The sequence below is a fragment of the Papaver somniferum genome, chromosome 1 (genome assembly GCF_003573695.1).
Source record: "Papaver somniferum cultivar HN1 chromosome 1, ASM357369v1, whole genome shotgun sequence".
NCBI lineage: Eukaryota > Viridiplantae > Streptophyta > Magnoliopsida > Ranunculales > Papaveraceae > Papaver > Papaver somniferum.
This window is the reverse complement of record NC_039358.1, coordinates 193957429-194029298: the sequence shown is the minus strand read 5'-3', so window position 1 is coordinate 194029298 and position 71870 is coordinate 193957429. Positions and strand designations below refer to the sequence as shown.

The window sequence follows — 71870 nt, the reverse complement described above, 5'->3', positions numbered from 1 at the left end:
TCCCAGTTGCTTGAAGTTCCCTTTTATAAACATTCAAGCATAGGTTGCTTTAGGTTTAAGCTAAGATAGCTTCGGAACCAAGCTAACAATATCCACCGTTAGATGAATCTTTGAATCTGATTTACATAAGCAAGTGTCTGAGAGTGAAAACTGTTTCTGCTGGTTTTGCTAAATTTGAGTGTGTGTGGATGAGAAACGAATCTAAACCCTAAAAAAATGCACTGCACAGGAGTGCTTTTGATTCGAGAGATCAATCAGTATAGTTCTGGCCTAAACCAAGAAATGGCCGTTCCAGACTTGCTTCGGTCACAAAGTGAAGGAGATGGGGTTGATCTTAGGGAGGGAAGCGAAGAAGGTGTTGAGATTGTGAAGGTGTTGGGTTTTTATGACTTGTATCAGAATGTTGAACTGGCTTGCATAATGTAAGCTATCAGTTCTGGGTGTTTTCTTGATACTGATCACAACACTTGGTTTTTTCTCGTGTTGTTTGAAGATAGGTTGAAAAACCTATTTATACAAGTCATTTGAGTGCAATCCTCATCTCGTAGGAAGTTGAGGAATTTGAGTGATGGAGTAGTGGGGTCGTGTAGGTGATTGTCACATGATCACGCCATTGCCCACTTCCCTCATCATCGTTAACCGTCCATGCCTCCTGACACGTTCTCGTAATGGGCGTGTTGCACGCCGCACGCTGTAAACTGCCGGACCAATACCCCAGTAAGCATCCCCCAGTTTGTGACATGTTTGATGTCTCGAATGAGTGGGTCAGGTCGTGGGACCCGTCGCAGGAAATAACATACGGTGCTATTAGGTTAAATAACTGAGTTATTTATGGAATTGATATTCATGAAATATCATGTATGTTCGATGCATGTAATGCATCGTTTTAAAGCAAGCAGCTCAAAACAATCGATATGCATAAAGCATCACTGTTTTAAAGCTTGATTTAATAAGTCGCGGATTAAGCGTCTTAAAATGGTAGCACGTCCAACCATCTTCGAGTGATCGTCTAGAATCCGCATGGGTGGGCCACCATCTGGTCGATCACTCCCCGTGACAGAATGGCGGACGGTGATCATTGAGGCGCTTCATTGATTGCCTAATTTTTAATCCAAGCCGTCTGACCAAGATGGCAAAGTTGGACGGACGAGATGATTTACGACACATGTTCGCTGCCGTTGATGGATTTAGGGTTTTTTAGAGGTGCACAAGCATCCTTCTTTGGCTTGATCGAATCCAAGCATTGGCACTATTTTTGAATGCATGAAGACGGCTCACTGGCATGCATGCCTACACCTCTCGGACCCACAAAGATTCGATCTAGGCCACTCGATTTGACCGGAAAAGATGAGTGGTTGTGATCGATTTGCGACAGAAATACATTGTCGCAAAGAGTTTAAAATCTGTATGGCATGCCACCTTTCGGGCGCGTGTTTCAAGACGCGGGGCCCTAGTCTGCATAGGTCGGCCGGTCACACGCAAAGGTGGGCCCACGGTGATCACGTTGACATCCTTGGGACCTCTTGAGTCTATAACTACACCCTCCGCTTAGGCTGGCGAAGATGGACGGTCATGATCGAACTACGACAAATATGCATTGTCGCAAACCCTAATTCGGGTTTTGAATTAGTCACACATATGTGACTTTGGCCAAGCGGTTTGACACGCCGTGATCCTCCTTTGGAGAGGTCGATCACGTGGGGACCATGTTGGGCCGATGGTGAACGCATGTGTACCTTCCAGACGGACTTGAATGCAATCTAAGCCATCCAAATAGGCTGTCTAAGTTGGATGGTCGTGATAGATTTAAGACACTAGTGACTTTCTGCGACCCAATTTAGGGTTTGGAAGTATCATGCCTCCCATGGTTTGGGCGAGCGTTTCACTACTCAATGGCCCCACCATGGGCAAGTCGTTCGAGCAAGGGGAAAGTGGGGCCGCCCGTGTACATGCTAGCACTTTCCTAATCATTCGTGGATCAATCTAAGCCGTCCAACAAGGCTGGCAGAGTTGGACGGTTGCGATGTGTTTAAGACTGTTTTGGACAGTCTAGCTCAATCGAGCTTCTTTCAACCAGCGCGACCACCCTATTTAGGGCTGGCGTTTGACCGCGCTGGGAGGCGAATGGGAAAAGTACGATTAGTCGGAACATTAGTGGGCCCGCCGATGGCTATCATGATGGTTTCCCATTCCTGTCTAGGTTCGGCTAAGATTGTTAATTTGTGCGACCAAATTGTGTGGCCGTGATTATTTTTTGAGACTGATGTGAACAGTCCAGATTTTCCTTAAGGAATTTAAACGCGTTCGATCGCGCTAGCTTCTTGTAGATGGTGGATTTTTGACAAGGGATAAAATCGTAAACTCATAATTATACGAAGCTTTGATTCAGCAATCAGACGTGAGTATCGAGACACGGGTCTCTCATCGAATTCTCAACAGAGAGTACTTTCTCTCAGAGTACATGTAGATATGTAGTCTCACGACTGGACAACGGCATATCTCATGAATATTGAATACTTTCAGTGATTATTTTTATATAGTATCACGAGATGGACGGCTCCTAGAAAGCTTGCTCTGCTAGTATAGAGCGATAACGTCTTCAGGAACAAACGACGAGTTTACCCTGATTATATAAAGGATATGACTTACCGACAAGCTCATATCGGGATGATTAATGCTCCTAGATAGCTTGCTCTGCTAGTATAGAGCCACAAAGTTAATTATTCCTAATTACAATTGCTCCTATTCCATGGTCGAATCCACGACTGGTCCCATGGAATGGCAATAACAATTGCTCCTATTCCATGGTCGAATCCACGACTGGTCCCATGGAATGGCGATAACAATTACTCCTATTCCATGGTCGAATCTGCGACTGGTCCCACGAAATGGCAATAAACAATTGTTCTGATTTTATGATCGAATCCACGGCTTGATGTCATAGAATAGCAATAACTATATTATCTCATTACTCCGATTTCATGATCGAATCCACAACTGGTCTCATAAATGGTAATAGATAAATCTTAATTAGTCCGATTCTATGGTCGAATCTACGATCCCATGGAATGGTAATGCTCACTTTATTATTCTGAATTCGTAGTCGAATCCTCAGCTGATCCTATGAATCAATAATAAACATCTTATTACTCAGTTTTGTGAATTATTCTCCACTGAACTCCACAATTAGTAATAAATAATCAACAACCAGGCGTCTGAGCTACCTCTAAGTAAGCCCCGATTCAAATGGTGAAAGTGTATTCAACGACGATACACTAACAATCACCGCATGAACGAGTATTTCAAAAATACAACGAAACGATGAACCTATGCAAAATAGAGAAGAAATTAATAAATAATTAAAAATATTGACCAGGGTACTGGGAGCACGGACACACGACCAATCGACCGTGTAGTGGTCAATCCTACAACACTTTTATATTTTTAATGAATTTTTATTATTTTCCATGATTTGACGAAAATTCTCTCATTTTATCAAATCTCTTTCGTCTCGAGGAAACTCCTCGGTTTCATGGTACTTCCATAAATCCATAAAAAATAATATAAAATTAAGGAAAGGAATGTGGGGCGTAACCATTGGCCAACCAGCCATGTCTTGGTCCCAACCGGCCCTACACCCCACGGTTCCTTATTATTATTTTTTTTATTATTATTATTTCTCTAATTTCATGAAAAAACTCCTTGATTTCATGGTATTTTTGCACAAATCATCAAATAATAATAAAATAAAATAAATTATGAAAACTTGTGGGACAGGGCCTTGGCCGGACGGCATGCCCTAGCCGGTCTCACATGCCCCTTTGTTTTATTATTTTATTATTATTAGTTTTCCTTGAATTCATCAAATTCCTTGATTTCATGGTATTTCTCTCAAATTAGGAAAAATTCCCTCAATTCATCTAAAATACATAAAAAAATACACAAAAATTAGGAAAACTCGTGGGACCGGGCCCAAGCCGGCCGGCCATGCCTTCCACGGCCACACACGCCCTTGTTTTTATTATTTTAATATTTTTTGCTTCCTTGAACTCATGAAAACTCCTTCAATTCATGGAAACTCTCTAAATTCTTCAAATTTCTCATAAAATCATCAAAATATTATAAAATTAAGGAAAAGGCACCACGGGACCGTGATCACGACCGGACGACCATGCCTTGACCACGATGATACCATGCCTCCTCATTCCTTATTTTATAATTATTTTTCATCATCTCATGGTGTTTTCCTCAGTTTCGTCGAAACCCTAATTTTGGCATATTTTCTCGAATAGATGCTCAATTGCACGTCAGAAAATATCAAAATTCTCAGGACTGAGACGCGGACGCCTTGGGGACACGATCACGCTATCTTGACTGACCAAGATTGGCTCTTTGGCTCACGAAAGCCGGTCCCATCAATTTTCACAGTTTTGACCTAATTTGCACAATTGCTCGTATTAGGTCCAAAACTCTTCCAAACACTTTGGATTTTCATGAAGTGATCTTCAGGCGGTCACGTGACAACCCAGGTCCGGTTTCATGACTCCATGGTCGGTCCCTCGCCTCGTCATAATTAATTAGGTTTTCTCACCTAAGGCTCAGACGAGCATTTTTGAATAAATGATTAAACCAGCATTTAATCATTCTTTCACCAACAAATCGTCAACTCTAAAAGGAGTTCTTCGTATTTTATCACGTGAGCATATGGACACTACATGGTTGATCCACGGTCCCATGTATTCGCTCCCTCCTTCATCCCATGGTTAAACTTCTGACGAACCATGAATTGATCATCAATTGATCAAATTATGGTTTCTGAATCCAAGGATCATCATTCCAGATTCTAACCTTAATAATTTTACGACGGCCTCATGGTCATTAATTTTATTAATTATGCTCGGTTCAACGACCAGTATTCTAATTAATATTTTTGGTACGCTGCCAATAATCCATCAAATGAGCAACACATGCTCAGACGATCAAATATTCAAAAATTCATCACATGAGCAACACTTGCTCAGATGATAAATATTTGCTCAAACCAAGGAATATTGGTTCAACAATCAATATTCAACGATCCATCGAATGATCAATACTTGCTCACTTCATCGTAAGAACTATACCTCTGTCTCATGACATGTTCAACTCAGCAACTACATGGACTCATCATCCCATCAAACCACGAAGTCATCAATTGACTAACATACCACGAGACGTCAATCGTGTCACTTGGGGGGGATATCACTTAGGGTTTTGTTCTGGCGGTCTACGTCACCTGTGTTTAAACACACGATGGAATGTGAGCAAGTCGTGCAATCAGTTGAAGGAATTCACGAGGTAGTGGGTGGAAAATCGGCCAAGTCTCCACACGTTGAGCAACTGGTTTCAAACACGATCTCCACTTCCCCACTCCTTGATTCCATCAACTGACACACTTCATGGAATCATGGTGTCTAAAATTCCAGCAATATAAATAAGTCTCTGAATCATGATTGAATCATCAGCATCAACAATATCATCAATCTCATGTCTCATCGACAACACGATATCATCAACTCATCAATTGAGCAACTACTCTCAATTGAGCAATTTCAATCATTCAGAGCTTATCATATTCAGAATTCACACACCCACAATCTTTGATTACCATTGATTCCACACATTTCCCAGCTTCCCTCCTACAGATCAACCCATCCTCTCTTGTGACCGAATTTACTCTGGAACGGTCATTGTTTTGATTTAGACCGGAGTACTACAGATTGATCCATCGAATCTAAAGCACCCCCTTTGCAGCGGTGCGTCTGTGTGAGGTTTAACATTTCGCTCGGTTCGAGGAGTCTCCTCCGTACGGTCGTCTCCTCAATTCCTTAAAAACCAGCAAATCGTTTTTCCCCATCTACACTTCTTAAAAGCGCGTCGATACGAAGATCTCTTTGTCATAAAACGATGCAGCTCGTGTGAGTACTTTCATGCAGACTTCAATACTGACACTTCGGGAGATTCATGGTACTCTGCTGAGAGTGAACATTAATCGTCATGTCATGCCAACATTGATGGTTCTCTTGCGAAACATAGCGTAGGAAAATACAAGGCACACAATGAATTAAATGGATAATGCTACTAGGAAAATTCATAGAATATTCGGGATTGTTGCACCATTCTGAATGAATTCCCTACATATTAAATTGCTCAATGAGTGAAGAGGTTTTTTGCACTCATCACTTCTTAAATGGCTTTATACCCTTGCAAGGCGTCGGCGCATTAAATATAGGGTTTTACAATTTTAGCCCTATTCGAAAAACCACCATCAACATTAAGTCCCATGCTTAGCATGTAACAGTGACATTGTTGTGGGGTAAGCGATGGATGGTGACAGTTATATATAAAACTTATGAGTCAAGGTAGACAGATGTTACCAGGATAGAGGCCGGCTAGGTCTTTGAGCAAGATACGCTTGCAGTGATCGTCCTCCTATCATACGTCAATTGCCTCCAGGTAGATTTCGAAATTTGTTAAACTCCATTGCACTCGATTGCGAGAGGCCTTGACTTAAGTTGCTTGGAGTCCGGACTGTTGAGTCGCAACGAAAATCTTCTTTAAATTCCTGAACATTGACTGGAATGGAATTGTGTTCATTCTGACCCTTATCTCATAGACTCATTTTTGCCCTTCTGATTGCGATGGTGAAATGCTTGGAATACTTGTATCGGCAAAATATTCCGGAGTCTTTGAGTGAAGTAAACGAGCTGAGAGGCGTTCTGTTGCCGACGTGTTGCTATCAAGTCTTCAAGGACTTAGTTTTAAGCGACATCCTTTGCACCATCTTCTGAATCTTGGATAGTTGTATGGAATGGGATGCGACGAACAACCCCCATTTACACTTCATATTCGATGGCGTGGATGGATACGTGAAACCATCTCTGATTTGTACTTTTGGAGTCTTTAATGCATATGTACGTCTTCATGTTGAGAATTTTCTGCGGCTCGTAAAGCTTCAACAGTGATGATGATGATATTAGAAATGAACCGGTTGAGGGACGTGAAGGCATCCTGGCAGTCCCAAGGTGTAATTATCCCGAGCTTATTTTCTCTTGAAAGACGTACTTCCATTGCATTTGCTGGTAAGGTGTTGGAGTGTCTTCAGCCTCTGAAGAGAACGCTGAAGCGGCTTCGGGGGAGAGTGTTGAAGCATCTTCGAGAGAGAGCGTTGAAGCGGCTTCAGGAGAGAGCGTGCGTTGAAGCGACTTCTGGAGCGTGCGTTGAAGCGGCTTCTTCTGGAGAAAGCGTTGAAGCGGCTTCAGGAGAGAGCGTACGTTGAAGTGGCTTCTTCTGGACAGGGCGTTGAAGCGACTTCTCCTTCAATTTGATTTTCCCTTGCAAATTACATGCTTCTTGATTGACCGTCTCTCTTGTATTGAAGAAATCCTTGACTGACAGTGAAAGAATTTCATGCTGAGTCTCAATCCCCAAGCGTGAGTTACATGGCTCTATCTTGTATGGTCGGTGGGTTTACCATAATAAAGATATCACCATCTCGCCTCCGTACTGGTGATTATATTACTTCTCTATGAGAAAGTAAAATATGCAGAAGTTCGGATTACCTCTATCCGTAGTGGTTGTTGCTATGGTGAAGCTCTGGAGAGAAACAACGATTCTTGGCAGCAGCTATGATCAGAAGAGACTGGCAGGGAGAGGCATGGTAGCTACTTGCACGAACTTGGCAATCTTCATATATGAGCTTTCAACTTGATAGATGTTGTCACGCTGGGTCTCTGAAGAAATAATTTGGGAGAGAGTTGGAGTTGAACCCAATGTTGATAAGGATAGTACGAGTTGCTGATCATGAGGCCGTCTTTGCGTCTACGTTGCGTTTCATAGACATCTAGGCATATCGCTGTTCTTTAAACAATAGATCTGCTCCCTCGAATACGTCTACGCCTTTGGGCATTTTGGAATTATAATGACAGCGGTCTTGCGTCTCTCCAAATTCAGCATCTTTGAGATGGGTAGTGCTAAGCAGTCTCCAGCGACGTTCCTTTTCCTTTGTCATCTTTGGATCGTGTCTTTGAGGAGTAGGGAAGTCCCCTCATGCGAATGAATAATAGGTTCTGCAAATATGATGAAACTCTTAACATGGAGAGTCTGAGTGTACCTCTTAAGTTCCAGCCGCAGCCTCCTTTGGTGACGCAACTACTTCTTCTACGGGAGACGAAATTCTGAAAGCGTCCCTCATAGATGTTGTTACCGTCGAGCCAGATATGGAATATCTTGGACGTTGTTTTATCATTGTGGCAATCGTGCATTCAGTACTGGAGTTAAAGTGGGCGATTTTGGACGCGCAGGATGTTGTATCTCGGTGGTTTTTCTCTTGCTGCTTCAGTGAAACCTCTTACAGAAGGTTGAAGGTTATATTGCATGTTGGTCCGACGTGTCGAAGAATCTTTATCCTCCATTCATGTCATGAGAAGCGTGACTGGTGCACTGTTTCTGAGGAGGTGGTTTCAAACTGGGAGTTCCACTGAGATGTGTTTATGAAGTTTGAATTCAATGTTTCTTGGTTATATGAAGGGTTTTCTAGAATCCAGAAGTTGTAAGATGAAACAAACGAATTTACCTCCGTGGACTTCATTGCTCGGAAAGAGGAGGAGATCGAGAGGCTATCATTGGAATTGAAGCTGAAGCAGGATGTTCTCCGCAAAATGAAAGGCGTTCTTTCAAAAAAGAACGAATTGTTGCTGAAAGACTTCCCTTGAATATTTGCGCATTTTCTCTTTTATATTTCCCTTTTAGGTGTCTTGAGTGATGTAAGGAATTCCTTTCATAGTTTGATTTTCTAGTTTTTGAACTAGTAGGTGATTGAATTTTTGAATTGGTTTATTTTTGAGATGATTTTATGAATGAATTTCTGAAAGGAATTATGTTTGAATCGGCTGAAGGCCGGCATTCTGGTTTTGAATTCGATCATTCTAAGTATCTCGTGAAAATTGCAAATGTTACATAAAAAAGGAAACATGTAAAAGGGAGATAATGTGGTGTCTAAGACAACTGCATCATTGACTTCCTTCCTCGATGTGGGACGCATGCCTCAAGTCCCCAACAGGCTTTTAAAATGCAAAATTGTTTAACGAAACTTACTTTTTCACAAGATCTCGGTTGAACGAGACTTGAATTCTCCAAGGGTGATCGCTTCGAATCCAAGTTGTTATGGAACGCCTCGAGAAACCCGTAGTTGGTTCGATCACTTCGATGAAACTGCGCACGTTAATCTTCGGAGAAAGAGGGTAACTCTAGTTAATCTTCCTTTGGAGAATATGCTTCAAGCCATTGCATTCACTGGTAAAGCGATGAATGAATCTGCGCCAGTGGCAGTACCTCGGGTCCGTCATCTCTTGATCATTTAGATGTTCGTTGTTTCGCTGAAACATTCTTGAGTGATTTGCCCAAACTGCGGATTCTTTCTCGACATGATGACGCAGGCATCGTTATCTTCTTGAGGCTGTCCTTTTGAGGTGTTGTCTCCAGTAGACCTAAAGATGTCTCGGGTTCGCTCCTATCCGGGTTGCCATAATATGCGAACCCTTTATGATGATTTGAAGATGTGTCAAGCCTCCTTTGTTATTGTAGATGTACGAATTCTCGGAATTACACCATATTCTGGATCTACACGTTTTGTTGATGAAGTGATAGGGGATACTCCTGATCTTAAATTGGTAGCAGTGGTGGAATAGAGATATACCTTTTCTTTTGTGACCTATGCAGGTGTCTTCCCAGGACTCCTCTGGTGTTGAATTTGTTTTCGACTATCTCCATACTGAAAAAACGGCTACGCGAATCTTCACTTCGTCTTTCTGGGTGTGGACCCTTTGAGGCATTTCTGGCTTTCTCTATACAACACTTGTGGTGTTGTAGAAAAGGTGATTGCTCCATCCGGATCTCGAGAGAAGCCGTTGCGTTCTTCTAAGTAGTAGTCGCGTCTTGTGTCTCCACACGGATTTCCGGTCCTTTCATCTGGGAGATTTACTGGTGCTCAACTATCCAATGTATTTCCAGTAGCATTGCTTGAAAAAGCGTTTTTGTGAAGCTTCTTAGTGAATGGAACACCGGAATTGAAATTGGTTGTTGAAACAAAATTGAATTTAATGATTGAATTGAATCTAAGATCTACCTTTTTGAAATTGAGAAAATTGGAATGAATCTTGAGAAACTGATTTTGCAACCGAGAGATCAATCTCCCACTGTGGTCGCCAATTGTTTGAGGGTGAAAACTGTTTCTGCTGTTTTTGGTAAATTTGGGTGTGTGTGGATGAGAAACGAATCTAAATCCTAAACAAATTCACTGCACGACAGTGCTTTTGATTCGAGAGATCAATCTGTACAATTCCGGCCTAAACCAAGAAATGGTCGTTCCAGACTTGTTTCGGTCACAAAGTGAAGGAGATGGGGTTGATCTTAGGGAGGGAAGCGAAGAAGGTGTTGAGATTGTGAAGGTGTTGGTTGTTTATGACTTGTATCAGAATGTTAAACTGGCTTGCATAATGTAAGCTATCAGTTCTGGGTGTTTTCTGTATACTGATGACAACACTTGGTTTTTTCTCGTGTTGTTTGAAGATAGGTTGAAGAACCTATTTATACAAGTCATTTGAGTGCAATCCTCATCTCGTAGGAAGTGGAGGAAGTTGAGTGATGGAGTAGTGGGGTCGTGTAGGTGATTGTCACATGATCACGCCTTTTCCCACTTCCCTCATCATCCTTAACCGTCCATGCCTCCTAACACGTTCTTGTAATGGGCGCGTTGCACGCCGCACGATGTGAACCGCCGGACCAATACCCCAGTTTGTGACATGTTTGATGTCTCGAATGAGTGGGTCAGGTCGTGAGACCCGCCGCAGGAAATATCATACAGTGCTATTAGGTTAAATAACTGAGTTGTTTATGGAATTGATATTCATGAAATATCATGTATGTTCGATGCATGTAATGCATCGTTTTAAAGTAAGCAGCTCAAAACAATCGATATGCATAAAACATCGATGTTTTAAAGCTTGATTGAATAAGTCGCGGATTAAGCGTCTTAAAATGGTAGCACGTCCAACCAACTTCGAGTGATCGTCTGGAAGCCGCATGGGCGGGCCACCATCTGGTCGATCACTCCCTGTGACAGAGTGGCGGACGGTGATCATTGAGGCGCTTCATTGATCTCATAATTTTTAATCCAAGCCGTCCGACCAAGCTGGCAAAGTTGGACGGACGAGATGATTTACGGCACATGTTTGCTGTCGTTGATGGATTTAGGGTTTTTTCGAGGTGCGCAAGCATCCCTCTTTGGCTTGATCGAATCCAATCATTGACACTATTTTTGAATGGGCCGACCGGGCATGCGTGAAGACGGGTTACTGGCGTGCATGCCTACACTTATCGGTCCCACAAAGATTCGATCTAGGCCACTCAATTTGACCGGCAAAGATAAGTGGTTGTGATCGATTTGCGACAGAAAGACATTGCCGCAAAGAGTTTAAAAGTTGTATGGCATGCCACCTTTGTGGCGCACGTTTTGAGACGCCGGGCCCTAGTCTGCATAGGACGGACGGTCACACGCAAAGGTGGGCCCACGGTTATCACGTTGACATCCTTGGGACCTCTTGAGTCTATATCTACACCCTCCGCTTAGGCTGGCGAAGATGGATGGTTATGATCGAACTACGACAGATATACATTTCCGCAAACCCTAATTAGGGTTTTGAATTAGTCACGCATACGTGACTTTGGCCAAGCGGTTTGGCACGCCGTGATCCTCCTTTGGAGAGGTCGATCACGTGGGGCCCATGTTGGGCTGACGGTGAACGCATGTGTACCTTTCTGAAGGTCCTAAATGCGATCTAAGCCATCCAAATAGGCTGGCTAAGTTTGATGGTCGTGATCGATTTAAGACACTAGTGAATTTCCGCGACCCAATTTAGGGTTTGGAAGCATCACGCCTGCCATGGTTTGGGCTAGCTTTTCACTGCTCAATGGCCCCACCATGGGCAAGTCGTTCGAGCAAGGGGAAAGTGGGGCCGCCCGTGTACGTGCTAGCACTTCCCTAATCATTCTTGGAGCAATCTAAGACATCCAACAAGGCTGGTAGAGTTGGACGGTTGCGATGTGTTTAAGACTGTTTTGGACAGTCTAGCTCAATCGAGCTTCTTTCAACCAGCGCGACCACCCTATTTAGGTTTGGCGTTTGGCGGCGCTGGGAGGTGAATGGGAAAAGTATGATTAGTCGGAACATTAGTGGGCCCGCCGATGGCCATCATGATGGTTTCGCATTCCTGTCTAGGTTCGGCTAAGCTTGTTAATTTGTGCAGCCAAATTATGTGGCCGTGATTATTTTTTGAGACTGATGTGAACAGTCCAGATTTTCCTTAAGGAATTTAAACGCGTTCGATCGCGCTAGCTTCTTAAAAGCGCGTCGATACGAAGATCTCTTTGTCAGAAAACGATGCAGCCCGTGTGAGTACTTTCATGCAGACTTCAATACTGACACTTCTGGAGATTCATGCTACTCTGCTGAGAGTGAACATTAATCATCATGCCATGCCAACATTGAGGGGTTCTTTAGCGGAACATAGCGTAGGAAAATACAAGGCACACAATGCATTAAATGGATAATGCTATTAGGAAAATTCATAGAATATTCGGGATTTTTGCGCCATTCTGAATGAATTCCATACATATTGAATTGCTCAATGAGTGAAGAGGTTTTTTGCACTCATCACTTCTTTAATGGATTTATACCCTTGCAGGGCATCAACGCATTAAATACAGGGTTTTGCAATTTTATCCCTATTCGAAAAACCACCATCAACAACAAGATATACACTATAGTTAGGTGAAACCGTAACCGAACCGTGTACCAAGACTATGTTTAACGTGGTTAGCCGAAACTAGCCGATTTGAACTTAAAAGATTAATACTCATTTTCATGAACACTTAAGACATCAATCATGAGTCACAATCATGTGATCAAATAAGTCTAGTATTTTTAAAGAATTAACAAAATGTTAATTATCTCATAGAAATAATTTAATTGCACTTGAAGATAATCGACATGGTTAGTAAATGCACGAAGTACAAAAACATAGCCGTTCGTGACTCGGGTCAGTCAGAGTACGTGTACCGGTTTATAAACATTTAACCAAACCAAGTTCCGGAGTCAACAAAACTATTTAGGTATGCGTACCGGTTTGTAAACCTTGAGACTACAACCGGTCCCGGAGTCCACGGAACTATTTTGGTTTGCGTACCGGTTTCGGTAGTAAACTGAAATCGGGAACACATAAATATTTTCTTATGTGTACTGGTTTATAAACTAACCTGGTTCCGTAACCACAATTCCTAAATGGTTTGCATGCGAGTATGCGTACCGATCTGGTTCACGAGTTTAACAGATTTTCACATGATATACATAAGAATATGCGTACCACAAATCTGCAAGTCGATATATAGCCACTCCGCTACGTGTACGAATACATGTAATACGGGTTTAGACTTATAACAATTTTCCCAGTTTGTAAGTCTTGTATCCGAATTTATAGTAGTTCTATATTTATCTCTAAATTGATTCGAAACATTTCTGAATAACATCAATGACACATATGACATTGGGAACATTGGGAACCCCGCCTTGTTTCGCACCATATAATGACCAAAAATCATTACGGCTTACCCAGAGACACCTGCATGCATTGATAATAACCAAACATTCAGTAGGGATTGATTATTAACAAGATATTATAGTTATGAGAAATTGAGTTAGTTTAGAAAAGATAGAGAGACGTAAATTTTATACTCAAGCAACAATAGTTGATAAGATTACAATGGTTAAAGAAGAATTGACCAAATTCAAATACGGACCTAAATCCATGAGCAAGAAAAAAGGTAATTGTTTCCATTACATAATTACATTAAAACACCGAAAAATTAAAAGAAAACTCAGGCTTGTGAGTAAGTGTTGGACATCTTGTCCAACAACTGTTGGCGGTCATGGCTTTTATATTCTGTTACAAAACTCACTATTACAGAGAAGCCTTAACAAAACTGTTGCGAACTCGATTAATTGTTGGAAAAATTGTTACAAAGGCTTTGAGTTTGAAAGAATAGGTCACGGGTTAAGCGAATGTCTTCTTCTGCTGTTCTCTGGTTCTTCTTCTTCCTCTCGCTTGCAACTTTTTTCTCTCTACTGTTCGGTTCTAAAGCTCTCTAAAACTACCACAAAGTGTACGTAATGATTTTTGTGACTTGACCCAACCTTTATATAGCCAACAGCGTCGAAAATATCTCGAGAAATCTTGGTTTAACCTGATTTTTCTTCCACAGCAAGTCCCGAGAATAATTCTCTCTAACTTTCTCTGTACGCGTCTTCTGTGTCAATCCAAAGCATCCGAACTCCCTCAGGACCTAATGCATACTCGATTCTTTGGAATTCTAACGTAAAATTCTATCCCAACTACCTAAAATATCATCAGAAATACCGAGTATCTTTCCTGTCCCTGTTTTCTTAAAACCGAAGATTTACTCCCATTTTTTTGAATCTGGGTAACATACAATCCCTGTTTGGATGAGAAAAGTCCGTACCAATCCTAATCCACGTCGCACTCTGACCAAATCTTCCCAAATAATCTTCTAGCAAACTACGCAAGTGCATCTTCTCTGTTTTGTTGAAACTTCGTTTATCTTCCTTCTTTCCGAACTCGGGACCTTCACCAATCATGTTTGACCGAAACGGGGTTATTCGAGCAACAAATCCAATTAAATCTCCCGATAGTGTCGTCTGTAAATCATGCTGCAACTGAATTTTTGAATTCAGTTATTCCCTCCAAATTCTGTCCATCCCGTGAAGAAGAAAGGGTCGCCCCTATCCAGAGTAGGATATATTTTTCCATCATGTTCCTTGACGTCTTTGGTAGATGTAGTTATGGATATATGTTGCGGCACCTAAATCCATATCCACGTCTTCAAAGTTTCAAACACGGAAACATAAAATGGTTAGGTAAACAACTTGTTACCCTGAGATTACATGTGGAAAAACTAAATTCTTGTAGGTTAGAGTGAAAAGGAGAGGCTACCCAAGTATACATCAAGCTAAAACTTTTCCTACCTATAAGTCCTTTCTCCGAAAGTGATTGTCTATGGACTGAGTCGAGACAATGCAACTAATCGGTTCACACTTCGTGTGATCGTCTATGCACACGAGATCGAGACAACACAACAACGAAGTATGTTTACTTGATAAAAAGGGTCGGACTTAACCGAACATAATAGGATTGCTTATCAAGTAAATAAGAATTAACGTTTGTGTAATTTATTTTGATTATAATAAAACAATTATAATTCGGAAAATAAAAGTAAATGACACAGCAAGATTTTGTTAACGAGGAAACCGCAAATGCAGAAAAACCCCGGGACCTTGTCCAGAGTTGAATACTCTCAGGATTAAGCCGCTACACAAAATTAAACCAACTTCGTATAATTGAGACCAAACAACTAAACCTATAGTTCACCTACTTCCGTCTTTATTCTCATGCCTCCAACTTATGAATAAGTCACGTACTTGGAACGATTCCTTTGGTTCATATTCCAAACAGTAAAGGAACAACAAATTTGTTTGGTATCAACTCTCTTCAACCAAGTGATGTGAGTTCGACAAAGGCTCTTCTGTTTATCTCAAATAAACTCCTTCGTCAGGTTCTTAGTTCTATCTTATTCTCAACTACCGAAGTAATTGTTAAGATTTTGTAATCAATACTTTTAATCACAAAGAATTGTATTGATGCCAATCTACATAACTAATCAATCCAATCTACCACAAGGATAAACCGATTATAGTTGGATTCTATATACCGAAACAAGTATTGTGCACACCAAAGATTATGAACCCCAAATCAGAAATCTTCAATATCTTCTTTGTCTTCAAATCTTCTTAGATCTTCAATAAACACCTGCACACAACAACTTGAATCTCTTGTGATCAATTACACATAGAACGGAGTCCGTTAACAATGGATTATCACAAGATCGTCTTTAGTACTAACAACAGTCTAAAGATCCCTGTCGAAACTTCGATCTAGTTTGAGTGAATCTTATATCAGAAGAGAAGATTCTCAAGCATAAACAAACTAAGTGCAATCAAAGTTCAACCACCGTTAGTCAATCAAATCAATCGAAAACACAAGATAAACCGCAATTATCTAGTTTCCCACCAATGGTACTAATAAAGCTTCTCAATCCCAAAGAAGACTTTAAACTGAGCGGTCGTAAGAGATTTCGCCTAATTAGGTTACTCTCCTCTCCGAATAGGCGGCTTCACTAGTAACAACACAACCGAGGAAGTTTGCTGTCACGAATGATTAGTTTGCTAGAAATGCAAACTTCAAGTATTTATAGACAAGGAATTTTGGACACCAAGGAATTTCCAAAACCTAAAATATTCTCAAGATTATGCAATATAATTCCAAATTCGGTTTCCATAATTCTTGGAAATGCTCTGTCCAAAATAATGACCGAAAACCTCTTGGAAAATCTTTAACTAGTAAATGCACATTACTAATTCTCATTTTCCTAAAATAAAATTAAAAACCTTAAATAAAAGATTCTTAACTTATTTATCTTTCGATCCTGGGATTTTCTTCCTTTAGCTATTAAGAAAGGGTCGAGATCCCTTAACAAACGATTTTGACAAACTGTTTTAACAAAATTTATCAATCGCGCGATCCCATAAATCTAACGGCTTGCCTCTTTGATGACGAGGAATTAAATTTTAGTTTGGTTCGTGTTTGGCTAGCTCATGCGTTGAAATAGGGACCAGGCGTAATTGAGAAAATATTTAACTGCACCTTATAACACATTCAATCATTCATCTTCCTCCCACGGTATCATCTAATTATGCGAATAGTAATAAATTTGCATCTCCTTGATTTACCGCCTTTCAGGTATAAAAGTTTGATCTTTTTCCATGAACGTTCTAAACAAAAATTCTAAAATGTTAAGAGCGATGAGAATAGTATATAGTTTGACCTAGCAAAAAAAAAAAGATGAGAATAGTATACATCGGATCGTCAATAAAAACTTCCAAACTTGAATTGGGAGGAAGGAAAAGGACTTTGATTAGCAGTCCCCTCCTAAACATTAGATTTTATTTTAGAGATGGCTTATTTTTTTCCTAAAAATTCTCACCTTGATCTTTGTAATCATGACTATATGGAACTTTGAGTCCCGCCCAGGTATCCGTTCTCTCAAACTGATGTGCTCTTCCACAATTGTAAGCTTAGGGACGAGGATGAATTAACGTTAGTAGAGGATAATCAAATTACAATACACAATATTCATATTCAATTATGCTTTCGTAATCTTCCACCCTATACGGACAGTACTGTAAGAGGTTCAAAGGCTTTTTCTTGTTCTTTCCATTATCAACAGAAGAAAAAGATCATGATGATTATTTTGTTGATTATGATGACGAAGATAACATTGTGGTGATGATTGTATTAGCAGGAATGACACAACACGCTTAAATCTCATCTACCACATGTATCAAAAATAGTTGTGACGGAATTCAAAGCCTTTGGAATATGATAGAGAACACAATCGCTACTTGCGGAGGGCTAAAATAGTTTGATGGGGATAATCTCCCGTAATCACGTAATCATGTTCGCCTTTTTCCTTATTCAATATTCAATGAGACAAACACGTATTTAAGTGCAACATCATCCATAATATAAGCTGTTAGATGCAGAGGATCCTACGGTTAACAAATTTTGTTAAAACATTTTGTCAAAATCGTTTGTCAAGGGATCCCGACCCATTAAGGAATAACTTTGAACAATAAAAGATAAACATTACTGCCTATGTTCAAAGTGTGTCGACATCCTTACTTTGTAAGTCCTCTTTCATACTTACAACCTTGAAACCGAGTTTTCACACTTCCAAACAAGTTTAGAATTGGTTCATCTGACTTTTAAGAACTATGTGATTGATCAAGAACACCCAATCACAAATCATGGGTTTAACGGTTCTACCAAAACAAGTTTCGGTTCTACCTCCATGTGAGTACTGTGCATAGTAACACTAGCTTTCCAAAATTCGGATGACTAGGTACTAGGATCCCCACATATATATGGTATCTAACTTATATGTGTTGCACATGTCCGTAGGATCGGTTCCCCTTTCTGCTACAAACTTGTTGCACCTCATACAAGGATCAATTCCCCTTTGTGATATGTTGCACCTCTTACTAGGATCGGTTCCCCTTTACCCAAATTCGGTCATACACAAATCACAAACTCGATCATATCATCTCAGGTGATTACTTAAGATAGGTTTCACTAATAAAAGTCATACCAATACATAAGTCAGGCCTTTGTGAATAGTTTTACCAAGAACACAACCAAGCCATGAGAGGTTATACTAAATCACACATATTGGTTATTCACAAGATATGCAATGAATAACAATACCAATAACGCCTGGCGATTTCCTTTTCGATTCATAAACAAGTTTATGAACTTACTTCCTTAAAACACATGTAAAATATTGTTTCCTAGGATGAAATCCTCACCTCATACCCATACATAATCACAATATCATTTAAACAATTATGTCGATGTCTTTTCTATAAAGTTTAATGGTTAAACAATAAACCTCGTATTGTATTCCTTAATACTATGTCTATCTAGAGTGTTCATGCTTCGCAGTTTTGTTTTCAATATGCACGACTTGAAAGATACGTTAGGGAATGAAACAGTTCAAGTCAAATATCACTAACCTCAAGGGGAAGGATGATGTTGTCGTTGTAGCTTCTTACTTCTTCACTTCTTCAAGTCTTGCAATACTTGTAATGTCTCATATCCTAATACTTTCAAGCTAACCTATACGAAGTTGAATCTAGTACATAATCAAGCGACTCTAAAAATGAGTTTTGATTCACTAAAATATGACAACCAAACTTGACATACCAACGCTTGGTGGGTTCAACCGATCTATGCTCTAACATAGAATTTAAGAAACAGACAGAGGAGAACACATAAAATGTATACTCTAAATATTTTGAATCAAGTACCCAAAACTAGGAGCACTTATGAGATCGAAAACATAAATCAAATTATATTATTACTTTGTTCTCTTCATCAACGCAGTTTTAGATAATTAAAACTGCATTTCACCGCAGACATTTCTTCAAAATCCGAGTTGCATAAAATACCAAAGAATGAATCGGAGTTAGTGAGCCATACATATACATCAACAAAGCAAATACAAAGGGGAAATCATCCAAGCAAATCCATTCTGTTTTGATCAGTGTTGAGGGGTGATTTTGATTTTTGTTCTACAAGTCCTAGCCACAACACACCCAATTCCCAAGAGGAAAGAGAGAGAGAGAGAGAAAAAAGACCCATTTCTATTGTACTATATGCCTCTTTATATAGACTTTTCAAAAACCCCTCTTTTTATGATATCATGCCAAATGTCCCAAACCTCCTTAATTACTACTAATGTCATTCCTTCTCTAATACAACCTCCTTCTTTTCTATTAATTCCTCCTTTATCCTTTCCATCTTATGGATACTTTTTTAGTGGACTTGGGCTTTAGTCCCCAAGTCCCCATGTTTCATGTTGGGTTTGCTTCCCTTTGGGGGGCACACTAGATCGGCTAAGGGGTAATATTTTTCATGTATCAACATTAGTCCCCTGACTATTGGGTTAATTGTCAAATAACCCGATAGTCATATTACATTCCATTCTAGCGTACCATGTACTGTCTTCTCGAGTCGAGTCCCCAGTCCGCAAGTTTGAGGAATTTATGAAATTAGATAGTTTTTTGCAAGAAATTTTCATCATGCGCGCGGGTGTTTGGATAGGCATTTTCCAAGAATTTTGCATGAAAATGACTGAACATTTCCTTAGACCTTTGGATTGTATTACCAGCACAATTTGAGGGTCTCAGTGTGAGTGTGATGAAGACATGGCGTAGACTTTATTTAGCCCAACTCTTTTCTTTTTTTCTAACTATTGCGCGTGGGATGTCTTTATCTTGCATCCCCGTCTTACCTTCAGGATGAACTGGCGCGCCTACCCTCCCCTTCATTTTGGTGGAGGATGGGATAGGGTGTGCCTATTCCCACTATTTTTTTTGGTAGAGGATGGGCTAGGATGTGTCTATTCCAACTTTTTTTTTGTAACGGATGGGCTAGGGCGTGTGGTTAAACATGTCTATTACCCCCTTTCTCTTTGGTGGAGGATGTGCCTATTCCCACTTTCTTTTGGTAGAGGATGGGCTATGATATGCCTATTCCCACTTCTCTCTTCTTCTTTTTTGTAGAGGATGGGCTAGGGCGTGTGGTTAATCGCGCCTATTCCCCCCTTCTTTTTGGTGGAGGATGGGCTAGGGTGTGCCTATTCCCCCCTTCTCTTGGTAGAGGATGGGCTAGGATGTGCCTATTTCCATTTTTTTTAGAGGATGGGCTAGGGCGTGTGGTTAAACGTCTCTACATCTCCCTTGTGTATTTGTTATCCAACCGGCTGTCTTTGGCACTCCCGTAGCCTTTTGTATATTCGTCAGTCGACCGGGCGTCTTTGGCATTCCCGTATCCTTTTCTGTAAATTCGTTAGCCGACCGGGCGCCTTTGGCATTCCCGTAGCATTTTCTGTAAATTCGTCATCCGGCCGGGCGCCTTTGGCATTCCTGTAGCCTTTTGTAAATTTGTCAGCCGACCGGGCGCCTTTGACATTCCCGTAGCCTTTTGTAAATTTGTCATCCGACCGGGCGTCTTTGGCATTTCCGTAGCCTTTTGTAAATTCGTCAGCCGACCAGGCGCCTTTGGCACTCCCGTAGCCTTTTCTGTAAATTCGTCAGCCGACCGGGCGCATTTGGAATTTCCCGTAGCCTTTTCAGTAAATTCGTCAGCCGACCGGGCGCCTTTGGCATTCCCATAGCCTTTTGTAAATTTGTCAGCTGACCGAGCGCCTTTGGCATTCCCGTAGCCTTTTGTATATTTGTCAGCCGACCGGGCGCCTTTGGCATTTCCGTAGCCTTTTGTAGATTTGTCAGACGACGGGGCGCCTTTGGCATTCCCGTAGCCTTTTGTAGATTTGTCAGCCGACGGGGCGCCTTTGGCTTTCCCGTAGTCTTTTGTAGATTTTTCAGCCGACCGGGCGCCTTTGGCATTCCCGTAGCTTTTTGTACATTTGTCAGCCGACCGGGCATCTTTGACATTGCCATAGCCTTTTCTAAATTTGTATTTATTCAATCGGCCTCTATGGATCCTTGCTAGCATGTGCCTGAAACACTTTACTAGATTTTTTTTTGTATAGCGAATCATGATGTTGGAAATAGTATTTATGCTTTGTACAAATAAAGTGAGAACCTACACATGTGACTAGATGACATGCATATTTGATGAATTTCAAATATTCATATGCGTGAAACAAAAAACACTTGTGAGGGCATCAAGAAAGAAAATCTCATAAAGCCCCGTAGTAGCATTCGTGAAGAAAGTGACAGCCTATACATGCGACTAGATGATAAACCATGAAGCATAAACATCTATATTTAACTTAGCCATTTCATGCTCTTAATTGACTAAATACACAATGAAGTATAGACTAGATATATACAATGAAACGTAGGAACGTGTCTCTATAATATGTCAAATTGAAGTACTTAGCATTTCACCTATTGTACAGCTAGTTGGTGACTACGATCTGTACATAAGACATGCTTGATCATGAATATAAATACTTATTGAAGTCATATATAAACATGCTATGTTATTTCATTTTCAAATCTCAATTTAATAGTAAGCCAATGTAGGCTCGAAACTCAAATTGCTATGTCATGGTATGGTATTCATCAAGTTAATTATTTAAGAGGATTATGTGGACATGCTTTAGAAGTTATACATCAACGTATACCCTAGTTAGTATCTGAATCATTCCCAAACGATTCGCGAACTTATCCGAACAGACCGAATCCGAATGATATTTCTGAAGTATTTGAACTCCGAACCTGGTTCCCGGATTATATGAACCTCACGAATGATTCGCGAACGAATCCGAACTAACCGAATCCGAATGATATTTGTGAACTAGAACTTCGAACTTAATTCGCGCCCAACCTCGCTCTCCCATGAGTAATTCTCTGACCAGAGTCATGTTGATTGGTTTTTGTTTGATTTGTATATACTTTATATTGAAATACAATTATTCAGTTAAATTTTCTGTTGGTAGTTGTTTAACCAGTGTTTTATGTGTTAATTTTTGTTTAAAAGTCTATAAACTCGTTTTATAATTCATTTATGCGATTAAATCCTTTACTTCATGTTAAATAATGACGCTAAAATGTTTTTTTCCATCTTATAAATAAATCATATACAAATAAAATTAGTCTCGTAATAAGGTCATAACACTTAACAATTTATCATATATGTAAGCCGAATTTTAAGTGCCGAACTCACAGTTATAATACGAATATGCACGTACGTATGCCGCTCTGAACTAATGTCCGAATAACGAACCGTTGACCGGATTTTTGACCGAATCCGACCTATCCAAATCCGTATAATTCGCGTACGTATGCCATCCCGAACTACTACCCGTATCCCGAATTGCTAACCAGGACGTATACAAACAAACGAGCAGTATATGATGAATATTGCTTCTGAATCTAGAGGATTATGATATGCATGTACTTGTTAATGAATCATGCAAGCAATTTACGATCACTAAAGAGATTGAGGGAAGAGAGATTTTATCCCTTTTGGTGTCTTATCCGCGGCCCTGTGAGCATGAGGGGGGCGAAGGGAAGGCATCTAGACAACGCTGATGGTGATCTGACAAGTTGAGCAGATAGAGGCTAAGGGTAGAGGTCGCCGTTGTTGTTTGATGTAGTTGGGGATTAAGGATGGATCGGCGCTGGTGAGTCCAGATGGCGCTGATGAGTTGTGTTGGCTGTCAGCTGATGTGCTGTAGTTGGAACTGAAGCGCTCTTCCTGCGAGAGATAAGTGGTGGGTAGGATTTAGCGTAGGCAGACTGCACTGACGGGGCGGCTGTTGATAGTTTCACGTAGGCGGGAGATAGTCAACACGATAGAGCATTGAATGAATGTTAGTGGAGAGGCGTTGTATTAGCTTCCTGTGACACATCATGAAACAGTTAGAAGTGTTTTCTTCCTCTTGACGAAGAGGTGCTTTGGACTTTGGCCTTGCCTTTCTTCTCAGGGTCAGGCTGGTGGTATCATCGCCAAATGAGCTAGAGGTGATGGAATATGCAGGCATTATAATCCATTGACGCGCGTCAGTTGAGGTTGAAGCACTCTTTCTTGAATGATGTACTTAGTCCCCTGCAATTTCTGGTAGCTAAACTATGTCCACGTCAACCGTTAAAAATGTGTAAGACAATCATGACTTCAGGAGTATAAAATATAGTGATATACATCTTGCAAAGATGTTCATTCACAGGGAATATAGCATAGCAAGTTGTTAATGCTCGACTAGAGTTATAACGAAGGTTTCTAAACATGTGCAAATATTAAGTAAACTCGAATGAACCCTTGTCAAGTTCAACTGCAATTTCATGACATGAAAGAAAAAGTGTAAACAAGAGAAGTGAGAGCTTAGCCTTGTGGGAATTTGCTAGTATTTTGTGGGAAGTTCTTGTCAAGCAGCTGGTAGTCCAAAGGGGTAAAGAGCAGTAGGCTCCTAGCAACAACGAAATTTGATGCTTTAACAATCGCTTCATAGTCGTGCTTGGAAAAGATCTTCACTAGTCTCTACCACCCTCCATCATCTTAGATACATCATCCCAGCATCACCAAACTAAACCCATCGCAGCAACTTCATTAGCGGTTGGGGCTTCATTGAACAAACTCGTCAGATTTAGGCATTGGCGCGGCTCCAAATGATCATACACTCAGAAATCCCTAGCTGCAATTACTCCTTGCTCTCATTATGCTACCATAGGATCAACCAAGACCAGATTCGAGAGACTTTCATAACTAATTCTGAAACAGGGAGTCAAGCTTAAGTGAGTTATTGAACATCCTATAACTCCGTTGCAGTCAAGAATCTTAAGAATTTTTTGTCCTAAATGTTACAACTCAGATGGAAACCAAAAGCAAATCGAACCCAAAGCCTTGTTACTTTTCGCAGTTTCAGTAAACCCAAAGCAATTTTCGAATTGAAACCATTACAATCCTTCAGCAGATAAATAAAAAAACTAAACAGGAAAAATCCCGTTGCTACTACGATAATCTTGATTCCTTCAGCCCCTATAACAGGTTACTATAATATACATGTACTGTGTTGCAACTGCAAGTGCGACTCTGTATGATTGATAGCATGATTTGCCAAGTTCTTTCACCCGTTGTAACGTCTCATCTGTTAAAATTGTAATGAATAAACAATTGTATTTAAACATTGTGAGCATTTATAGATCCAAATAGTTATGTGTATCTGGAAAAGATTAGGTTCAAAAAAATGGCAAATCTCTCTACATCAGTTTACCGACTCAACTAGCTGCACTGCTTGGATTTTAATCTAAATCAGATAGCCTTTCTTTACAGAGTAATAAGAAATAAAAGGAAAATGGAATTTGTTGTAATTGATTTTTATCTGCACGATAGCATCTCCAGTCGGCTCTAACTAAAGAACAGAACATCCAGATGAAGATCACTGAACCTTCCTAAGTATCAATATGTTGTTATTAGAAGTCATATTCTGTATTTGTTTTGCTATAAACCGAATCTGGGTCGATCAATCTGCGCGATGCTTCCCACAACCTGCTTTCAATTCCTAACTTTCTGAGCTCCATCAAACCCTTTTCAACTGCCATAAACAACATGAAAAGCATAAGACAGTGCACCCAGTAGCGTCCAACAATCTTAAACGGGATATTTTCCCTAGAAATGAATGTATGGATGATATGCACAATAGTAGACACGCCTGCTTCAGATGCATGGAGATGATCCAAAGACCTAGTAACGGATAGGTTTGGTTAATAGAACTGGAAGTATTGATATAGAATGTGAATCTACCATCAACTGCATCATGTGAGGTAGGTGTCCGAGTGCTTAGGCTGGTCCAAGATTGCAAACGGTCATCGACAATGTCCTCTTCTAATCCATGATTTTTCACCCTTCTCCAAAAATACACAAGCCAAGCCTGCAAGAAGAAATGAAACAGCAGTAGAAACACATCACCAAATAAATCACTTGAGATAGTAGCAAACTATAGTGAGAAATTTGTGCAAACACTTCCATGCATGGTATGCTAACTTAAGAAAGGCACTCATATAGGACAACACAGATTATAGACAATTTTTCTACACTACGCGGAAAAATATGATATATGTTACCTGCTTAAATTGTACATCTTCAGTCTCGTCCTGACTCAACTCTGAGAGCAATTACAAGAAAGGTACATCAGCCACAAGAACAAGAAAATGGACAAATTAACTAGGTTTTTTTTTTTTTGAAGGGAGACAAATTAACTAGGTTAGTGGAGATAGTTTAACCTAATTGGCTACGTTTCAACTAATTAACCTAATTGGTTACAACAACAACAACTAGCCTTTGGTCCCAAACAAGTTGGGGTAGGATAGAAATGAAACCCATGTCAAAGTTACCAAACTAAGCTACATTTGTAACAAGAAAAAGAGATCTTCATCAACGAATCAACTTACCGAATGCGTCTAGCAGATTATGACTCTCAGTTGGTACTTTTAGATCATCTGCATTAGTTGTGAAAGTAATGTTATATCCAAATATTAGACCTAGATACTAACTCAAATGCATGAGACTGCAAACCGTAGGTAAAAGATTCATCATTCTAACATATATATTGCATCTATCAACTTACCGTCATATTACATGTAAGGGTTATAGCACATTGGAGAGAATGTAAATTAGTAATTACAAATTTGTTCGAACATGTAGAAGACCGATTCTCACCAGGGACATTCGCGCCATACTTGATCAAATTTGGTCGTCGATGTTGAGCCATCGCAAGTTTTACCGCATCCTCTACCTTCAAAGCAGAAATGGAAGTATGCTGAGCCACTACTTAACTACTTGCACCAGATATTACAAATTAGCACAGGGAGAAATGTAAGTACAAAGACATGAATATAGACCTTCAGTGAAGCTAGTTCTCGAAGGCCCTTTTCAACTGACAGCATGCTCTCGATATTCCCGTCTCCAGAAAAATCATTAAAGTCAAGTGGGTCTTTACCCCTTTCCCCAGCGTCAGTTTTATCTGGTTAACACAACATTAAGAAACGTGATATAATGTCTCAATCCTCATGCAAAGAGACGAAAAACATTACGCACAAACTTAATGTACTCAAAGCAGGGAGGGAGCCAGAAGGTTTTTGGGTAGGTCACTTAAAATAAATTACAAATCTTTGTTCTCCTTCGATATTTATTTCACTGTTAATGGACCTTTGGAAATTACGAGTACAAGCAAGGGAGCTCCTGATGAGTGTAAAGAGGAGAAAGAAATCAAAGTACAAAATAACCACACTGACTGAATTGTAGGTGCCTCTAGTGAGATGGTAAAGTCTCTGGGAGTTGATCCGTGATTAGTGTTCAAAACCCACACTCACCTTTATTTCAAGTATCGCATCCTACATTTAAGAAAAAAGAATTGCAACATACCGGGAAAAAAAACAACAAAATTTTCTGTCCTTTTTATCAATTGCATGCTCTAACTACTAATATTAGCAGCACTCTTTGCATACATAACATGATATTTAGTTATCTGTGATAAGCTAATGAAGTTATTCTAATTTGAATTGTTGAGGAAAGAATAGGTTCTATGCGAAAGGTAATAACGGCAACTTACAAATATAGGCAAGGGACCTGGTGGAACCCCGCACCTTACCAACTAAAAATTGAGTCCATAATTAGCTTAATGAATTTTAGTTTGGCATCTTTACACAAAATCCCTGCTCAGGAGCATCATAGTGTTGCAGTTTATGAAATACCAATGAATTCTGACCTCTTGTACTTTCTTCTTTTGCTTTCTGTCCAGCAGATAATACAACCTCAAGAGGAAGGGGAGCTAAGGATGACCAATACTCATGTCTTGATTCAGCTATTTCCGCATGCACTCCTACAAGGATTGAGGCAAGTTATGTGGGCAGCTTCATAATGAAACTGTGAAAACATTTTCATTGCAAAGAATGTGAATGAACGTTTTTTTTCTTCTCTTTTGTGAAGATAAATGTTCTCACTCGGTACCTCATTGTCGCAGAAAACAGTGTGTACTAAAGAGTGTAACGTTATCATTTATTGATCGGAAACTGAACCATAAACTGTTTACAAAAGAGCAAATTGCATGTTTCATTGCTAAATTGATCTTGATGGATAATACAGTTGTAAAACTAAAAGATGGATAAGTTTTTGGTGATGGTGATCAAAACGTCTGGAGAGAATCTCAACAAAATACTATGTCTATTTTCACCTCCATATGGGCTTACAAGCCACTGTAATGAGACTGTCATTCTGCCAACAGGTCTGTGTATCATAGTTCAAATAAATTGTACTCACAAATATTGCATCTACCTATAATATATAAAACTATTACAACACTTTGTTTAGCAAGAAAAATAGATGTCATTTACATTACCATGTTGGACACATAATTTCCAATATCGAGCGAGCCAACACCTCTTAAGAACCACCTCTTCCTGACATAACAGCATAGAGCAGTAAATTAGAAAAATGAGGATGAAGATACAAGTGGTAATTATAACTTATTGTGGGAACCAACCAACCATTTCTTCCGTGGTCAATCTCAATCGCTTTGTCATCGTTCGCAGAGATTTAATTTCACATTCAGCTTCGTGGAGTTGCTCCATAGTAGTCTGATTCGGGGTTAAATTTAAAAGGTGTCAATTTTTTAGCCGTCACATAAAAGGTATTACTGCAGAAACCAATATACCAGTTAGCTAAAATTTTCAATACCTCTGCTTCCTCCCGAAGGGAAACTAACTCTTCATTTCTAACACCATGTGTTTGGGCTTCAGCAGCTTTTAAAGCAGCCTGTTGCAGAAAACATAATAATTAGTAGATTACTAGACTGATAAAGATATATTTTACGTGTCTCGGATGATTCTGTTAATTTATATTGCTAAGTTATGATTTTCCAAATCGATTCACTCTGCTCACTTACAGAAGTAAAAACCTAGATGAGCACTTTGTAACATGACTGACAAGCCAAAGTTTTTGAAATGATACATTTCCTTAATGAAATCTGTTCTGTTACCAACTGGACTCTTAACCCCTAAGCAACACTGTCGGGAACTTAAAGAGCATCAACGGATAATCAAATGAGAAAACATAATTCATTGTGTGTAAATATTGTATTTTCTCAACAAGTTGCATCAATATTTTAAGTTGGTTGATCAATTGCTAATGAAAATACCGTCTTTGACATAGATGTTGCACACACACAGCAGAAAAACAATTCTCACTCTTTATATGAAATGCATATGCAGGTGATTTTGAGTTAAGAAAAATAAAAACATACACAAGCCATGTAAGCAACATATTCTTTTACTTTCGTCTTTAACTGTTTATTAGCTCATCAGAATCTACTAATAAGATACGACAGACTTTTGGTGTTTGATGTCATTGTTCGAACCTAAATCAAATAAAGTCACATATGAGCATTGAACAGAAGAGGCATCAAGAGTGTGACCATGTAATTTGGGAAGGCTACACCTAGTATAGATTTAAGTTATCAACTTATCCCGTATCTTCCATCGGTAAAAAAGCGTATCATATGTCTGCCATATATAAGTTGCCATATAGACATGTGGATTGGTTATTGTGCCTACTTCTCTTTGTTGCAGAGCTGCCTCCTTCCTGAATAACAGAACGAACAAGAGGATAAGATTTACTAGCACATTTAAAAATGGATTACATATCATACAAACTTCAAAACTTGCCTGCTTAGAAGACGGGCTTCAAGGGATACACCTTCTCCAAGATTAGCAACCTAAGAGATTTGAATATATGTTACACCTAATTACAGTTGAATTACAAAAACTACAACAGGGCCTTATTGAAAATTGAATATGAAATCATTTCTTTCTTAACTTCCCAAGGTAAGAAATTGGGTTTTACCCTTGGATGGCAAAGGTATATTTCGGGTTTATTACATCACCTAAGAGCAACATCATGGTGTTCAAATGCAATTTCTAACTGAAAATATTATTCGCAAACTAGTTTTAAATTTTATGTTATAATGGAAAAAAGAAAGAAAAGAAACACAACATAGATAACCAAAAAAAAAAAAAAAACAAATTGGGTTGTAGTGTGCAGTTGCGTCGACTATATGGAACAAATATATAAATAAGAACACTGTCGTATTTTTTTTCTAATAATGAGAAACCTGAAAAGCGACCAAAAAAAAAATGATTAAAAACGAAAATTGCATCTGCTACATAATATTTTATCCCCTACCCAAAAGTGGGTTGATTGCCAATTAGTAATTGTTCTCCAACAAATCTGAAAATTACGTGAGCTAAAGACCAATGAATGTTTTCATGTGGGTTAAAAACCAATTTCCTCAGACAAGGTGGAAAAACTGTGGCCAATCATAAATTGAGACTGTTTCGGTTGAGAAATAATGGAGCCAGGTTGCATCCCTCTTACCAAAATTCAAGTATAAAGGGTATACTCATGCATCCACGGTTTTACACCACAATTCTTGAATGTTTTATGTAATGGTGTATGTGTGCTGTGTGCGGCTTACAGAGTAAATATCAGTACAAACATGTAACATAAATTATCTACTAGGTAAGGAAGCAACCTGTTTTTCAAGTTGCTTAGCTCTGGCCTCTGCTTCTTCGAATCTCTCCTCAGCAAGTCTAAGCTGGGATAGCATAAAACATACAGATTAGTATAAATATTAAGATAAATCCATTTTATTTAACTAGGGTGCTGGATTTGATCATCAATCTCTTCAAATCTATCTAGTACCAATCCAGCACTGGTATAACAACATTACTGGTGTGAATATTGCCGTTGCAGCACTGTCCAGTTACCCTTCAGAAAACCGAGTACTTAAAAAAGGAGTAATACGTCTACACATGTCAAACCTTTTCGAGTATGTCTTCATTTTCTTCTTGTAGCATATCAAGCTGTTACAGGAAGGAGAAACATCATTAAAGCATCACAAACAAAAGCTATTATAGTTAAGAAAAAAAAATGCCAAAATAGACAAGTAACCACAAACAAATCATATGCTAATTACTCCACACAATGGAATAGCAGGTTTATCATCAGAAGAACACCCTTCTTAATCATAGCTGATAGCTCACCTCATCTTGCAGAGCAGAAGAAGAACGTGTTGTTGTTTCCCGTCCACTCAAACTTGCCAAATCAACAAATGACCTTCATATCAACAAAAAAAAAAAGTTGAATGCAAGTAAACGAAATAAGTTGTGTTCGGAAGGTCCATCAGATCATGGACAAAATAATGCAAAAATAGAATACAAACAATTATTGATTTTTGATTTATGTATTGCTCTCTTCATACAGCTTATACAATATTGTAAATCATTTAACTGATCTAAAGCTTAAATATACCTTTTCCGACCATCACGAGGAGTCTCTCCAGGAGTTACTGGTGGCTTTAGTGATATCGGTCCACTTGCTGGTCCTGTTGAAACTGTCCTAACAGCAATTGATGATCGTACTGATGATATGGAACGAGCAGATGGAGGTTGTTCAATAGAGTTACGACCTAACTAATTATAACAAAATAAGATTTTCAGAAAATTATATTCCTTAAACGGTGTAATTGAGCAATAAATGTTCACACAATAGGCAGTCTGGTAGATATTCACACTTCAGCACCTTCAAAGCAAAGTAAAAATTATCCAGATCTCACCTTCTCAAGGACAGAATCATTTTCTTCCTCTAGCATATCAATCTGCATTTCAGAGATGATCCTAATAAGCAGATATTTTGTTGTAAACGTTCCAAAGTATCCAAGAAGTTATAAAGCTTAAGCATAATACAAATAAACATTTATCTGACCTAGACTAATCACTTTACATAAGGCGATAATTAAGTAATTAACACGTCTGTTGCGCATGAAGTTTCATTAGAACCTACCTCATCTTGAAGATCAGAAGAGGAACGGTTCCCACTTTCTCGGACACTCATGTTCCCCGAATCTACAGACATCCTAAATATCAACAGCAATATATTGAGCAGAATTCATCATCTCGGAAACATGAAAAGTGAAAGAAACACAGACAAAGCATGGCCCTCTTGAAGGTTCTAATTCTGACTGTCATTAACCTTGATCAAGTTAACTAACTAGTGTTGGATATTGGCTCGATTTTAGGAAACATCAGCGTGATTTCTTAAATCAGTTTTGACTGATTTTTAGAATTATGTTTAGACTTCTATCTAAACAAGGGTCTCCTATCTTAGTTAGTTTATGTTTCCTAAATTAGAGTAAGATTTCCTAATCGAAGTATTGTAAGCCTATAAATAAAGGCATAACCTTTAGGTTATAGGCATCTACATCATATACATCAATCTTGTCTAGACCCTTAGGTTGTAGACATCTCCTCACAAAAAAGAAGAAGTAATCTCTCCATTCACAAGATGTAGATCCTCTCATAGCTTTAGGGTTGAGAGAGTTGGGGGAGAGTTGAAGGTGAGTTGAGAATGTGAAGAAGAAGAAGGGGTGCTGAGTGTCATGTGCATTGTGTATTCTCTCTGATATATGAATGAAGTGAATTTCTGCCGCCTGTGGACGTAAGTCATTGTCGAACCACGTAAATCTTTGTGTCTTGTGTGTTATATGTGCAACAGCTTCCATTGAATGTTTATTATTCCGTTTCTGATGCCGGATCCTGGAATGCCTTGAGGAACAATATGAACCTCTCGAGTCTGGGCACTACAAACTGGTATCAAAGCCTAGGTATAGGTTCTTGAAATCTAGGGTTTGCTCGTCTGAATTGGGTCGAAAACGGTATGTGAAGATATCAAAGGAGATGTCAAATTTGAAGAAGAACACAAAGACAAGGTGACGTCTTTTGACTGAAATTTGTGGTAGAAGAATCGTGATAGTTCTGAAAACTTGTGGTGAAGATTGGTGACAGTTTTAGAACTATGGTGCAAAGTTGTAACAGTTTCGTCAGAAAACGTGGGAGGATTTATGGAAGAAGACATACTTGGAGATTGAAGTAAAAGCCTAGAAGAAGATGCATCAATAGGCATGTTGTAGAATCAAATTATGTCGATTTGAAATCAGAGTTACTTTGGAATTCAGAAAATCATTGTGTAGCCTCATGTGAAGAATCTTGGAGACAAGGTCGTTTGAATTGCATCAAGGTGAAGAGGTGGATTTTTTTTTCTGATTTGACAAGCACCGTTTGAAGTATCAATTACTCATAAACGAATGTATTTGAAGTGTTTCACATTCATTGATTGTTGATTGATACACTTTTGAAGTTGAAGCTCTACACGAAAGAAGGATTTGACGTTGGTATACTTCTTGAGGCTTAAACCCTATGTATTTTGCATAGCTTCGGGTGAGTAATTCCATAACCTTATTAACTAGTTTGATAAAGGTGTTTGGTTGTTTTTTGTTCTTTACCTCGTTTGTTTGAGACTTTTGTGGACTGTTTGGGAATACTTGTTAGTTTTCCGTTTGAATGTGCTTGTTTTGCACGCCAAGTTGCAATGAAACAAGAGAATCATGTTTGAAGTACAAGTTGAATGGTTTGTACGTTGGAAGAGGTAAAGATGCAAAAATTGAATTCATAAAAGATCCTTAGAATTATTCGAAGTACCAAGGGAAACAATTGTGAATGTTACCGGTTGTCATTAGTTTGATCATGTTGTCCTTGACGTAGTCAAAGGAATTGAAGAAATTAAAAATCAAGTTTGCCTCAGTTGCATGGTGTAGCGAGGATTGCAGAAACCTATTAGTTGGTTTCATGTGAGAATTATTGATCATTTGAATGTATTAGTGTTGCGAGGGCACTAGTGGAAGGTTGATAAATTCTAGGTGAAGAGTTTAATTTCATGAAGAAGTGCTTGAAGCTGCTAGCTATAAGCATATTGCATTGTTAATGATCGATTGAAGACGCGGTAATAGATTTCCTATATGGAGATATTGTGTGTGGTGGAGCTGTAGTTTCTTGTTCTGTTTTGAAGAGAAGCGATTGAAGATGAAGTTGACACAATCTTTGGCATATGCACCTTGGGCATATGATTGAAGAAGGGTTTGTTTGAATGTGTTGAGTTTGAAGCTTACTTGTAGAGTTAGCTTATGAGCATTGAATTTCTGCAAGCTTTTGTTGTTTACACAACAATGTAGGAGCAGAATTTTACGTACCGTTGAACGCCGCAAATATGGTACATTTTGAATCATCCACTCGGAAGGCACCTCTTTGATTTACTGTTTTTAAAAGAGGAGCTAGGTGGTTTGTTATCTTTATTTTTGGATGATATTTGGCGGAGAATTAAGGTGTTTACCTTTTGAAATTATCAAGTTGAAAAAGTGCAAGACCGTGGTGAAAAACCAGATTGGTTATATGGATATGTTCCGTTTTTGAGGTGAAAACTCGGTTGCAAGGAACAAGGTATCATTGTAGCACTTCACAATTGTAAGGTACAATACCACATGTGAAGTATATAGTTAAGCGAAGAAATCGCAACCTATTTGAAGAATGCAGTATGTGAATTGAATTGCCTTTTGTGGTGCATTGGAAAACAAGGAAAGAAGTTTCAAGTTCAGACGTGAACGTTGAAAAACGCAAATCTAGTAATATGTAGAAATTTCGAGTGTTTGAATGCTTTTATCATAGGTATTCCCTAGAGAACGGTTTTCTGACTTTTAAGAGTTGGAGTTTGAAGTTGTAGATGTTAAGCATTCAGTTGAAGTACTTAGCTGTAACTCGAGAAGTTTGAAGAAGAATCTGAAATCATTAGATCCATTGGACTCCGTGGGGTTTAAAGTTGTTTAAACGGTGGAGTATTGAAGAAGTTTTTTCAATGCAGTTGTAGTGATAAAAGTATTGAAGAATGAAAATCTGTATTGTTGAATATGGAAGTAGAAGTGTTAGATCAATCTAATACGGTTGAAGACTAATTCATGCAGTTAAGGCATGATATTGAAGAACGCAGAATCATGCAGAGATTTTGCGAACATTGTGTGAAGGTGGAGAAAGAATCAAGCTTGGAGTAAAAAAAAAATTCTAGTTCATGAATATCACAACATATGGAATACTGGAATGTGTTCACACAGATGTTTGGGAACTTGCAAAGACTGCGTCTTTGTAAGGTACGAATTATTTCATCTTTTGAAGAAAACTTCGTCGGTGTGGGGGTACACCATACATTTGCATGTGATGAAATATTGAACTCCGCACTGAAAGACGAAGTGTTGGAATTTGAAGAAGTAGGATGGAGAAAGAGCTCAAATTTGACAAGTGAAGTGGTGAGTTGAAGTGAAAGACTATATCCTACAAGTTGAAGCAAATGTGCAAAGAATTGAATCTTGCAAGTTTGAAGAATATGTGCATGTGAAAATATATGAAGCTGAAGACGCGTCAAGAAATCATAGATAATTGGATTTGCTGAGAAATTAGCAAAGTAGCAAAAGAAGTGGTGGAATTCGGGTAAGGCCTTCCTGGACTTAATCATGTCTTTTGAGTTTACTACACCATTCAGGTGTATTGGTGTCTTTAGACACAGTTGCAGCCCTGTTATGAGATCGAATTTGTGAAGCACATGTTGAAGCATATTGCATCTCAAAAGGAATTTGAAACACCATTTGGTGTGTTGGTGTCGGTGGACACATTTGAACCTTAGACAAGGATTTTGGATATTGTACCAGTGCAACAACGTCTTCGGATAAATAAAATATTGAAGTCCTTTTATGAAAGTGAAACATCTTCGGATGGTTGACACCTACGGGTGAGTGAAGTATTGAAGTCCTTTAGTGGAATTGAAGCATCTACGGATGATTGGCACCTCTAGGTGACTGAAGGCAGTAGAATACAAAGGCGTGGAAGGTGAATGTCGAGATTTCATGCCACGGTGAAGAAATCAGAGAATGGTGAAGTTGAAGTTGTCCTAAAAGTCTTGCCAAGGTGGAGAATTGTTGGATATTGGCTCGATTTTAGGAAACATCAGTGTGATTTCTTAAGTCAGTTTTGACTGATTTTTAGAATTATGTTTAGACTTCTATCTAAACAAGGGTTTCCTATCTTAGTTAGTTTATGTTTCCTAAATTAGAGTAAAGCTTGGTTTCCTAATCGAAGTATTGTAAGCCTATAAATAAAGGCATAACTTTAGGTTATAGGCATCTACATCATATACATCAATCTTGTCTAGACCCTTAGGTTGTAGACATCTCCTCAAAAAAAAAAAAGTAATCTCTCCATTCGCAAGATGTAGATCCTCTCATAGCTTTAGGGTTGAGAAAGTTGGGGGAGAGTTGAAGGTGAGTTGAGAATGTGAAGAAGAAGAAGGGGTGTTGAGTGTCATGTGCATTGTGTATTCTCTGATATATGAATGAAGTGAATTTATGCTGCCCGTGCACGTAAGCCATTGCCGAACCACGTAAATCTTTGTGTCTTGTGTGTTATATGTGCATCAGCTTCCGTTGAATGTTTATTATTCCGTTTCTGATGCCGGATCCTGGAATGCCTTGAGGAACAATGTGAACCTCTCGAGTCTGGGCACTACAACTAGTGGATAAGATTTTGGTTTTGACAGTGTTAGACATGTCGATGGTATAAATTGAAGTTAGTGCAACTTTTTTACAATAGCTATTATGTATGATCCGCCCCAAATATCAGACAACTAAAGTGAAACACCAACATGGGTCTTGAAGTCTAAGTTTGTCATTCTCTAATTGTAAGATCTAACATCAATGTCCATTACTTAGATGGTGTTATATATATCTTCAGGCTACATTCTTTAAAATGGAAAGTAAAACAAAACAATTTTCATGAAGATGAGTCTATAATTTAAAACAAGTCCAAAGCTTGACCATACCTTCGAGGAGTATCCCCTGTAAGTGAAGAAGTTGGAGGCTTTAGGGATATTGGTACACTGGGACGTACGACTGGCACAGTCCTTACTGCTAGAGCTGGACGCATAGCTGATGCAGAACGAACAGATTGAGGTTGTTCACTACCATTCCGACCTAACTATATTGAAAGAAGATATAGGTTGCATCAAGATTTATCCTAATAATAGCACACACAGTTTTATAATCCTTGGTTTACAGAAAATATAAGCCCCTCTGTAGCCTCTCAATTCGAGTATATGTCACTTTTAGTTGTCAATAAAACGTCAGCTAGAGATAGATAACTATTGTTGACTACTTAATTTGATGATGAAGCAAAAGGATAACCATACTTTTTTAGCCAATATTGGTACTAGCTGACATATATGCGCAATTTTGTATACATTTATCCTTGGGGTGTAAATGGAATTGGTCTGTAACTCTACATTATGTTTGAGTTGGTCAGCTATTGCTCGATTATTAATAATCGAGAATGAGCAATTTCTTAAAAGTCTATAATGTTTGTGACATACCGCAGGGGTTCGAGAACGCATGGACCTTCCTGAAAGTCCAAGGGTTGAAGTAGTACTGGGAGGGTTATAGTCAATTGACAAGTCGTCGTCATCATCGTCGTCATCATCAGCATGTTGATGTGCCATTACCTGTGCAAGTCTTTGAGCTGCAGCTTTAGTTGCATTGTTTGGTGTTTTGCGAAAATTTCCAATGCCTGTGGAACCATGTCGATTCATTGGAGACTTCATTGGAGATGAAGGTGTACCTTCAGATGCATTACTCGAAATACTTTTTTGCCTTACATATGGGCGATTCATTGCGCTAAACCCCAGATAAAGATCAATAAATAATCCCAAGTAAAAATCTCAAAATCCTTGGATCAGAGTTGAAATTGGTTTCATTTCTCATAAACCTAACAGAAATTCTCATAAGAAGACCCCAAAATCCGTTGTTTGGAATTCATTTCAGATGAAAATATCTGCAAACTTAAGAAAATCATTAGCATTGATATTCTAGCGGTGACGTTCCAAATAATCAAATAAACAGGAAAAAAGAGCCAAGCTCTGATTTGGTTTGAGAATTTTTGGTTCGTCTATGTCTTGTTTTTCTCCGCCAAAACTTGTGGCACGAAAGATAAGGGACACAACTAGAAACAAAGAAAGAACGAAAACTACGTGATAAATAAAAACTTGGAAATTTCTAGAGAACCGGTCCGTAAAAGAACCCACAAGTCCTCAATCTTCACCACTCGTCTGAACCTATATGCTAGTTTCTTTCTCCACCGGTTTTTCTCCATCAGTTGGTGCTTATTGGCCTAGGGTTTTAGTTGATCCTCCTAGATATTCAAGGTAAGATCAAACAACATAGTTATCTTCTTCTTATTTTCTTTTTGTGTATCAATTGATTATCATATCTTAGGGTTTTTCTATATCCTTTGATTTGATTATCATATCTTAGGTTTTTTCTTTAATGAATTCTTCGCTCATTGGAAATGAGTTCATTGCTTCAGTATTGGCTAATCAGTTCATCTTTATATTTTGTGGTTATTGATTACGTTAGGTTATGATTTTGTGAAATTAGGGATAAATGATATAGTTGGTCGACTTAGGAGGCCTTCTAAAGGTAGGTAGATTATGTCAGTAATCGCTTTCTCTCTTTACCATTGCAAATTTTGTTATCAGTTTCGTCAAATATTATCAAACATCCGTTTATGAATTACTCTGAGTTTATCACGCATTCAACAGATTAGAATGATATCTGGTTCTCTATAACTAGGTCAAAAGATGCTCGAATTTGCAAGGCATGATGGTGTTATGCAATGCCAGTTTAGATAGTTTTTGTTATGAACCCTAATTTTGAGCACAGGAGATTTGGTTTTCACACAATCTTGTCAACACAAACTACAAAATTGAAAGATCTTTTTACACTGTGAAAGTTGTGCATCTGAAACTTTTGGTGACAGATAACAGATATAGAGCTGCCTGCAATACTCTCTGGGTTCTTGGTGCATTTCATTTAGTCATGACTGGTTACTGCATCTTTCTCCCTTATTGCTACTACATTGCTTAATTCTGGGGTTTCAGAAATCAAATACTTTGGTTTTGCAATACAAACAACCTTAATTATGAACTTCCTAAACAAGAAACTGAAAAGATTGAGTAAGAGTTTTTTTGCTAAAAGAAAATACTGTAGTCGAAAATTGGAGTTTCCTGTGCATTCTGTTGTCCACTTTAGCCTGCTCATATTCGGTTGTATTGGCATGGGCTCATTTGTGAATAGTTGGTCGACCGGCATCTTGCAGCCAGTCTTGCTTCTGATCTATCCCATCATTTTCTTTGAGGCTTTTTTCTTTGTCTTGTTTTCATGCGGGCATTCGCACTAGACTGACAAACATCTGGCAAATGATCTCTTCTTCAAGGTCTCGTCTTGTGCGAATGAATGCCACAAAGGATTCACAGAGTATGTTCACATAGGAGCATCATTGTGGCCCTGACTCATGCCTTTATTCAACAACGACAAAAGTTTCAATATCATTCCACCGTGTACTATTCTCTTTCTGTTTTTCTCGTTACAAGGCATTTCTGAATCCCGTTTTAAGTAAAAAATAGTGGAAGACCACCTTTCTGTATGTGTTACTACTTATTAGTTACAATATAATACACATTAAAATTCACGGGTCTTTACTTTCTGTAAGTTTAAGTTAGTTTAATTCTGCAAGCAAACTATGTGCTCATTTTATGCAATAAACTAAGTGATCAAAGAAGAATAGCAGTGAGTGTCATCTGATTTCCTTTCATGCCGACCCTACTTATATGTGCTTATTTTAGCAATAAGTAAGTTCTTTGTGATATATTTTTTGTTAAAACTAACTCTGTTTTACAATCCAGGTTGTTGCAGAGATTCATCCAACGGAAGCAATAAGAGCTTGGAATCAGGTTAACTGGGACGAGATTATTGCAATTCTCTCCATTGCTGCTGGTGCTCATATCTAGTCGAAAGTATGTTCTTGCCAATTTACTCTCTGAATTTTCTTTAGAAAAACATTATAAACCTAGGATAAATTCTGCTACATATAAATGAACTGTGATGGATGACTATTTTGTCTTTTGGATGAATTATGATAGGATAAATAAATTTTGTATTTTGGACTCGTGGATGATGAGCTGTGGTTTACTCGTTGATGTGCAAATACTCTCTCTCACTACTTCTTTTTTTCTTTTAATGAATATGTGTTGTCTGTTGTGCTTTATAGGTTTAATAATGCAAAAGATCGAGTTAGTTTGTACTGAACTTAAGCAAATGGTATTGGTGCTTGTGTTGTTAGTTTCATTGTTGGTGGACTTAGTTTTTGTTTGCTTTTTTATGTGCATAGGGAAATGTTCTAGCATTTGTTTCTTCATCGGCCACCCATTGTGGCAGCAGTCATCTAGTACTAGCTGATTGAAAAAATTGCCCTAATCAATTTTTACCCTATATTAATTGCAACAGAGCTGTAAAGATAATTTGAGGAGCTAACGAAAAATTTAGTTATCTATATAAAGGTATCAGTCTAGTCTTCTTTGAATTTTACATATTTTGTACAATAAATTTAAAATGAACCAAAACCGAAACAAAAGAATATCAAAGAGAGGTAGATAATAATAGGAGAGAGAGAAATCAATGTTGATCAAACAACAATCCGTACTAGTAGTAGTAATAGTTGTGTTTGCTTCAATGCCTCTTTTACTCTTTAACATGAATTAATCAGCTTGTACATAAAACTGAACCAAAGATTTCCGCGACCTGCGGAACAAATAGTTGTAAAGTCGTACCCGTTTTCGTGAGTTTATATCTTTCTCCTGTGTGTAATCTCAAATCTCCTTGTATTTCCAAGAGTCTTAATCTTAATCTTATATACTAATATAAAGAAAGGAGGTGTTTTCACCAGTTTACAGGGAACTTCCTGAAATACCCCTTCCGTGTTGTTTTTTTTCCTTCACTTTTTCGTCAATTTCAACAAATCCAGGGGTATTTGCTGTTTCTTCTCTCAATTAACCCATTGAACAAAAAAAAAAAGAAAAAAAAAATCTATGAAGAATTCAAACCCCAGTTCCATCAGATCAAGCTGCTGCTTCTAAAATTCTTTCCCAACTGATCATACCGAACATATCCTTGCACAAAAACAACACTGTGGTTGAAGCTGATTCGAGGTTGAAGAATAATTACTCAATTTCATTGGTAATAGCTCAAACTCAATTGCAGAATCCCCAAATCGAGTAACACAGACACAATCTAACGATTAACATTCCAATCCTCTAATTCAACTCTTAGGATTTCAGCTGAAATCTCATACTTCAATTTTTTCAGCCAGAGATTTTAATTTTCTCAGACCGATATTGAACTTCAAATTTGTTTCCCTTCAGTCTTTCTAATGAAATTTTCTAACCCAACTTTACTTCAAAATTCGGTTTATCAACACATTCTGAGACTAATTTACATGCTAACTGGAATTCGGTATGAAAAATGTTGCATGTATTTTGATCTTCTCATCACACAACTTTTACTAAGTTTAGTAGCTTTTGCTGTTTGTGGAAATGTCAAACAGATTATTATTCTTTTCAATCGGTTTATTTCCTTCAACACTTGAATTTAATAAGTTTACTACTGTCTATTTACAGAGCCTGATGTACCTATGTACTTAGGAAGCGAAACAGAAGCTGGAACTTGGAACTGCGAGGTTTGAGGTAAGGATTGTGTTGGTCATCTTTGGTTTGCTATCTTAATTCCCCAATCCACTAGATAGCGGGAGGTATACTATATGTAGGGTTGAAGTCAATTTTGCAATGTAAGTGGAAATAAGCTAAACTTATGAGGTTCGGGGGATCATTTAGTTTGAAACAACTTTAGAGTGTCTGACCCAAACTCCAAATCGGCCTGAGACCTTTCGACTTAAAACAGTGCTCATGAGTTTAACTCACTTCATAAAACAGGCTAATGGGTTTAATTCACTTTATACAACAGCATAGCACTGTATGACTGTTTTCCGCTAACTTATAGTTCTACCTACACAATGATATTTTGACTGTATGTTTGTAGCTGAGATTTTAACTTATAACTATTAGACAATACACCGCTCTGTAAATGCCCTATAGTACCAGTGCCACTAAATTTATGTTCTTAGCTTAGTGTGGAAAAACAGAGGTTTTTAAAGCCAATTTTCAAGAGTTCTTAACTTTGTGTGTTCCACTGTTCTGTGAACTGTTTAATGCATTCCACTCGTAGATTAATATGAAAAATCTTTAATAAGTAAGGACGCTAACATAGAAATATAAAAAGCCTAAACCTTAATAAATCAGGAGGAAACCAAAATAAACCATTGTTGTCTGAATATTTGTTGAAAATCTGGACACGTTTCAGTTTACAGCTCAACCTCGATTTAAGAATGATTTCCTTATAAAATCTTCACAAGCTAAAATAAGTTATCAGAGGTGATGGATAAATAGCTGTTGGCTCAACATAGACAATGACATATGGTAACTACAGGGAATTCGAGTCAGACTGAGTCTGTCAGAACTTTCGAAGGTTTATAACAATCAAACATTTTAATTCTACTTCGGTGTCGTCTCCTTGACCGCTCTTTTGGGGGTCGTTAATTCGTTCATACTCTTAGAAGATATAAATTCTCTAAAAAACGTCTGCTGGTAGGGATAACTGTCTTTAACTTATTTTGTCTGAATGAGAAAAGTTACCACCAATCAGAAGGCAGCTAGGAAGTTAAGAAGCCAGATTCAGTTTCTTAGACTCACCGACTCAATGACTAAATGTCAATAGCAGAATGAATGCACGGGGATCCTGAACTTCTTCGATCACTATGAATTTACCTTCTTCTGTAGGTGAAGTATGAAAAAAACACTTCACGTATACTGTATCGCATGTTATAGTAATCTTATTTTTGATAAGAGTAGAAAACCCAGAGACTGATGGATGCATTTTCCGATGTAGATGTCAATTTTTACGCAGAGTGTTAATTTTGAATAAAAGTTGCTCCGAAGCTTATCTTGGTTTGAAGTTGTATTTAAAGATTTTAGCTGCTTGAGCAATAAACAGGTTCACACTAATAAGAATCCCTGCCAATCATGTCATGGGTCAATTGGATTTCTTTTCTTTCTTTTTTTTTTTGATAATAAACAGCTTTATACACAAATTAACTGGCTCAATTGGATTTCTGTAACCCTACAAAAATATTTTGCAGGTCTTGAAACGGAACGACAATCGCATCGCACATACAAACACTTTTTTTATGTAAACGCATATCTCAATTGAAAATTTATTGAATAAAAGGTTCGATTTGTTTTGAAACAGAAAGGCAGGCGCATCGCGCGTGCGTCTAGACTAGTAATAGATAAAATAAGTGATGCTTAATATGATTAATCTATTTAGCAGATTCAATAGTGGATACCTAGATAGTAAGTGCTTCAACTGATGGGTCAGCTATTTCGGCGAGAAATTTTTTCCATTAATCCTGAGTCATTATCGGTCCATGCATGTCTTTACTAGGACTATAAATTTCCATCTCCAGATTTTTTTAGCTTTTCAAAACCTCATTCATAAGAAGAGGCCTGCTATTACCTGCATGCCCAGGTAGCTAGGTGAAGAAAGCTAGCAATATCCGCTCAACCCCGATGCAAGTGGGATTCGAAACTCAAACCTCTTGTACAACCACTTAATGGATTATTTTAATAGATTGTTTGTTCGCTTAAATAAATACCAAAAATTTTGAATGTGTATTTTTTTTATTTATTTTTTTCTTCCATTTGAAATTCTCGATCACTACGTCGGGTCCCTACAACTTTACTCTGCTTCTCCTACATTTTAATTTATTAACATGGCCTTGTTTCTTTCAGATTTTTGTGACTTAAGACAGTGAATATGGACCATGGTGTTGAAGTATTGCCCTCTATAAGAACCAAGGAAAAGGATGAATGGAAAAGTAGGCAGGTATGCAAAACTTGAGATCATATAATAGTTTCACTAGTTTATTCTGATCCTAAATGTAATCGGAGACAGCTTAACAAATGACGTGCACTTAAGGCTTACTTTATTGGCTCCTTCAGATGGATCAAACTCAAACTAGAATGACTAGCATGTCGGTAGTATTTGACTCGCACCTCAACCTTGTTGTACTTTCTTCATGGAAGAAATTTTGGTTGTTTTTCTTTTGCTGATCACACATGTTTCAAATTGGAAACTACAGATAGTGTTTTCTGTAAACTTGAAACTCTTATTGTTATGATGGTACCTTATCTTTGTTCATTATGTTGATGTTATAAATGTTCAAATTCTAACTAGAAATTCTAATGTCATCATCTTCAACCAGATTCCGTCAAGGATGCCCTCTAGAATTGCTCAAATTCGCCTTGTAAATGGGCATCCAGAGGTTTATGAACCCTGTGATGATTCCTTTGCTCTAGTTGATGCACTCTTGGCTGATCGAAAAAATCTTTTAGAGCATCAACCCATGTTTTGCATGGAAGTTGGTTGTGGTAGTGGTTACGTCATTACATCTCTAGCGATCATGCTAATGCAGGAGGACAGTGCTGCAAGTGTCAGCTATTTTGCTACGGATATTAATCCACATGCTGTGAGAGTTACAAGTGAAACTTTGAAGGCTCATACAGTCCATGCAGAGGTACTATGTGATAATATTGCATCGTCAGGGCTGGAAAAAAGGCTGTGGGGGAAGGTTGATGTGATGGTTGTGAACCCACCATATGTACCAACTCCAGAAGATGAAGTAGGTCGTGATGGAATTGCTTCTGCTTGGGCTGGAGGGGAAAATGGACGGACTGTTATTGACAAAATACTACCTGTTGCTGACAAACTCTTGTCCAACAAGGGTTGGTTGTACATGGTTACACTAGCAGCCAACAATCCTTCACAGATATGCCTTGTCATGAAAGAAAAAGGTTATGCATCTCGTATAATAGTTCAGAGATCAACAGAGGAAGAGAGCCTCCATGTTATCAAGTTCTGGAGGGATCCTGATCTTCAAGTTGGAGAGCCAAAGGATCGATCAGTGGCCACAATGCAAAGAACATCATCTGCTGGATTGACGGATTCTATTTTCCTTCAATTTCCCCGTATGCCTTTTTGGAGGAACGGTAACAGTAGCACTTCATAGGAGAGCCTGGTGATATTTCATTCTACTTGTATTGGTTGTTAGCAGGATTGACAGGATGGGGGATGCACATTTTTAATTCCCTCGTCTGTAATGATGCAGCTCGTGGGGTTTAGGTGGGGTTTAATGTCAGACAACATTTTGTTATTTAATTAGCTTTTAGGTTAGTTTTTTATACCTGTCTAGTTTAGGGCCTAGTGTGATTATTTGGGGCCAATGAATTTCTTCAACCAACCTGGAGTGAAGAATATGGGGTGTCTAAAATATGGTAAAATACTAAATTACCCTTTAAAGAAATCTTGATCACTCTAAAACAAATACAAAATCATAATCACTTAATTAACAAATACAAAAATCATGAATCAAAGCTCTTTTTTTTCCAATTTCCACCAAAATCAAAACTAAAACCTAATCAATGACAAACAACAATTGAATTCTAAACTTATTTTGGGTTTTCAAAAAAAAATCGAAAACAAACAATTCAAGTGATTGAGTTAAATCCCTTTAATCCATTCCTTTTAAGAGGAACTCAACAATGATTTAACTCTAAATCTCTGAAATTTACTCATATATTGTTTTTGAAAATCAACCCAGAATCGGTTTATGTGTCCACTAGATTAGTCTGATTGTAGTTGATGTTACACGGAATCGGTTTTTATTATACACCTACATAAACCGATTTTGAGTCCAAGTTTGGATTTGTAGAGAAATCAAAAATCGGTTTTTATATGCCTCATATATAAACCGGTTATGGAAAGGTAGCTATTTCCCATTATTCCAAATTCACAATTGGACTATTCGTACCTCTATATAATCCGATTGTTACCATTAACGGCTAATTTTTAAAAAAAATTTATAGCCGTTGATCCCTTATGTATATAAAGAGGATAGCCTATTCTCTATCATACACTACCTTATTCAAAGAAATATTTCTCCATTGTTCATTTTTTTATTCGAAGATGTCAAATCCATCATCATCAACTACCAACTCATTCGAACACATAGTTTGAAGATGCAAACGAACTACTCTATCATCCTCAACTACCAATTCAATTGAAGACATAATTAAGAGAACCAAACGAACTACCACATCATCGTCAAGTGCTGCGATGGAAGAAGAATACGTACTCAAGGCAAAGAAACGAGGTGAAGACCCATTCCAACTAAGGTAAAGATTGAAGGATGTCGAGGAAGAGACCAAATGGGTTAAAAAATATTACATAGTCAAGGATCTTCCCAAAGAACATCAACATGAGAAAAAAATTTGGATTCAAGTTTCATCGGGGCCTTTCGTTCCAAAGGTGGGAGATAAGCGCAAAAAACCACGCTATCATGCATCCCACGTTTGTTCTAGGACGATCCACGTTAAGAAATTATGCACCAAGTACAACGAGTTTCTCGCTAGGCACAGAGGTGACAGGTTTGCGGCACAAGATGCTTATACCAAGTGGAGGGGAGGGCCGTTTTATCATTTCGAAGCCGCATTGATAGTTGAATCTCACACTAAGTAATAGAAAATTTTCATTTTATACGGTTACAAGTTCAGTATGGTGGTCTAGTACCATGCTAGTTTAAATTTTAAGAGTTTATGCAAAGTGGAAATAGACCACAATCGGATCATGTTAGACCATATGTAGTCTGATTAAGGAATTAAAAGTTGTTTGTTTTTCTGTAACTTATTTCATCTAGAATCGGATTACATCGTCGTCCACATAGACCGATTCTCAATGAATTCCCAAGCAATTTTGTTCATAATCGGTTTATAGTAATTCCAGAGTAAACTGATTTCTCTTTATTATTTAGAACCAGTTTATTGTAATTCCATCATGATCTGATTCTGAAAAAGATGCATCTTACTACCTTCAAATCGGACTTTAACAACGTATAAGAAGACCGATTATGTTACAAATTTCAGTTTGCAACATACAATATATGAAAGCAACAAAATATAAGCATCTGATAGTTCATGTTCTTAACAAAAGGAAAAGACTCATTCCAACACTTCGAGACCCTTCATTTGATCCGGCCCAACCAATTCCTCTCACCGCTTCATGTTGGGCTCGTATTTTTTCAGCCATTCCTTGGTGAGCTCTGAGTCCTCATGAACCCTACACACCGGTGGTAATGTACAATCTTCACGTAGTCTAAGACCAATATAATGAATGTTGTTATGGTTGAATAAAACAATTCTCTGATCCTTAAGCGATTCATCCCAAATGGTGGATTTCGGTGCGTATGTAAAATATGTTCCCTTACCAAATAGATGAACAACGCAACTCCACATTTTTGCCAAGAGATGACCACATATAGGCATGCTCATCCAATACTCTCGGGTAATTGGTCAATTCCCCTTTGGCCATTGTACTCTAGCAACCATTTTATCAAATTTCACTTCTTTGTCTTTTCTTGTTTTTCCTTCCTTCATCATCGATATGTAAAATTCCTTGTTCTTGTAGGCATTCATCTTTCTAAAATATTGGCATTGGGTTAAGTTCTCATCGTCCGCGAAACTTATATGGCCTATTTGTTTCGACGCAACGTGATAACCACAATTCCCATCCGCATCCACGTCGTCGGTAGATAACACATAGGGCTTAATGATTTCGGGAAGTTTTGAATAATACTCCTCGAATATGGTGTAACACGTTTGATGGTGTCTTCCTCGTTCATCTCTAGGCGTGCTTCCATCACCAAGAGCGGCCCTTAGAGTCACCGTAGAACCCATTTGTCTTGCTTGTCCCTTTCATGCATGTATCCTTAATACTCGTGTTGTACTCGCTTGACTCTCTTGAGAAGGAACGGTGAGATCGTTTGGCTCCTCGTGTATTGTATGCGCTTGACTTTCTTGAGAAGGATCGATTGGATCCTCATGTTGTGAAGGAGAGATATGATCATTTGAAAGGACTATATGTGCGCTACTTGTCCTGCTTTCTCCCTTCTTTGGTTGACCCCTTTTCCTCTTAGCCGGTGCCTCTTCATGCTCATTTTTGGAAGGAACGGTTGGATCATTTTTCTTTGCTTGTGAGATACTTCTCCCACTTTCCCCCTTCTTTGGTCGACCCCTTTTCTTTGGAACCGGCGCCTCTTCATATTTAGGGTCTTCATACTCATGTTGACAAAAGTTTCTTTTGTTACTCATCAACGGGTTTCTTTGGGTACTCATTACAATATTAAACTTTTTCCTTTCTTCCTTCCTATAATTGTTGGTAGGTGGTCTACCCGTCGACGGTAGCACTGTTGGTTCTCCAACCGGTACCATATGGGGGTTAGCGGCTAGTTTCAATTCGTACATCAAAACTTGTCGTTGCAAGTGTTAGAGCATTGCTCGGTCGAACTCGCATGCGTTGTTATCTCAAGCATGTTTGTCAATGTTAGTGATCAAAACTATAAGTCTTGATTTCTAGTCTACTATAACTAAGTCTCGGACTAGGATAGAAAGTGTAGTTCAGCTCAAGAACTCCATGGAAATCATCATACAAGACGAGAAACTACTCAAGGAACTGGTGGAACTTCATCGACTAAAAGGTATGTGGAGACTTGAACTTATCTATCACTCAAAAGTTTATCTACTCTATCTCCTATTTTGAGACAAAAGTCGTTTTGTTATATAGACTTTGATTATACACATTTTCTATTTGGAGCCGAGTTTATCTCGCCTATCTATTTCTCGAAATATGTGTTGGTAAGCTTTCGCTTTGGCCAAGTTCATCTTTACCTAGTGACGAAAGTCATGTTATGTTTCAATCACTTTGAAAATTGCTTTGACGAAAAATGGTTTGTGAATAACAACTATATAACGTCTTCTAAGAATGTTTCAATGATTGAAATGGGAGTTTAGATTATATAACCATTGTTTGATATAAGCATTTTGTGGTAACACATATATGTATAAGTCCTTATTCCTTGAACCAAAGTATGCGTACTTTGTTGATCAGGAAAACCGGAATAAGAGTTGTGAACTCAGTCCGCGAACCCAGTCTGGGAACTGGCGGAGGTTCTCATCCCGAGAATATCTGATGGAGTTTGTGAACTCCGGGAACTTAAATCCGCGAACTAAGTCTGCGAACTTGAGTTGGTTATATCTAAAGACGATTTTCGTGAACTTATATTTATATTAACTAAGGAATGCAAATTTGCAAACCGTGGCTATAAAGTTCATGAATCGATTTGAATGAATGAAATCATTTTTGCTTCAATTGTGTCTTGTATACTTCTATAAGATTTATACAATTGAACAACTCTCTAACTAGTTCATTTGAGTCATTTGAACTAGTTACGGTGAAGAAGAATATGGTTGATATGAAATTGCTCATATGGCTAACCATTTGGTTAACTATTGTTGAACCAACAAATGTACATGTTTGGGTACGGTTACACAAACCTAAAATCGTGCATTTCATTTATGTGTAACAAGCTAAGTTTTCGATCCAACGGTTGAAAGATATTAGCTTGAATCTAATCAGGTTTTCATCTAACGGTGAATATTGAATGCTTTGTTACTAAGCTAACATTGATTGCAAACCATGATTTGAAAGACTATATAAGGGGGAACTCTAGCAACTGGGAAACCTAATCCCCACACCTCCTTTGTGATACTAGTTGTATTAGCTAGAGTCGATTCTCCTTTAAACTTAGGTTTCTTATCGAGACCCTGTAGGTTAACGACTTGAAGACTTCACTGGGATTGTGAAGCCAGACTGATACTACTTTCTTGTAGTTGTGTGATCTGATCTTGCTGATTCTATCGTGTTGATTACAATCGTAACGATTGGCTTGATATTAATATCTCCCATAGGCAAGATATAAAAGTAGTCACAAACATCTTCGTCTCATCGTTTATGATTCCACAATATCTTCTTTCACCGCGCCGATTAAGATTATTGTGAGGTGATTGATAATACTAGGCTTTTCTTCGGTAATATAAGTATGGTTTATCAATTGGTTCCTGTTCACCTTGATTTATCAAAAGACGGAACAAAAACTTGTAGGTATTTCTGTGGGAGACAGATTTATCTATTATCATAGACTTTTCTGTGTGATACAGATTTGTTTATTAAAGTCTTCGACTTTGGGTCGTAGCAACTCTTAGTTGTGGGTGAGATCATCTAAGGGAATCAAGTGCGTAGTATCCTGCTGGGATCAGAGACGTTAGGAGCGCAAATGTACCTTGGATCAGTGTGAGATTGATTGGGGTTCAACTACAGTCCAGGCCGAAGTTAGTTTGTAGTAGGATAGTGTCTGTAGAGGCTTAATACAGTGTGTGTTCAATATGGACTAGGTCCCGGGGTTTTTCTGCATTTGCGGTTTCCTCGTTAATAAAATTCTGGTGTCTGTGTTATTTCTTTTCCGCATTATATTTTGTTATATAATTGAAATATCACAGGTTGTGCGTTAAGATCAATCAATTAGAATATCCAACTTCGGTTGTTGATTTACATTGATTGACACTTGAACATTGGTCTTTGGTACCGTTCAAGTTATTTCACATAATAATCAGGCTCACGGACTTCTATCTGTTCGATTTGCTGATAACATTGTGAAATAGAGATATTAGAACTCTTTGATATACTTTATTAAGATTGAGTCTAGTTGATTCTCTTGAAAGTATATTGGAGTTAGTCCATACAGATTGCTAATCGAAATATTGGGTGAGGTTGTTGTACCCCCGCTTTTTCAATTGGTATCAGAGCAGGCAAACACGTTCAAGACCTTACAAGTCTGTGTTTGTAGCGATCTGACTTTACGGACAATGAGAATATCTCCGACAAAGCAACATCAGCCCAGAGACACCCTTGTGAGTTTCGAAGTCCTAAAGCTTTTAAGAAAAAGTCTGTTTCGGGTTCGTTGTCTGAATCTGCATTTAACTGGGAGAAATCTCTTGATGAACAGCTGGATGATCTTTCGGATGACAGTGATTCAAAAGAAGGACAAAGTCTTGATGAGGAAGTCTCTCAGTATATCAAGTTGTTTGATCGTGACTTGAAAGAAAAGAACTCAAAAACGTGCTTGAGTAAATACATGGATCCTCTTTGTCAAGAAAACAGAAAATTGAGAAAACTCTTTAAGGGATATGATTGTGGATATAAACTCTTACAATCTATTGTTAAATATCGTGAAGAAGATGTACGCTCGAAAAGTTCCGAATGTGATAATCTTCTGCGAAATCTCTTTGTGTTGAAAGAAAAACTTGCAGAATCTGAGGCAAGGTATGACTCTCAACGAAAATGTTTTAATGACAAAGAACTCAGTCTTCTCGCCAAAGAAAAACCCTTGGAGACTGACCTCGTTGCTGCTCTTGATAAAGTGAAGTCACTGGAAGAGAGTCTGAGAAGATTCAACTCTAGCTCTACAAAATTATCTTCTATGATTGGAGCATGTAAAGAACATCGTGATACACGTGGTCTGGGCTATAAAGGAATAGACACTCCAAAAACTAGTAAGATCAATTTTGTTAAAGCTAATGATAATTCTTCATGCGAGAAACCTTTTGCAGCTTGTAATGATTCTGGAAACAAGGATTTTGCTTCTTCTAAATCTACTCACACGAGAACGGTAAAAAAAAATTTCTTTTACTGCTATGATTGCGGAAATAAAAGACATTCTGAGCGAAGAGGTCGTTTTCGTTTAAGGAATGAAAAACTTCACAACATTCTTGCATGGATGTCAAAAGAAGTTATTAAACCTGTCTCTCATATTGTTGGAGTAAAAGGCATTGTCGATAATCAATAAAAATTCTGTAATAAGACTTTTCCTAATTGTGTTTTCGAAACAAAAGTTACCGACAATGGCAGAAGGGAAACTGACTTCTTAAATAACTCTGAAAAGAGAAAAAGGCATTGGAAAAAGAAAGAAAAGTTTAGTTCCTTTTCTCTCTCTAAAAAAGACTGTGAATCCAAGTCTTCTGCTCCAGATTTCATTCATATCAATAATCGAGTCTCAGAGCTTAAGATCAGCATAAACAGACTCAAACTGAGCATCAAAAAGACAAGGAAAGCGACTGGCTCAGGTACTTCTTGTTCCTCTCTTGATAAAACCTCCTCAAGAAAGTCAAGTGTTTTTTCTATAAATCCTCTTGAAGGAGAAAAAGAAGAAGTCAATATTGATGAGCAAAATGCTCATCTAAATACAACATGACTGCACAATGTAGCATTCTTCTTGTAGTTTAAGAAGGATGCTCATAGTCTCAAGAAGTGTGTCTTGAGAGTCCTGTCAAGGTTGTATGTTTTCTTTTCTTTCTTCTTTTGTTGTTTTGATTGTTGTTGATGATCTTAAATATGTTAAGTTTCACTCCAGTTCTTTTCCTGAAGATAATTCTGATCATCCTCCTTTGATAAAAATTCCCTGTTTACGTGTGCTTCCTCTAAATAGTTGGTTCTCAACTATTAGTCTTGACACACGAATTTCATGCTTTGGTTAATTTGACCTCTATCCTCTTGGACACACATTAGGGTGGTGACCACAAGTGCACGAACATCTGACCCACACGGACGTATACAAGTTTTTCTAGGGTTTTCCATGGAACTTATTTATATACACTTATGTGTCATCTCTTGATACATAATTCCGTAAGGTCAAAAGGTTCTACCGATTTTTGGTGTGCACAATGAATGGAGGTAACAAAGATGATGAAGTTAAGAAAGGGAAGACTATCAAGTTTCACAAGAATCCTGTTTTCATAACTTGTTATCATGATGTTGATCATGAAAACAAACTACCAGTTCAGATGTCATCACAATTGGTAGGAAATCTTCTTCAAGATTTTGAAGTCGTAGGTGAACAACTCAGAATTGCAACGAGGAATCTTGATTTTCTGAAAAAAGAACTGAAGAAAGCAATTGATGAGCTCATCCATATTCAATGTCTAGTTGCTGACCGGATTTAGCGTTTTTCAGATCTTGTTCTCTAGAGAGTTATTTGTCTAGTAAATCTTCTATTTTCTTGTTTTGTTTAGAAGAATAACTAGAGTTTGGAATAGCCATTATTGTGATTACACATAGCTATGTCCAACGTTTTCATCTTCATATTTTTAGGTTTATTTCTTTAAATTTTAAAATTGTTTGGAAGATGATTTTTGCAGTATTAATCTTTATGGTTTTATATATTGCAATTTGTTATGGGATATGTGTGTTTGCGTCCATGAACTATGATTGTCCCATACCTTGTCAAAAGTTAAGTCTTTCATATGTCGATATGCATGTATTGATAAAAGAATGATTGAGATTTTGACAATACAAAAGTTAAGCCTATTATGTCATTTATTGATGGAAGATAGGTTAAAATCTTTTGTTTACAAGGATTATGTCTATTGTATGTCATTGTGCGAATAGTGATGGAAAATAGAATGAATCCTTGTGTATATTCCGCAGTATTGATCTTCCCTGATTCATATTTTTATGTTGATACCGTGAGGCTCCGTAAGTTCTTTTATGTCGAGCATGACCAATTAAATTTATCATTGTTAGTGGTTAATTTTATTGTATATTTCCGACTAGATTAATTATGGGTTCTCTTGTGATTAATCTAATTGAGCATTTTGGGTTCAAATTCATCCTCGTATGTGATTTGTTATGTCCAAAGAAATCCTTCTTTTGTTTTGAAATTAAGGTCGCTCTTGTTGTTCTTTCGGGAATGTCATATTATGGGGGGAGAGTTCTTAATGAACTTGTGCTTAATTGCCAAATCTTTGTGGGGAGTGCGGCTGTGGAATATTATAGGGGTTATCTTGTATCTTTATAAACTCCTTGATGAAAGCATTTAGCTTCGGCTATATGATTACATCTAAATAAGTTGATATATGCTTTCTTTTGGTCATGAAATGTCTCTTTTGGAAATTTCATTAGGATCCTGTTTTCGTACCTTTGCCAATTTTATTGACAAAAATGGGGAGAATTAATATGTAGTTCACACTACAAATACATATGGTTTCCGGATCATCATGTAAGGGAGAGTGGTTTCCATGTGAGATGGAGTATTGACTAAAGGGGAGTGATACATATCACCATAGTATTGTTGTCGAAGTTGTGATACAATTGAAATTTGATGTTGTATAACAATGATTGAGAATTCTTGTTTTCTCATTGTTATAGCTACGGATTTTCAACAACGATGATGCTGAACTTACAACCTTTGGAATCATTGGAGTACTTGGAAGTGACGAAGATTTCGAGTAATGTTGAAGATTAGGCATGTGGAATAGGAGCTACAAAAGTTTATTCATTTATTTTTGAATTCCATATGTATTGATAGTTTTGTGACTAAAATTGACAAAGGGGGAGATTGTTAGAGCACTGCTCGGTCGAACTCGCATGCGTTGCTATCTCAAACATGTTTGTCAATGTTAATGATCAAACTATAAGTCTTGATTTCTAGTCTACTATAGCTAAGTCTCGACTAGGATAGAAAGTGTAGTTGAGCTCAAGAACTCCATGGCAATCATCATATAAGACGAAAAACTACTCAAGGAACTGGTGGAACTTCATCGAATAAAAGGTATGTGGAGACTTGAACTTATCTATCACTCAAAAGTCTATTTATTCTATCTTCTATTTTGAGACAAAAGTCGTTTTTCTATATAGACTTTGATTATACACATTTGCTATTTCGAGCTGAGTTTATCTCGCCTATCTATTTCTCGAAGTATGTATTGGTAAGATTTCGCTTTGGCCAAGTTCATCTTTACCTAGTGACGACAGTCATGTTATGTTTCAATCACTTTGAAAATTGCTTTGACGAAAAATGGTTTGTGAATAACAACTATATAACGTCCTCTAAGAATGTTTCAATGATTGAAATGAGAGCTTAGATTATATAACCATTGTTGGATATAAGCATTGTGTGGTAACACATATATGTATAAGTCCTTATTCCTTGAACCAAAGTATGTGTACTTTGTTGATCAGGAAAACCGGAAAAAAAGTTGTGAACTCAGTCTGCGAACTCAGTCTGCGAACCCAGTCCACGAACTGGCGGAGGTTCTCATCCTGAGAATATCTGCTGGAGTTTGTGAACTCCTTCTGGGAACTTAAATCCGCGAACTAAGTCTGCGAACTTGAGTTGGTTATATCTAAAGACGATTTTCGTGAACTTATATTTATATTAACTAAGGAATGCAAGTTTGCAAACCGTGGCTATAAAGTTCATGAATCGATTCGAGTGAATCAAATCGTTTTTACTTCAATTGTGTCTTGTATACTTCCATAAGATTTATACAATTGAACAACTCTCTAACTAGTTCATTTGAGTCATTTGAACTAGTTATGGTGAAGAAGAATATGGTTGATATGAAAGTGCTCATATGGCTAACCATTTGGTTAACTATTGTTGAACCAAAAAATGTACATGTTTGGGTACGGTTACACAAACCTAAAATCGTGCATTTCATTTATGTGTAACAAGCTAAGTTTTAAATCCAACGGTTGAAAGATATTAGCTTGAATGTAATCAGGTTTTCATCTAACGGTGAATATTGAATGCTTTGTTACTAAGCTAACATTGATTCCAGACCCTGATTTGAAAGACTATATAAGGGATAACTCTGGAAACTGGGAAACCTAATCCCCACACCTCATGTGTGATACTAGTTGTATTAGCTAGAGTCGATTCTTCTTTAACCTTAGGTTACTTATCGAGACCCTGTAGGTTAACGACTTGAAGACTTCATTGGGATTGTGAAGCCATACCGATACTACTTTCTTGTAGTTGTATGATCTGATCTTGTTGATTCTATCGTGTTGAGTACAATCGTAACGATTGGCTTAAGATTAGTATCTTCGATAGGCAAGATATAAAAGTAGTCACAAACATCTTGTAGTTGTGGGAGACAGATTTATCTATTATCATAGACTTTTCTGTGTGATACAGATTTGTTTATTAAAGTGTTCGACTTTGGGTCGTATCAACTCTTAGTTGTGGGTGAGATCATCTAAGGAATCAAGTGCGTAGTATCATGTTGGGATCAGAGACGTAAGGACCGCAAATGTACCTTGGATCAGTGTTAGATTGATTGGGGTTCAACTACAGTCCACAGGGAATTTAGTTTGTAGTAGGCTAGTGTCTGTTAGAGGCTTAATACAGTATGTGTTCAATCTGGACTAGGTCCCGGGGTTTTTCTGCATTTGCGGTTTCCTCGTTAACAAAATTCTGGTGTCTGTGTTATTTCTTTTCTGCATTATATTTTGTTATATAATTGAAATATCACAGGTTGTGTGTTAAGATCAATCAATTAAAATATCCAACCTTTGGTTGTTGATTTACATTGATTGATACTTGAACATTGGTCTTTGGTACCGTTCAAGTTATTTCACATAATAATCAGGCTCACGGATTTCTATCTGTTCGATTTGCTGATAACATTGTGAAATAGAGATATTAGAACTCTTTGATATACTTTATTAAGATTGAGTCTAGTTGATTCTCTTGAAAGCATATTGAAGTTAGTCCATACAAATTTCTAATCGAAAGGTGAGGTTGTTGTACCCCCGCTTTTTCACCAAGCCATCCTTCTTTGCGAATTTCTCGATGATTTCTCTTCCAATATCCGTGTCCAAAAAGGATTTGAGTGGTTCTTTGGTTGGGGGTGGTTTGAAAGTTAATTGCTTCCAAAACGGATCAATGATATCAAATGGAATTCCTTGTTCATACCTCGCAATCATGTGACGACACGGAAATCCCAAGGCCGTCATCTTCATACATGAACATACAATGCTCCTTCTCCCCATCTTGTTATCCACATGATATTCGTAATCCTTCATCATAGAAATAATTGCCCAGTGAGACACCCTATAATTTAAATTTCTAACTAACCGATGGTAGTCCTTGTGGCTGGTGATGATTTCACTACACCATTTTCTTGGATTAGTAACTCAAATTCGTAACAGCTTACTGGCAGTTACGAATTTGTAACAGGAAAATGTTGTTACAAACGGGTTGTAACAGCCTCAAGCTGTTACAAATCTTGTCAGATTTCGTAACTGTCTTGTAGCTGTTACGAATTCGTAATTGGATATGGTCTGCGCGTGCCATCTGTGTGCGTGGGTGGTCATACCTTCATTTCCTTCCTTGGTCACACAGGAGTTCAGCCATTAGTCCCCTTGGTCACACATGACTCGGTCATTCATCCCCTTCATTTTTCTCTCGACTTATCCGCTTCTTCTCTTTCCTCTTTCCTCATCTCTGCAGAAGATGGTTCTCTATTAGGGTTTCAGTTTGAGGATTTGGATTTGAAGTTTGGATTTGAAGCTGATTGTAGAAGAAAGTTCTTCTGTTAGGTTTTCAGTTTGAGGGTTTCGATTTGAAGTTTCGATTTGAAGATGCTTGTAGAAGATAGTTCATCCACTAGGGTTTCAGTTTGAGGGTTTCGATTTGAAGCAGAAGACTTAAGTAATCTCGATTTGGGTTTCGATTTGTTCTTTCAGATATTATTTTCGATTAGGGTTTCGATTTCACCTGATGATTTTTGGTATTTTCTATAGGGTCTCGATTTTTTACTAAGTTTATGAAGTTTGACATGATTTCGATTTCAGTAGGAACAACTGGAGGTGGAGAGATTCTTGGAAGAAGAAGTTGATGCTGGGTTCCAACTTCTACTGAATAAAGGTGTGTCATTTCAGAAATAGAATTAACTGTAGGTTCTTCTAAAGAAGTAAAGGCCGCTTAACATTCCTCAACTAGCAGACTTCACTTGTACCAGTTGACATAATCTGTAATCTATTGAATAGTTGATTATAAAAAGTTTTGTTTTGTCAACACAATCTACCATTATAGTTCACTTAATCTTTGTAGAGATTACAAGTTATTGATTAGATTTGGTTAGTAGACCATACAACAATCAATAGAATTGGAGATGGAAGTAAGTGGGCATGGGCAAGGCGTTTATTTAAGTTTTGAATAGTCTTGGCTTTGACTTTACTGCCTTATGTTTCATTTTGGCATTTATTTAATTGAAGATTGAACCTGTACACTGAACTACTAAGTGTAATTTATAGCAACTAATATTCATTTCCTTAAGAAATCCATTTTCTTATGTATCTGTACCCAATATATAGCTTGCGTGAACTCATTTTTCGACTCTTGTAAATATAAGCGCGTGTTCACGTTTCTTTTATGAATGCTTTTTTTATCTTAGTGGCTCTTCATTGGCCTGATGTATTCTTTGTGCTAGTTTAATGGTTTTATTTTCAGTTAGTATGATGTTGAATGTCTATTTGATAATGTTTATATGAATTGATTTAATGGTTCTAATATGATTTCATTTGCTTCCTGATCAGAGTTAGAACATGAAGAACTGAAAAGAACTGATCAGAGTTGAGCTTAGGAAGGTATAAGTATGGAAGTCTGAGAAGGTACATTCTTGATTAATTCTCAGTGAGCCTATTCTCTTTTCTTGTATGATTTATGTTGTATGACATGATAATAGTCCTGGTATTAACATGTATGATGTTTGGATGTTGTTATTAACATGATATATAACATGATAATAGTGAGTGGTAAACAAAGATTTTCAAATTAGGGAATTATGAATCGGTAGGTTAGGTAGTTTTTCAGAAGAACAATATTCAATCAATTCCATAACAGGAACATCATTTTTGTTGATTACGTTTATGGTTAGGTTGAATTAGAAGAGATATAAGAATCTAGGCGAGAATTTAAGGATGACTTATCTTTCTTTTAATATAGCTTGTATGTAGGATTTAGGGTCTGGGGCTTCAGGAAGTGGACTAAAGTGTGTAAGGTTGATTACTTTGATCAATAGTTTTGTTTGATCTACATGTTATAAAAAGTCCATATAACAATACTGAAGCCTCTTTTTCTTTGATTCCTTTTCTGTATTTTAATTTTGTTTGGTTTTGTATGGTCATACTTTGTTGCTTCTTAGAATCTTAATGAGCGAACTCTCTTAAATATTTAGAGAAGTTCATGTATTTAGAAGCATAAATCAAATTGTGAACCAGTATTAAACATCATGATGCACTCTTCCATTGCACCATTGTTACCTGTCTTCTGGTATATTTTTATTTTGCATATGCTAATTTATTGCATTATTTTTTTCGATTATAGATATTCAATCCTCAAGAAAACTGTTTACACTAATTCTTAAACAGTCGTTGGTTGTTCGTTCGCTTTTGGAGGGCGGCGTTTCTACTTATTTTGAAACACTTTGTTGTTTGAGCTACTGATGCATAACCAATGGACATTAGTATAATTCCCCTATGAACAAAGCCTAAATAACATCAGTAAAATTTTGTTCGTTCTTGCTAGGAATAGGATTTAGAATGGGGAGCCTGTAATTGTTATTAGAGTCTTTCCCCTAAGAATTAGATGAGCATTTAAAATGAACCAGATAGTGGAAGGATTTTAAAACATCTATGCATTGCTAGTCGATACGTATTAGTACCTCAGCTTTTGTGTGGAGGATGACCATACTCCACTTGATCTCATGGCTTGGGTTGGGTGGGTTCTTCATGAGGATAATTGTTTGGTGAATCAATGTAGGAATGATATTTTTCGTTTGAGCTGTATTATGTTCTTCCCCTTTTGTTCAAATTTCAATTTTTAATTACTATTTTTATTATAAGATTCCAGTGGACTTTTCTCATTACTCGTCCTCTTAATGCCAGGTGAACGAACTAAAGGAAAAGGAAGGAGAGAACGAACTAAAGGAAAAGGAAGGCGAGTGTTATGTTTGGCTTGAGTGAGCATCTTCCAGTGGAGAGGTTGGAGTGCCAAAGTTTTTGTCCTCATATGTGCATAGTGTATACATGTTTTTGTGGTGTATGCCACTTCTTTATTATGTGTATATTACTTTTGTATTATGTACAGACTTAGGCAAACCTAAACATAATGATATATAACATAATGATGCATGTATGATGTTTTGGTGTTGTTATTAACATGCTATATAACATGATAATAGTTAGGTGGCCTGTGAACTGAACTTAGGTATTTTCTAGGTTTTTATGTACTGTACATACTTAGGAATTTGTGTAAATCTGGTCCTCGCATGATGATAATAGTCCTGGTGGTGATTTGCGAAATCATTCTCTCTTCTTTGAGAGGATGTCTTCTGCCGTTAACTTGCAGGGCTTCGGCAATCCTACCAATAGGACTAAGGGTATTTTTCAATCTCGTAAAGTTTATATTTTGAAGGGAAAATTTCATCTAATGTCAGTAGGAGTTGGATGAAGTGTCCCCGCAAGTCTCAAGATTATATACAAGGTGTGAGGTCATTTATACAGTTTACCAAGAATAATGGTGGTGGAAGTACTTTATTTTCATGCCTTTGTCGTCGATGTTTGAATGGTAAAGGGTTACATTCACCGAGTTGGATTTCATTACATTTTCTCAAATATGGTGTTTTTTTGTCGTATACAACATGGCGTTATCATGGGGAAGGATCAGTACAAGCAGTACAAGGAGATCATTTGGTTAGTCTTGCAACTGAAGGTGTGGAAGGAAATGTTACAGCAGGGATGGATGGGAGTGTTACAGCAGGGATGGATGAGAGCGTTGGAACCAGAAGTTATTGTAAGAAAACAAATCAGCAGCTGAGCGCGCCAAAGAACCGTTGTATCCTTCATATCCTAAAGGAAAGTCAGCGTTGTATGCAGCGATAATGGTGAACAACATAAAGAATCGGTATGGAATTTCAGATAACGGTATGACTGCAATGTTGGAATTGATGAAAGAGTTGCTTCCAGAAGGTAATACCTTGCGATGTAAGTTTTCAGATATGCGATGTAAGTTTTCAGATATTAAAAAGATGATTCAAGATACGGGGATGGATTATGTAACGTATGATGCATGTGTAAATGACGGTATACTGTACTGGAAGGATAAGAGTTCATTGCTGAAGTATCCTGCATGTCAAGAACCTCGGTACGTAAGAGTTTTTAATGATGAGAGAAAGCTTACTCAAGTTGCGCAGAAGACGTTAAGTCATATTCCAGTAATTGCAAGGCTGAAAAGATTGTATAGAATACCATGGATAGCAGAGGCGATGCTTTGGCATTCTAGAGCACAGAAAGATATCAACCTAATGCGTCATCCCGTCGATTCTTCATCTTTGTGTCGTGCGGATAATTTTTGTCCGGAATTTACCAAGGAAGCAAGAAATGTTACTCTTGGGATAGCAACTGATGGCTTCAACCCAAATGGATGTTTTTGTCTTAATTACAGCTGTTGGTCGGTGATTCTATGTCCGTACAACCATCCTACTTCGATGTGTATGAAGCGTGAGTTCTCCATGTTATGTTTGTTGATATCAGGACCGAGAGAACCAGGTAAAGATATTGATGTCCACTTACAACCGTTGATAGAGGAATTGAAAAATTTATGAAATAATGGTGTTATGACATTCGACAGCTTCATTAATTCTGATGAAAACAAGATTGTTGTGGGCTATTCATGATTTTCCAGCATTAGGGACTATCTGGATGTGTACACATGGGTATTATGCTTGTCCAACTTGTGGTGAAGAAACAATTTATGAATGGCTGCCGTATAGTAAGAAGATATGTTATATGGGACATAGAAGATGGTTTCCATCCAAACACAAGTATAGAGATGATAAAACAAACTTCTGCGGAAAGGTAGAACACGGTAAAGCTCCATGGCCGTTGACAGGGTTGCAAGGTCAAGAGATAGTAGCTAACTTGAAAAGCAAACAAGGAAAGGGTAAACTACCAGCAAAGAAACGTAAAAGGGGAGCTGAAGGGAATGTTTACGAAGAAGCTTCAGAGCACGAACTATTTTCTCGAAGGTCCATTCTTTATGATTTGCCGTATTGGGGATCAAACGTTGTCCGACATTGTACAGATGTTATGCATACTGAGAAGAATATAACTGAGCACATTATTAACACTGTAATGGGAAATAGTAAGTCAAAAGATGGTCATAATGCACATAAGGATATGCAATCTATGGGGATTAAGAAGCGGTTATGGTTGAAAAAGGATGACAAGACTGGTAAAACAACAATGGAAGATGGATCCTTTGCCTTATCAAAATATAAAAAAGTTGTTTTTTGTACAGTCCTGAAGAACTTAAGGGTGCCTTCTAATTTCTGTTCCAATCTTCGCAACAACGTCTGCATTAGTCCACCAGAGCTGAAGAATTTAAAATCTCATGACTACCATGTCATGATGCAATCTCTGTTCCTGTTGTTGTATCATATTGCGACTTCATTACCTAAAAATCTGCGAGTTGCTCTTATCCAGATTAGTTTATTTTTCAACATATTATGCGCGAAGGTTATAAACAGAGACCATCTTCTACAAGCAAAAGCTAGTCTGGTGGAAGCAATATGTGTTTTAGAAAAATACTTCCCTTCATCGTTCTTCGTGATAAGTATCCATCTGATGATCCATTTGTTGGATGAAGCGTTAATCTGCAGTCCGGTCAGATTTAGGTGGATGTACCCCTTTGAGAGGTAAATTCCCCACTTGACTTTGTTGTTTAAATACAACCTTCATTTTACGTTGGTATCTATTTCACTTATAATTTAGAAAATGGTTAAATACAACCCATGAGTCAATAACAATTAAGCCTTCTTATGTATCGCTTTCTCATGTCGTCTCCCTGTGCTTTGGTAGGTTTTGTTTTTATTTCATTAACATATCATGACTTCAAGAGAAAGAGTCTGTGATGGTTAATTTTTATTGATAGGAAAATGTTTGTTTGGTGTTATAGTGGAAGATGCAACCATGGGGTTTGAGTTTTGTTCATGTTGCGAGTGACTTTTGACATATAAAGTTCATTAAAATCATCTATCCAACTAAATAATACAATCTGTCCCTCTCTTTTATATTGTGAAGTTATCAGATGTTGAGGTCTAGGTTGTATTTGGGCAGAAATAAAGATCGGGTTGCATCTAGTCACAACACATGAAAGTCCCGGTTGAATTTAGTCCAGGTTGTATTGAATCAAACATAGGTTGTATTTAGTTATTACCTTTATAAGTTGAGAATTGATTTTATCCTTATTATAGTCTTTATAATCGTGCATTGCTATTGCATCTTCTATGTTTTCCTTGGAATTGAATTTCCTTTTTAGTTGAAAACTTTGTACCTGCACTCGCCAATTTGGCATAAACCAGCTGCAACTCTAACATGGAACTTGGTTAGTTTTTGTGTTGAGATGGCATATAAGTATCTATTTTGCAGCATTGAAAGTCCTGCTTCAAGCTTAAGTATCTACTTTTCTGTGTAGGTTAATGAAAGGTTTTATAGGGTTGGTGCCCAATAGAAGGTACATAGAGGGGTGCATTGCAAGAGGGTATTCGTTGCGAGGAGCTAGCTTATACCTTATGGAAGGTATTTCAGATGATGGTAATGGTACTCATAAACATACTCGACAAGCTTTTTTGGATGATGACACTAACTTTTCCGATGAGATGCCTCTAACTAAAGCAAGGGGTATCACTTTAAGTCGAGAACAGTTTGAACAAGCTCGCAGCTGGATCCTATCTTACTATGTCGAAATAAAAGACTGGTGTTGAGGGGTGATTTTAGGTTTGAGGTTCTACCCGTCTTAGCTAGCCAAATTACCTTACTTTACCAAGAATAGTAAGAGAGAGAGAGAGTTGTCTTTCCATTGTACCTTGTCCTTCTTTATATAGACTTTCCAAAAGCCCCTTCCTTTTATGACATCATGCCATGTGTCCTAAACTTCTTTAATTACTACTAATGTCATTCCTTCTCTAATAAAACCCTCCCTTTTTAGTCCCCATGTCTCATGTTGGGTTTGCCTCCCTTTTGAGGGCACACTAGCCCGGCTAAGGGGTAATATTTTTCACGTATCAACATTAGTCCCCTGACTTTTGGGTCAATTGTCAAATGACCCAATACTCATAAAAAATCTTCTTTTGGCACCTCTCCCTTCGCAGAAGGTTGAGATGAGGATTTTTCTTTCCCATTAATTCTCTGATCATGAGCGACGTTTAGCCTTCCATCGTGCAGATTTCAGTTTCCGTCGGCTGCCATTCCTTCTGCATAACTGCCACGTTCAGTCCCTGAGATTCTCTATATATAGGGGTATCAGTTTGTTTCCCCTTTATCTCTCTTCTTCTTCCCTTGTTTCGAACATACCCATACACTCGCCATGTCTAGCAGTTCCACCAGTAGTTCGTCTGAAGAGTATAGTGAATCTGAAGGAACCATGAACGCAGGTTCTGAGGAGACTGAGTACTCAGATCAAGACGAGATTCTCTTACCTGCCCCGGCAGATGGTAGATCATACTCAATCTCGGAGTTTACAAGTGGGTCTGCTATGAAACGTGCGATGAGACTAAGAGAGCTTCGTGGAGGTAAGCGCGTTTTTCCTCTTGATGATATCTTAGTCCCTCGCCTTCTAAACCCTCATGTATTACCTTATCCTTCCGCCCCTGGATGGCTCATGCGACCCGAGTCGGAGGCTATGGACACCTTTGTGTTCAAAATGGTCTCGCGGATGGCCATTCATCATGGCGACTATGATCTTCCCCCTATCGATATCCGGTCCAAATCAAAGACTCATCTAGTATGGCCACATTGGGCATCTCGTATACGCTCCAATCCTAGCCACGCGGCTTCTCTTCGTAGAGAAGGCATTGATGAAGCTATAAACTCGTCTCTTAAACGGGAAGTGAAGAGGTGCATATGTGAGATAACACGACTCTTTTGTTGCTGGGCTCCTCCCGTTCATACCCTCTTTACAGCATGGGGAGAAGCAACCATCGTTTTAGACGATGTAGTCACCCGTATAGGGCTACCAATCCATGGTAGTCATTCATACGATGAGGCGACCGTCTTCGGAGCGCTCAATGACGAGGACAAAGAGTTGTGCGCTTATTTACTGAAATGTAAGGATGATTCTCATTGTGAATTGGTACGGAAATACCAGGTGCCGCAGAGGCAAAGTGATATCAAGAATGCTACCGGCTTAGACAAGAAAGGGGGGTCTTCGTCCGCTGTGAAGGGGAAGGCTAAGTGGGTTGAAGAGAAGAAAGTTCCTTCAACGCGTCAAACAGGCGAGCGACTACTATCTAGATCTATCCGCGCCTATGAGGCGATTCATGGCTCATCGACTCCAACAGAAGTTGATCCTGAATGGGTCATTAAAACCAATCGTCTAGCTTCTTTTCCTCTTTGGTTGAAGTACTGGGCTCCGCGGATAGTTGATGGGAAAGTTCTTCCCCCCCTAAGCGAAAAGAGAAAAAACCCCGCGCGGAATTATCCGCTTTCATCTTATTTTGGCTTTGTCACGATGTGTTTGAATACAGTCCACAGGATACTATTAAATGCGAGCTCGTGCCAATGGCAGTTTTGCTATCTCACGGTGTTTCTTTCCCTCTTGCACCAATGTTCCTAGGTGGTCTGTATCGCCATCTTGATTTGTTCTGTCAGGACCTTCAGATGGTAGGCTCATCTCACAAGATTAAGACCTATATCTCGGCTTCCTTCATGCAAGCGCGGTATTGGGACTATGTTCCTCCATGCGCGCCTAATCCTAATGAGTTAGCGATTCATCGTGAGGAGGATATTAGGAAAGACGATGGTTCGGTCAAGAGGTTTCCCGTTGTTTATGGCTACCCACGGACGGCTCTTTGGAATCTGAAGGGGAAATACCTAAGGGCCACCTTGGCAAGCACTTGGACGTGGCTAAGGATTTTGAACCATTTCCTTACCAAGACGGTCGATCGGGTCCGACACATTATGATTTCACTGCACCTTTTGACGCGGAGTTGGATTCGACAAAGCTTTTGTCAGAGGCAGATTTTGATTTGGCGATGGTCGTGCTGCCTGGTTATCTCCTTGGTTTCTATGCTGGTAAGTTCATTACTATGTCTTACAACCCTAATCGTGCAGCTCGGCAAGTTGGGCTTGACCAAGGGGTTCCCCATAGGTTTCCTCCTTCGGAAAGCTCTGACATTAGGGATGTCATCCCTAGCTTCGACCGTTATGTTTTCAAAGGAGCGACCCGTCTATATGATCGAGGAGTCAATTTTACATTCAAGAAGCCTATCCTCGTGCGTCCTTTAGCGGTTACTGAAAGGGCCCACGAGTACCATGATTTCTTACGGCGCTGAGCTTTGAATTTTCTTTTGCGCGAATCGTCTCCTCCTCGTGACTTGTCAGTTCAGGACCTTCGAGCACTTCATGCATCTGGCCGAATTAAACTTGATGATGCTGTAGCTGCTGAACATCGCCTTGTTCCAGCCAACAAAGGTCGCTCCTTAGAGCCCTTAGTGACTTCTTGGGCTCCTCCTGAGAGTCATGAGCCTGCGAAGCCGAACAGAGGTACATTTTCCGATCGTAAGCCTCAGCGAATATATATGAGATCGTCTGCTAGCCCTTTAGAGCCACAAATACTTGTTGTCTCATTTGCTTTGCATTTTCGTCATCCATTGTTACACCTCCCCCCTTATTTTGATGAAATGAATGGCGGGAATTACTTTCTCAGGAAGCTCCTCTTTCCAATCGCTTAGGGTGGAAGCCCCCTTCTTACGTGATAGAAGAATACCTGAACATGCCCGAATGTGATTGGACTGAGAGGAGTCTAAGGAAGAAAGCCAGGCGAGAGGCATCCCAGTTGTCTGCTCCGCGCCCTTGTTCTTCTGCTAATACCTCGTCCTTGCAGCCTCAGCAGAGCCATCGGAGGAGCGCGTCACAGCCTCCTGCGGGTGCAACTAGCAGCCCAACCCCTTCATTTGTAGTCCAATTGAGGAATCTAGGGGTTAGCCTTCCCAAAGGAGCTGGTTGGGTATCTCCGCGCCTTCATATATCTTCAGTTAACCTTTTGGGTTGAAACCGTCCGTGGCAAGGGAGAACTTCCGGTGTCTCCTAGTGCTGTTCTGCAATCAATGAACCCATCTGGGTCCAGTCGGTCGGTTTTTGGTGGGTCCTCATCCCAGGTGGCATTAATCGTTAATGATCCTGCAGCTGACTCCCTATTTAATACGTGTCTTCGTTCTTATTATTCCTTTCTCTTTCTCCCTCCATCCTCTCTTTTTTTTCTTATAAATCTAAGTTGTTTTTGCAATGATGCTCATTTCTCATTTGTCAGTCTTGTCTAGTGACTCTGAGTCGTCTTTTAGTTCCACCGCGTCTCGTTCTAAAGCCGCTGATATTCCGCTGGATTCATCAATTCCTGAGGTTAGTCCCTTCCCTTCTCTTTTGTTTGTGCTTATTTATCGTTACTTTCTTTTGATGACATATTGTTGTTGGCGCCAGGATATGGGTAAGAAGCGCAAGGAGACTGTTAAGCCTGACACGGATGGCATGCGGCGCGTAGTCCCCGGCAGTGACGGGTCTTCTAAATGCTAGGATGGATGGTGGTGGCTTGTCTACCCCTTCAGAGAAGCAAACTGATACTCTTGTTTCTGACATACCAACCATCCCTGTTGTGGCAGAAGACTCTGAAGACGCACGGTTTCGTTTCCCTTTGGTGGTGAGTGTCGCCGAGGCTGGAGTAGACCCTGCTACCCACACCCTCGTCCATGGCTTCTGGGTTCCAACTGTTTTTGCTGCCGCTTATAGGGACATCGTCGAGCGTGGTGGTGGTCCTATGGCGAAGGAGGGCCTTCTGGACATTCACATTTTGTGCTATATGACTAGGAATCTTTTGGAAGTTGCGGGCCATCTTACGCGCGTAGGGGATGATCCTGTTGATGCAGCGACGTTACATGGATGGGAAACTGCTATGCAATTTGTGCTTAATGTTAAGTTCCCGATAGTGTGGTTGGAGGAGCTGCTGGTAAAGGTGAAGGGCCGTAATGACCCTCGTGGTCGCCTTACGAGTCAAATTTCTCAGTTGGAGGGGGAGATGAAGAAGTGCTTGGAGACAACTTCTAGAAAGAAGGTGGTGTTGAGCCTGTTACTTGCTGATGTTGGAGTAGCTAATGACGAGGTGTTACGGTCTGAGACCGCAGAAGCGACAGTTCGCGCTGAGCTTGAGAAGAAACGGCAAGAGTTGGATAAGCTCTAATTTGCTTGAAGCGCTTCGTCCTTGTGTTGGTTTTCCCTTCATTTTCCTTTGTTGAACTTTCCTTGTGCCATGTTTATTGTTGTTTGTTTGTTTTGGATTGTGGGATATTTTGTGGTGTTTGATTAATTGTTTCTATTATTAGTATTTTATTATCCTTGATTAACTGCTTTGGCTGTTTATAATTATCCTTTCTTATTATTGGGTGGTGTGTGAGGTTAGGGGAGTGTTTTCGTGCTCCTCCTTCCTCTTTCTCTCTTTATTTTTTTTAAGTATGTCGTTTGCTGGGCAGCTACTCCCCTCCATCTTTTTATCAGAGGGAAGCAATGAGAAAAGCGGGCGTTAGTAAAACGCGTCTACTTCCCCCCCCCCCCCCCCGTTTTTTTTTATTTTGAAGGTGTTGGGTAGGGTATGCGTTAGTAAAACGCGCCCATTCTGTCGGGCAGATGCCTTTGGCTTTCCTGAGATTCATGTGGATGTGTAAATCAACCAGGCGCCCTTGGCTGACCTGGGACCTTTTGTAAATTTTTCAATCAATCAGGCGCCCTTGGATGACCAAAGACCTTTTGTATATTTGTCAGTCAATCAGACGTCTTTGGCTGTCCTGAGACCTTTTCTAGATTTGTCAGTCAATTAGGCGCCCTTGGATGTCCTGAGACCTTTTGTAGATTTGTCAGTCAATCATGCGCCCTTGGCTGACCTGAGACCTTTTGTAGATTTGTCAGTCAATCAGGCGCCCTTGGCTGACCTGAGACCTTTTGTAGATTTGTCAGTCAACCAGGCGCCCTTGGCCGTCCTGAGACCTTTTGTACATTTTTCAGTCAATCAGGCGCCCTTGGCTGACCTGAGACCTTTTGTAGATTTGCCAGTCAATCAGGCGCCCTTGGCTGACCTGAGACCTTTTGTAGATTTGTCAGTCAATCAGGCGCCCTTGGCTGTCCCGAGACCTTTTGTAGATTTGTCAGTCAATCAGGCGCCCTTGGATGACCCGAGACCTTTTGTAGATTTGTCAGTCAATCAGGCACCCTTGGCTGACCCGAGACCTTTTGTAGATTTCTCAGTCGATCAGGCGCCCTTAGCTGACCCGAGACCTTTTGTAGATTTGTCAGTCGATCAGGCTCCCTTGGCTACCTGAGACCTTTTGTAGATTTGTCAGTCGATCAGGAGCCCTTGGCTAACCTGAGATTTTTTGTATATTTTCCAGTCAACCAGGCGCCCTTGGCTGACCTGAGACCTTTTGTAGATGTCTACTCGTTGTTGATAGGGAAAATTATTCTTACCACGAACAGATATTGTTTACAATTTTGGTGTTACCACTCACATTCCCCCCCTTCTCCTCACTTTCACATCAATGGCGAGGGAAAGGATCATCTCGATTGTTTGCTTGGCTGGCCCGAGTTCTCCAGAGGCGTGCTTTCATTCAAATATACTTCTTATTGCGAGACATTCTTCTGTTGGGTGTCCTAATATTCGATGATAGTGGAAGTACCTGGGAGAGTTATGATCCATCTTGTTGACGTCTACTACCGTCGGGGGAGCTGGATTTCTCCTCTGATGACCCACTGATTAAGTAATTCGACCGCGCGCTCTTTACTGCAAGGGAGAGGAGGTGGTGGATTAAAATCGCGCCTAATCCCTCCGTTCCTTCCTTGTACCCTTCCGCCAGTTTGGAATTGATATCTCCTTTCTATGTTAGTGTTGGGTCTTACGTTGCGCGATTCCTCGGATGAGGCATTAACCGTATGGCGCCAAGTAGAGTCTATGTGTATTTCTTCTACACAGTCGGAAATCCTTTCAGTTTCTTCCTCTAGCTCGACAAAGGTTTGGAATCTGAAGTTGATCAAATTCCCATTAAAGGATGGAATCATTCCCCGTACACAAATCTCAACGAGCGTCTCTTCATTGATTTCTTCATGACAGTCTAGCGCCAGGCGCCGGAACCGTAAGATATACTTTCCTATTTCTTCCCCCATCCGCTGTCCATTATTGCTTAAATCTATCGCTGTGATTTTCCTCTTAGCTGAGTAGAATTTCCGAAGGAAGAGTGTGGACATGGTTGGCCAGGAATCTACACTTTCTGCCTTTAGGTTGTCATACCAAGTGAACGTCGTTCCTGTGAGCGATTTGGGGAATTCTGTTAGGCATAGCTTTCCATCATAGGCCCTATCGTTCATTGTTGATAGGAATTGGCTAAGATGTTTTCGGGCGTTTCCTTGTCTGTCATATGTCTTGAATTTTGGAGATGTGTATGAAATTGCGGGGGTCTAACAACCTCACCCAAGATTTCGATTAGCAATCTGTATGGACTAACTCTAACATACTTTTAAGAGAATCAACTAGACAGTCAGACTCAATCTTAATAAAAACTATATCAAGGAGTTAATATCTCTCGATTTGATTTATACTCAAACAAATAGAAATCTGTGAGTCTTTATCAAATACAAGAGATATAAACTTGGATGGTACCAAAGACCAATATCCAAGGATCAATCAATTTCCAATCAACAACCAAAGGTTGGATTTCACAATTGATCGATACAATGCACAACTTATGATATTTCAATTATATAACAAAATATAATGTGGAATAAAAATACCACAGACACCAGAAGTTTTGTTCACGAGGAAACCGCAAATCCATAAAAACCTCGGTACCTAGTCCAGATTGAACACCACATTGTATTAAGCCGCTACAGACACTAGCCTACTACAAACTAACTTCGGTCTGGACTGTAGTTGAACCCTAATCAATCTCACACTGATTCAAGGTACAGTTGCGCTGCTTACGTCTCTGATCCCAGTAGGATACTACGCACTTGATTCCCTTAGCTGATCTCACCCACAACTAAGAGTTGCTACGACCCAAAATCGAAGACTAGAATAAACAAATCTGTATCACACAAAAAAGTCTACGATAATAGATAAATCTGTCTCCCACAGATAAACCTAAGAGTTTGTTCCGTCTTTTGATAGAAATCAAGGTGAACAGGAACTAATTGATAACCCGGACTTATATTCCCGAAGAACAGCCTAGAATTATCAATCACCTCACAATAATCTTAATCGTATGGTAGCGAAACAAGATATTGTGGAATCACAAACGATGAGACGAAGATGTTTGTGATTTCTTTTTATCTTGCCCTATCGGAGATATAATCTCAAAATAATTATTCAATTGAAATCGTACGATAGAAAATGGCAAGATCAGATCGCTCAACTACAAGAGAAGGAGTTGCGTCTGGCTTCACAATCCCAATGAAGTCTTTAAGTCGTTAACCTACAGGGTCTCGAGAAGAAACCTAAGGTTAAAGGAGAATCGACTCTAGCAAAACCAACTAGTATCACACAGGAGGTGTGGGGATTAGTTTTTCCAGTTTCTAGAGTTCTCCCTTATATAGTTTTCAAATCAGGGTTTGCGATCTATGTTAGCTTAGTAACGAAGCCTTCAATATTCACCGTTAGATGAAAACCTGATTAAATACAAGCTAATATCTTTCAACCGTTAGATCGAAACTTAGATTGTGACACACAAATGAAATGTGTTTCATTTAGGTTTGAGTAACCGTACCTAAATGTGTACACTTAGTTGGTTCACAAATAGTTAACCAATGGTTAGCCATATGAGTACTTCCATATTAACCGTATTCATCTTTCTCATAACTAGTTCAAATGACTCATAAGAACTAGTTGAAGAGTTGTTCAATTGCTTAGGTCTTTATTCATAGACACAATTGAAACAAAATCGGTTTGATTCATTTGAATCAATTCATGAACAATATAGCCACGGTTTGCAAAGATTGCATTCCTTATAATTTATTGTTTTAAGTTCATGAACTACCGATTTGAGAAATAACCAGCTTGGGTACGCATACGGGTATGCGTACCTTAGCTACCGGATTTGAGTTGGTTTTTGGTTTCCAAACTCAGCAGAATTTTCCGGGAGGAAAAGTTTCCCCAGTACGCGTACCCAACCTGTCTCCTTCACCAATACCGTATGCACACACTTGGTTTCCGGTACATGGATTTATACATCAATGTGCGAACACACTAAATATGCTTATATCCATAGATGGTAATCTCAACTCTACATTTTAATCATTGAAACATTCTTCTATAATGTTATAATAGTCGGTATTCACAACTATCGTCATCAAAGCCATTTTCAAGATTGAAACGTCCTCATGACTTTCGTCACGGGTAAAGATGAAAAATGGTTAAGGTGAAATCTTACTAACACATATTTCGAGAAAGATATAGGCGAGTAAACTTGGCTTGAAATAGTAAATGTGTGTGTATGAAAACTATCATATTTATACGACTTTTGTCTCAAGAGTAGGAGAAAGAGTAGATAGACTTTTGAGTGATAGATAAGTTCAAGTTTCCACATACCTTTTAGTCGGATGAAGTTCCACTGGTTTCTTGAGTAGTTCTTCGTCTTCGTAAGATGATCGCCATGGACTATGGAGCTCAACTACACTTAACTATCCTAGTCCAAGACTTAGCTATAAGTAGACTAGAAATCAAGACACGTAGTTTTGAAAACTAAATTTGACAAACATGCTTGAGATAGCAACGCTTGCGAGTTCGACCGAGTAATGCTCTAACAATCTCCCCCTTTGTCAATTTTAGTGACAAAACTATCAATGCATATGGAATACAAAATAGA

At 38.7% G+C, this 71870-nt stretch overlaps 3 protein-coding genes, 1 long non-coding RNA gene and 1 other non-coding gene across 12 annotated transcripts; 4 read left to right on the top strand and 1 right to left on the bottom strand.

Annotated features, from left to right (window-relative positions):
* Positions 1 to 24420: 24420 nt before the first annotated feature.
* Positions 24421 to 37088, bottom strand: LOC113310811 (coiled-coil domain-containing protein SCD2-like). 4 transcript variants are annotated; one of them, XM_026559604.1, is made up of 20 exons: positions 36612 to 37088; positions 36066 to 36220; positions 31155 to 31227; positions 30928 to 30969; positions 30624 to 30784; positions 30356 to 30428; positions 30134 to 30175; positions 29845 to 29907; positions 28979 to 29028; positions 28868 to 28895; positions 27993 to 28070; positions 27803 to 27892; positions 27655 to 27715; positions 27025 to 27138; positions 26159 to 26280; positions 25977 to 26052; positions 25709 to 25756; positions 25382 to 25422; positions 25062 to 25188; positions 24421 to 24852 (listed from the first exon to the last, which is right to left on the bottom strand). In XM_026559604.1, the coding sequence occupies exons 1-20, from the start codon at positions 36906 to 36908 to the stop codon at positions 24731 to 24733; spliced, it is 1863 nt and encodes a 620-aa protein (XP_026415389.1). In that variant the 5' UTR covers positions 36909 to 37088; the 3' UTR covers positions 24421 to 24730. The 4 variants fall into 4 exon arrangements, with proteins under 4 accessions (XP_026415389.1, XP_026415409.1, XP_026415403.1 ...); XM_026559624.1 differs by having other exon boundaries at positions 36066 to 36171; positions 36612 to 36728; XM_026559618.1 differs by lacking the exon at positions 27025 to 27138.
* Positions 37089 to 37288: 200 nt separating this feature from the next.
* On the top strand, positions 37289 to 44423 carry LOC113310834 (hemK methyltransferase family member 2-like). Of its 5 annotated transcripts, XM_026559662.1 has the most exons (7): positions 37289 to 37439; positions 38979 to 39089; positions 39580 to 39632; positions 40749 to 40814; positions 42323 to 42411; positions 42975 to 43068; positions 43448 to 44423. In XM_026559662.1, exons 6-7 carry the CDS (start codon positions 43000 to 43002, stop codon positions 44249 to 44251), a joined length of 873 nt encoding a protein of 290 aa, XP_026415447.1. In that variant the 5' UTR covers positions 37289 to 37439; positions 38979 to 39089; positions 39580 to 39632; positions 40749 to 40814; positions 42323 to 42411; positions 42975 to 42999; the 3' UTR covers positions 44252 to 44423. The 5 variants fall into 5 exon arrangements, with proteins under 5 accessions (XP_026415447.1, XP_026415435.1, XP_026415438.1 ...); XM_026559650.1 differs by lacking the exon at positions 39580 to 39632 and having other exon boundaries at positions 42323 to 42372; XM_026559653.1 differs by lacking the exon at positions 39580 to 39632.
* An 11930-nt stretch (positions 44424 to 56353) lies between these two features.
* Positions 56354 to 59136, top strand: LOC113310804. Its single transcript, XR_003341399.1, has 4 exons — positions 56354 to 56626; positions 56770 to 56842; positions 57514 to 57588; positions 58864 to 59136. It is a non-coding gene; the product is annotated as an uncharacterized LOC113310804 (long non-coding RNA).
* Positions 58110 to 58257, top strand: LOC113342537. Its single transcript, XR_003356718.1, has one exon. It is a non-coding gene; the product is annotated as a small nucleolar RNA snoR137 (small nucleolar RNA).
* Positions 59137 to 59858: 722 nt separating the features above from the next.
* Positions 59859 to 62741, top strand: LOC113356433. Its single transcript, XM_026599566.1, has 3 exons — positions 59859 to 60525; positions 60608 to 61673; positions 62453 to 62741. Exons 1-3 carry the CDS (start codon positions 59859 to 59861, stop codon positions 62739 to 62741), a joined length of 2022 nt encoding a protein of 673 aa, XP_026455351.1.
* Positions 62742 to 71870: the final 9129 nt, after the last annotated feature.

Excerpts from the sequence above, each read along its gene's own strand:
- LOC113310834 (XM_026559635.1), top strand. The coding sequence starts at position 43,000 with ATGGACCATGGTGTTGAAGTATTGCCCTCTATAAGAACCAAGGAAAAG. Across the intron at positions 43,069-43,447 it reads ATGAATGGAAAAGTAGGCAG|ATTCCGTCAAGGATGCCCTC; the intron begins GTATGCAAAACT and ends ATCTTCAACCAG.
- LOC113356433 (XM_026599566.1), top strand. The coding sequence starts at position 59,859 with ATGGTGAACAACATAAAGAATCGGTATGGAATTTCAGATAACGGTATG. Across the intron at positions 60,526-60,607 it reads ATCAGGACCGAGAGAACCAG|CTTCATTAATTCTGATGAAA; the intron begins GTAAAGATATTG and ends GACATTCGACAG. Across the intron at positions 61,674-62,452 it reads TGGATGTACCCCTTTGAGAG|GTTAATGAAAGGTTTTATAG; the intron begins GTAAATTCCCCA and ends TTTTCTGTGTAG.
- LOC113310811 (XM_026559604.1), bottom strand. The coding sequence starts at position 36,908 with ATGAATCGCCCATATGTAAGGCAAAAAAGTATTTCGAGTAATGCATCT. Across the intron at positions 36,221-36,611 it reads TGCGTTCTCGAACCCCTGCG|TTAGGTCGGAATGGTAGTGA; the intron begins GTATGTCACAAA and ends CTTTCAATATAG. Across the intron at positions 26,053-26,158 it reads GAGAACTAGCTTCACTGAAG|GTAGAGGATGCGGTAAAACT; the intron begins GTCTATATTCAT and ends TCTGCTTTGAAG.